Below are 72,089 nucleotides of genomic sequence, written 5' to 3' on the forward strand. Positions count from 1 at the left end.
GCAGAAGATACCTACGCACTGGAGTAGGAAGATCCTCTTGAACTTTTGCTGCAAGTTTTGTCCATTGCATTTTGTTGATTACAATTTCAAATTTCTTGTGATTTCATTTGCAATTTCAGTTTAGTTGCAATTTACATTCCTTTTGATATAGATGTAATCGCATTTTGTCAATTCAATAAAAGTGGTCAAATATTTTGTTAAGGACATGTAGAAACAAAACCAAACCTATGATGAACATTATCCTCATTCGTGAGGCTTGAGACTTTGGGTTTCTATATTGCTCCTCATTGCGAAAATGATTTTAAGAGCAAGGAAGTCTGATGATATGAGGACTAGCTTTGTCTTTATGTTCTTTCAAAATAAATTTCAAAATGAATTTCTAAAAGGTTTTTCATAGGACCACGTGCGTTACTTACTTTGTATGCAATTACTAATCATGTTTGTTACATGTCAGGCATGAGCATGAGCATATCCATAATAGGTTCATATGTGACCCAAATCTTTCCGAGGAGATCACTTGCGATATTGAAGAGAATAACGAGGATGAGGAATGGATCAGAAAGGAATGGATCTGTCATGAAGAATCAAAGCCACTCATGTTAGAGAAAATAATCACTATTAATATGGGCGACAAAGAGAGTCCCAAAGAGGTTAAGATTGGAGAAAGTCTTCCCTCAGCCGAAGCAGAAAGGATCACAGATTTGTTCAAGGAATATCAAGATATATTCGTATGGTCTTATGTCGACATGCCAGGCCTTGATACAAGCATAGTTGAACATGCTTTGCTAATTGATCCAAGTATTCCACCAAAGAAGCAAAAATTGAGGCGAACGAAGTCGGAATTGGCAAAGAAAATAGAAGAAGAAGTGATGAAATTGCTCAAAGTCGGTTTCATCGAAGTAGTACCATATCCAGAATGGGTCGCCAACATAGTACCCGTAATGAAGAAAGATGGTCGAGTACGGGTGTGCGTTGATTATCGCGACCTAAATAAAGCAAGCCCTAAGGATGATTTCCCGCTTCCACATATCGATGTATTAGTGGATAGCACTGCTGGATTCGAAACATTTTCATTCATGGATGGTTTTTCAGGATATAATCAAATCCTCATGAAGAAAGAGGATAAGGCGAAAACGTCATTCATAACACCATGGGGCACATTTTGTTACAAGGTGATGCCTTTCGGTTTGAAAAACGCTGGTGCCACATATCAAAGGGCAACGGTAACTTTGTTCCATGACATGATGCACAGAGAAATTGAGGTATATGTGGATGACATGTGTCACGCCCCGACCTTCGAGCGTGCTAACATCCCACCAAGGTCGTTATAAATGCGATGTCCTAGGATGCATCGCCGACCCAATCGAATTACTAACGATTAAACGCATGCGGAAGCGAATTAAAAACTCCCAATCACAACAACAGTGATAGTCAGGAAAACACACCTCAATTTAAACAACATCATCAGCAATACATCGGGTTAATATATTACAAGTCCGCCACGCGGACCTTCCCGATTACAACCAGAACAGGTACGGGTTAACCTAGCTCCTCTATCTATGAGGATAACCTCAAAAAGTGTTCTCCCTCAAAAAGCCGGTTCCCAAGGAACGGTACGTGTACTCATATCGGATGACCTGAAAAGTGGTTGACAACAACGGATGAGATAAATCTCAGCGAGTTCATGACCTAAGCCTCGACTAGGAGGTCAACTCATCTCGGATGTACCTAACCCATGCAACGATACATTGATGGCAAACAACTCAATATAGAACATACATGTACTTCACAACACAATCACAGGCAACCTTACCTTGCCCCAGGCACATGCACACACCCTATACGTTATGATTCACCGTATGCCATAATAATGCAATAAGCATATAATACAATCATAATACGCATCAATTTTCTCAAGCACAATGCATTCACACGTGTCCTGATTATAAAGTGAAACCACTTCGGCCCATCCCATACCGTGCCTAACAATTTCATTCCATAATCAAGCGCAATGCTACCATAATTTTTCACGCGTATTCCAATTACTACAGCCACACCAGGGGCTACGGCACAACTCGCGTTGTTCGCATCAGGTTGGCGGTCTTCCGACATAACCGGGCATCGTCCCGCCCCGTCGGGCACGGCATCGTCTCACCTGACCACAATGACGGCATATGCCATAAATGGGTTCATTCCGAATCCGATTCGCGAATGACTATGTCTCCCCTGCTACCAGCGACGGCTTCCAATTACCAAATTGGGGACACCCGTTAGGGCCACGGCCAAATCCTAGGTTGGCTGTCATCCGGTATACGGTTTTCCGATATAACCGGGCACGAAAGGAACCTTTAGGTGATCATGCACACATAGCAACACTCAGGTTCCATCATTATAATTTTCAATAGCCGATGCAAACATAATCCGTGCTAATACGTTGAAATACCCAACTTCCACACATAAAAATGTGCTAAAATATTCACATGTGATTATGCACATATCAATAAATTCCCAAACTTGGCATGCTTCTATATTCAAGTATCCACAACATATTTCTCACATAAAACTTAACAAATAAACCCGACGCCTCAGGGTTTATTAATTAAATACCCGTAATTCTATATTTCACCATAACCAAACAATTCAATTTGGCATACAAACCAATATATAAGGCAAATTCTAGCTTAGGCATCACAATTTAAGCCTAAATAAACACAATTTAATTTCGGAATTTCCAAAAAAATATTTATAAAATAATAATACTTTTAATTCCGAAAATTAATAAAATATTATTATTTAATTCCCGAAAATTAATAAAATAATAATATAATTAATCCAATAGATTATGACTAATCCCTAATCAATTAGTACTAAGCGTAATTAACTTAAACTAATCCATCATAAGCAAGTTTAACATACTAATTAAAGGATTAGTGCGAAAACTCACCCGATTAAAATTCCGGAGACACCGGTGTGTCGGCGGCGGCGAGGGCTACGCTTTGCATGGTCCAGAATCGACACGGAAAGACGACGACGACTGGGTCTCGGCTGGACAGCAGCTTGGGGTGGCTGTTTTTAGCTCGGTGGCCTTGAACTGACGGCGGAAAAAGGCTTGAACGGGTGGCGTATGGCTCCAGGAGAACACGGCGAGCTGCTGGTGGTTTAGTGGTGGTGTAAAGCAGCAAGAACAGCAGCCCAAAGGCTGTTCTGCTGGTTTGGCCGAGAAAGGAAGCAAAAGGGGGAAGAAGAGTGAAAATCGAGAGGAAAATGGAGAGATAGAAAAGAGAGAGGAGGGGGTGGATGTGAAATGAGAGAGAGAGTGAGGAAAGAGAGACAAAAGAGAGATATTTCTCTCATTTAATGCAAGCCTTAAAAGTCCTCTTTCATCATTCAAAAATGCACAAAAGTCTTCTCTCTCTTAAATGCCTTTGTTTCTTTGTCATAAAAGCTAGAAGGGTATTTTGGTAATTTCACAAGGTATAAAAATACTTATATGCGCATGCGAGCTAGAATTTCATACGGGCTCGTATAATCAAATTTGGGCTCAAACGGATTATGAATGGGTTTGAAAATGCTAATGGGCTCAAACTTGGGCTTGAATTGCAATTAGGCTTGAAATTAGGTTCAATGGGCTAAATTGGGGCACTTGGGTTTGCCTTGGGTCCATGTGGCCGAATCACATTGGGCTTGAGGCCCAATGTGCCTTCATCCGACCCACTTCCTCGTGGGCTCAAATTCTCGGCCCGTTAAATCCTTTTCCGAGAATTTCGAGCAAACCGATAAACGAGCAAATCAATGTGGCGGTGTCCAATAATTTAGTTTTGAAATCCTCAAAAATTCGACATCCAAATTCGGATTCTAATTCGTAGTAAAAATCAATCAATTGCGACTTTAGTATATCTCAAACTAACGGGTGGCTTTTAGGAGTTACGCGTATTCGACCCGTGGTTGATTCGGTATCAAACCACGTTTAAGTTTTCTCGAACCATGGATGATCTCGATTGTTATGTAATTGCGAGGGATCAATCGCTAGTTCCGAAGTACGCGATCATCAGTCAATGGGTTTAGGATCATTCGCAATACATACAACAGTCAAGCGGAATCACCCGCGATTCGATTGTATGCTATTGGCGAATCGTTCTATAACCATCCCTTGATCGGTCTATAATGGCTCAAAATTGTCCCTCGTCAATCCTTATGGTTGAATTGTCAATCCCTGATCGAGTTCTCAGGTCATGCGTACTTAATTCCTTATCAGCCTTTTCCAATCGGTTAGTCTCTCATGAGTGATCAATTCAGAGCGAGAATTACTAATAGTGCATCGATTAAAATCATCATTTCATTACATTCCGAATAGGGTCGAATTTGAGGATGTCACAACTCTTCCCCCCTTAAAGAAATTTCGTCCTCGAAATTTACAAATAACCATATTATTCAAAAAGATGGGGGTGTTGACGCCTCATTAGTTCTTCGCTTTCCCAAGTCGCTCCTTCCGTCCCGTGGTGTTGCCAAACCACCTTGACCAACGAAATCGTCTTGTTCCGTACCACGTGCTCCTTCTTATCCTCAATCCGTATCGGTCTTTCCATGTATGATACCCTGTCGTCCACATCTATTTCTTCGTAATTTAGCACGTGGGTCGGGTCAGGTTCATACTTCCTTAGCATAGACACGTGGAAGACGTTGTGAACTTGAGACAAATTCGGCGGCATGGCCAAACGATAAGCCAAGATTCCGATTCGCTCCAAGATCTCAAACGGTCCAACATATCTTGGGCTTAACTTGCCTTTATTGCCAAACCGCGATAATCCTCTCATCGGTGATACTTTGAGGAACACGTGATCTCCCACTTGAAACTCCAACGGTCTGCGGCGTTTGTCTGCATAGCTTTTCTGACGACTCTGAGCTGTCTTCAACCTTTCTCTGATGATCTGTATTGCCTCTACTGATTGTTGTACCAACTCTGGACCAGTGATTCTTCTTTCTCCGACCTTATCCCAGCATATAAGCGTTCTACAGGCTCGACCATACAGTGCTTCAAATGGTGCCATTCTAATGCTCTGTTGATAGCTATTGTTGTAAGCGAACTCAACAAGATGCAGTTGTTCCTCCCAACTGCCCTTGAAATCCAAAACGCAAGCTCGCAGCATATCCTCGAGAGTTTGAATCGTTCTCTCGGATTGACCATCCGTCTGCGGATGATAAGCTGTACTATACTGCAGCTTCGTTCCCATGGCATCTTGAAGACTTTTCCAAAATGTAGCGGTGAACTTGGGATCTCGATCCGAAGTAATCGTCACCGGTACTCCATGTAGGCGAACAATATGGCGTACATACAATTCCGCATATCTGTCTATGGTGAAGTCCTTTTGTACAGTAATGAAATGAGCAGACTTAGTCAGTCTATCCACTACGACCCAAATAGAGTCATTACCTCACTGACTCCTTGGTAGACCCATCACGAAATCCATTGTGATATGCTCCCATTTCCATTCTGGGATCTCGAGTGGTCGTAGTAATCCACCTGGCTTGCAATGTTGCGCTTTTACTTGTTGGCACGTCAAGCACCTGGCTACGTGTTTGGCTACATCCACTTTCGTGCCACTCCACCAATAGTGTTGACGTAGATTTTGGTACATCTTGGTGCTACCCGGATGAATGATGTGTCGCGACCTAAAAAAATTGGGTTTTCGATCTTAGGCTAATGGATTACTAGATCAATTAAATTAACTAACCTAGCTCGAGTTCTCCCAAACTCTACCAAATCACAACTTAGGTCCAATTGTAAGCATGCAAATATTTTCAATGGGAGTCGCCACTAATCATTTAAGGTAGGTTGATTAGAAACCTAAATAAAATAGCGGGAGTACTATTTTATTTCTGCGAACCAGAAATTATAAATTCGGGGACTTGGTTACGCTAGATTCCCTAACGCCCTTTCGGTACCAATTTCAATAGAAATACTCAATTGGACAATTTTGATAAATCCTGACTTAGAGTTCAAAGGTGCAGAAATTTTCTTTTTTGATTTTTTATTTATTTAAACGAAAGCTAACCTATATGTAGTGACGTGCAAAAATTGACATGTGATTAATGCAACCTAACATGCAAACTATATGTCATGCGACGACGTGATCTATTTCTAATGACGGGCATATTATTTTTTTTTGTATTTTTTCTTTAATGAAATTTGGAATTAAAAATGCCAATTATCTAAACATGCAATTTTAAACTAACGAAATTAACCTATTCTAGAGTAATCTTTTTGGCATTTTTTTTATCAAAATTCGAAATTAAAATCAAGTAAAAAAATAACCGTTAAATCTTTCGAATTAAGTTTCGATCTGAAGCCTGACAGATCGATCCTAAAATTCGTAATACCCGCTATGGAAATAACTCTATCTAAAGCCTGATAGATAGATTTATTTCCACGTGTGCAGTTGCGGATTAGGAAATTTTCCTAATCGATCACATCTTGAAAAAAATTAGATATCTTAAATATCTTGGATATATTCAAAAGATTTTGAAAATTCTAAATTCTATCCAAATTTGAAAAGTAATAGATATCCAAGATTTCAAAAAAAGGAAACAAAATCCAAATTGAAATAATGCTTATTATTCAAATATGCAAAATTAGATATCAATAAGCACAAATTAGGCAACCAAATATTCGAATCAAATCGGGATATGATAATTACCTAATTTGCATATTTCTTTCCTAATTTGAATCTGTAGCGGATCGGGATTGCGGATCGGCGGTGCGTCGGGAGCGGTGGCGTGACGTCGGGAACAGTGGCGGCTAGCGACGGTGACACGACGGGAACGGCGGCGCGGTGGGCGTCTCCGGGCAGCGGGCAATAGGCGAGGACGGGCGACTCTCCGGCGGCTGTGCAGCGAACAGCGGCAGCACAGGCGGTGGGCTAACGGCGGTGCAGACGGCTCCGGCTGGCGAGCGACGATGCAGGGCAGCTTTGGCTGGCGAGCGGCGATGCAGGGCAGCTCTCCGGCGGCTGTGCAGCGAGCAGTGGCGACACAGACGAACGGAGCAGGGACGTCCAGGCGGCGGTGGTGTGCGACGAGGCAGCGGCAGGCAGGCGTGCAGCGGCGGTGGCACACGGCGGGAGACGGCAGCGCGCGCCAGGAAGCAGCGCAGACGGGCGGTGGCGCGGCAGGAGTGCAGTGGCTGAGGGGTGGAGCAGCTCCGGCATAGTGCGGCAGGCGATGGCGCGGCAGGCGTGCAGTGCGGCGCGGCGGGTGGTCTCCTTCTCTCTCTCTCTCACTCTTCTCAAAATTCTCTCGTATGTCTCTCTAAAAATCCGATCTGAAAAATTATGAGAGCCCTTCTTTGATTGTGAGACATAAACATATATTTATAATGTAAACCTAGGTCAATTAGCCGGGCTTTCTAGTCCTAATGGGCTTAGGTTTAGGCTTTAATTTAATTCTAAGTGGGCTGAATTAATTTGGGTTTTTCTTTAATTAAGCATAATGGGCTAATTTAAGCTCAAATTAAGACAACCAAGCCCTTTTGTGTGTGATTTTCGGCCCATGCTTTCCAAGTGAGCCGAGTCTCGTTCGGTGCCCGAGCTCGATTTACGTGATGAATTTTAAGCTCGCTTACCACCGCCGATCCGATGCGAAATGCAGTTAATCTATATGAACCTAAACTTTATGCTATGCGATTTGTAATATTTTTGTTCAGGGATTAAAATTTAATCCCTAATTTTCTATGCAATTAATCACTAAATGATGCGCCGAAATTTAGGTGTCAACAGCTGCCCCTCTTTGAGTGGAGACTCGCAGAGGTTTCGCTCAAAGACTGAGACCTAAATTTAAACTATGCAAAATGATGAATGATGATTTTTTTTTTAATGCAATGATGCATGATATGCAAACAATAAAGAACGTATGCTAAGGTTTCTCACTTCGTGTAGAGCGGTGAAAGAGCCTTACATACGGATCGCACAAAAAGCATCCAAGTGAGGGAAAGCTTTATAATGCTTTGACTTCCCTCGATCTCCAAACTTCTGGTCCACTGGAAGTAAGGTTCTCGAGGTACTGGATTGCCTATCTGTTACCTGTAGTTTACTATAGATGCGAAATAGCGCATGATATAAAGAAAGAATGGGATGTGTTGCCCATATCACTGGGCAATCACGAAAAGGATCATGTCACCTCTTCCATTGGATGAACATGAAATGGGGTGTGCCGCGTACTCCACTTAGCAACACCAAATGAGAAATTATGCTGCATGTACTACTGGGCAAACATGAAATGGGGTGTGCCGCGTACTCCACTTAGTAACACCAAATGAGATATTATGCTGCATATACTACTGGGCGAACATAAAATGGGGTGTGCCGCGTACTCCACTTGGCAACACCAAATGATATGTCACCTGTTCCACTTGGTGAACATATGAAAGAGATCATGTCTCACATTCTGGGAAAAGAGAAACAATGAAGAGTAATTAGTAGACGTACCTGATTTCTTCTTGTGTTATAAAAATGACAAAGCCAATTGCATTGCACCTGTTTTTACCTAAGAAAAGACTAAAACAACACATGCGCAGGGGCAGAGAAAACATAATTCATGAATCTGCTTGCATTACCAGGCTTTACTGGCGAATTTATCAATAAGAACAACCATTTCGTCCTTTTGACAATTTGATCACATTAAATGAGAGACCTTTAATCAGAAAGGACTTTCTACTCACTCTCAATGAAAGGCTTTTGACCCGACCTTTGATGCGGGTATAAGAATCACTCAAACTCTCTTCATCGTGCTTGACAAGGGTTCGGATATTCTCAAAATCAGTATGACTTGACCAATCTGAGAGGTCTTTATAAGGACTAAAACGTGGGTTTGGTCACTGGCTTAGCAAAAGAGACTCTTCGAGTCGAGGCTATTGAAAGAATTGATATCACCAGCTGCTCCGGGTTTACAAGTCAGGAATGCTGCAAAAAATGAGGTAGAAAAATCTTGCTCGCACTTCTTCGAGCAACATTTATAAGCATTTGAAACTCTACGTTAACTCAAGTGCCCTATTCTGAAGAGACTTCGGTAAGGGTTGTAACGTAGGTTCGGGTAGGCTTGAAATGAATAGCTTATTTCATCAAAGGGGGGTATTATGAACATGGAGATTGGTGATCATCCAATTACGCTACTGGTACCATTGACCTATCTCTAGCAATTGCTCCACAAATGAACCTTCAAACGGTCTTTTCCTTGAAGACTGATCTTGTATGTCGACTCAGTTCTTGCTGAAGCTTTTCTTTCCCTCCTTTTTTTCTCTCTCTTTTTTTTTTATAGAGATTTTCTTTTCGAGAGATTTTTCTGAGAGAGAGAACTTCAATTTAATGGAGTCCTTTTGCGTCCTTTCTGATGAATTTTCTTTCTAACTCCCATTTGCCTCAAGTCACCTTGAACTTGCTTTGAGATGATTTCATTTGTTTATCACCAGAATGATCACCAATCGGGTTGAAATGAATTCACCGCTCAAATTGGGTATGCAAAGGGTATAATGTGTAGGGATATAGAAAGAAATGCTCTTCGTCATATCTAAGGTACTCGAGCTAACACAGAACTTGCATGCAATAAATATACTTGAAGATTGATGCAAGTGAAAGCAAGAAAATTCTAACCATTTTGAACTTTCTAAGAAATTGCCCCGGTATGGGGTTGTTCCTGATAGGGGTAAGAAATGAAACTTCGTTCAAAGGGGTTAAGCAAATGATAACCTGTAGTGTTTAGATAGAGGAAATGAATGCCTCTCATCATTTTGGTCGTCATACTTTTCGTGAGATAATCCTTTACCTTGTCAGCACGGAATTTTCACTCAACTCGCACTAGGGATTATTATTCAGAACATGTATAGAAATGTCTTGCCTTTCGTCATCTTGAAGTCTCTCATGCAATATGATCGCTTCATTAGGACAGAAACAGATTGCCAAATCAAAAGCCTTCCTCAAATAAAACTTGGTAACATAGATTGATTCATGAAATTCAACTTGATACTTGATAGAAACAAAGTCAGAATGAGTACAAATCAAGTGTAATACTTCTTCACAGAATCGGAATTAACTGGACTGGAAAAAACACGACCATCCATCTCGGCCAAAATCAAAGCACCTCCTGGAAGAACTTTCTTCACAATGTACGGGCCGCCATAATTTGGGGCGAATTTTCCTTCTACAAGAGGAACTATTGGCAATAATTTCCGCAGGACAAGGTCGCCTACCTGAAAATATCGATGCTTGACTTTCTTGTTGAAAGATTTAGCAACTCGTTGTTGGTAGTACTGGCCATGACATAGAGTTCTAAGCCTTATCTCATCAATCATGTTCAACTGGTCCAATCTCTACTGGATCCAATCTGCTTCTGACAATTGTACCTGTGAAAGAATACGCAACGAAGGAATTTCAACCTCAACAGGTAGAACTGCTTCCATACCGCACACAAGAGAATATGGAGTTGCCCTTGTAGATTCCGGATAGAAGTCCGATATGCCATAAGTGCAAAAGGTAATCTCTCATGTCAATCACGGTAGTTCTCAGTTGTTTTAGCCAAAATTTTCTTGATATTCTTGTTAGCTGCTTCGACCGCTCCGTTCATCTACGGACGATATGGAGAGGAATTCAAATGCTTGATCTTGAACTCCTTGAAGAGATCATCCACCAATTTATTATTTAGATTCGATCCATTGTCAGTAATTATAGTCTCAGGTGTACCATATCGAGCAATGATGTCTCGACAAATGAACTTTAACACAATCCGGGCCGTCAGTGTCGTATAGGACATAGCTTCGATCCACTTCAAAAAGTAATCGATAGCGACCAGGATAAACTGATGCCCATTTGACGCTTTAGGATTAATTGGGCCAATCATATCAATGCCCCACATAGAAAATGGCCATGGTTCAGACATTTGATGCAATTCATTCGGAGGAGTTTTAATCTTGTCACCATGGATCTGACATTTGTGACAACTTCAGACATGCTGAATGCAATCACTTTCTAAAGTGAGCCAGTACTAACCCATCCTCATTATCTTCCTTGCTAGCATATGACCATTCATGTGCGGACCACATACTCCCTCGTGTACTTCTAGCATCAAATGAATAGCCTCGGTTGAATCAACACACCTTAATAAAATCGAATCATAGGACCGCTTGTATAGGCATTCCCCGCTCAAGAAGAACTTCGACGCCATTTTCCTGATATACTTTTGGTCAGATGCGATACTTTTCTCAGGAAATTCCTGTGTTTGAAGATATGCCTTGATATCATGATACCACAGTTTGCCGTCAGGCTTTTCTGTCGTGGCCATGCAATAAGCTGGTTTTTGTAAGACCTCTATCTTCAAAGGTTTAACTTCTAAACCACTTGTCACTCGTAGCATTGCCAATAACGTAGCCAGAGCATCGGCAAAACTGTTTTGAGTCCTTGACAAGTATTCAAACGAAATGTCTCCAAACTCTTCCACCAACTCCTCCAGATAAACGTGATAGGGCTACAACTTAGAAATCTCTAGTTTGCCATTTACCAACGGTCTGAAGAATAATGAGGGTTGAATCCCCGAACACCTTAAGTCGAGCTACTCCCATTTCAATTGCAGCTTGTAACCCGAGGATGCATGCTTTATATTCGGCGATATTGTTCGTACAAGGAAATATCAGTTTCGCTGCGACCGGATAATGTTGTCCGCCTGGAGATATTAAAACTGCCCCGATACCTGATCCTGACAAGTTTACGGCTCCATCAAAATACATGGTCCATACATACTCATCAATTGGCATGACTCTATCCTCTAACGGATCCAGATCCTCATTTTTCCTAGGATTTTCAGCCAAGACATCAGCAATTACTCGTCCTTTGACTGATTTCTGGGACATGAATCGAACATTAAATTCTGAGATGAGAATCTGTCATTTTGCCAGTTTTCCAACCAAAGCGGGTTGTTGAGCAAGTATTTGATGGGATCACACTCTGTTACAAGCAATATCTGATAGTGCAAAGTGTATTGCCTCAATCTGTGTAGTACCCAAACCAATGCTGCGCACGTTCTTCCTGCTTCGGAATAATTCATCTCAGAGGCGGTGAATTTCTTACTCAAATAATAAATTGCATGCTCCTTTCCATCCTCTTCACTTTTCTAAGCAAGCATGGCAACCTAAGGATTCACTGTGGATTGTAAGGTACAGGATCAGAGGTTGCCCCGGCGTTGGTGGAACAAGCACTGGCGGATTCATCAAGTAGTGTTTAATCTTGTCGAATGCCAGTTCACACTCTTCATCCCATTTAACCAGCGCATTCTTCTTGAGGAGTTTATAGAAAGGCTTCGCTGTCTCAGATAGCTGAGAAATAAATCTGGCAATATAGTTTAGTCTGCCCATTAAGCTACGAACTTCCTTCACCGAAGAGGGAGATTTTATTTCACAAATGGCTTTCACTTTTGACGGGTCAATCTCAATCCCTTTGTTACTAACGATGAAGCCAAGTAGTTTGCCAGAGGCTGCCCCGAACACGCATTTTGCCGGATTGAGGCGCAATTTGAACTTACGAAGCCTGTCGAATAATTTCGTCAAGGTTTCTATGTGATCTTCTCCACGTCGAGTTTTTGCAATCGTATCATCAACATAGACCTCGATCTCATTATGCATCATGTCATGGAACAACGTGACCATTGCCCGCTGGTAAGTTGCCCCAGCATTTTTGAGATCGAAGGGCATCACCTTGTAATGAAATGTCCCTCAAGGAGTAGTAAATGATGTTTTCAACTTATCATCCTCATTCATCAAGATCTGATTATAATCTGAGAAACCATCCATGAAGGAGAATAGTTCGAATCCAGCTGTACTGTCCACAAGCACATCAATATGCGGGAGTGGAAAATCATCTTTAGGACTAGGTTTGTTCAGATCTCGGTAGTCAACACATACTCGAACCCGACCGTCTTTCTTCATCACTGGGACTATATTAGCGACCCATTCTGAGTATTGGGTAGTCTCAATAAATCCCACGTCAAGAAGCTTCATGATCTCTTTTTTGATTTTCTTCGCCAGTTCTGGCTTAGCTCTTCGCGGCCTTTGTTTCACAGGCTCAACCGAAGGATCGGTCGGTAGACAATGTTCGACGATCGATCGATCAAGACCCGGCATATCAGCATAAGACCAGGCAAAGATGTCTTGATAATCTTTCAACAACTGGGTCAAGCGTTTGGCCACATCTTCAGGAAGACATGCCCCAATCTTCACCTCTCTAGGATTCTCCGTGTCGCCAAGGTTGATCACCACGGTTTCTTCGGCGGTCAGAGGCTTAGATTTCTCATGGATTTCCAAGTTCCGTCGTATCTCTTCATCATTCGGATTAGAATCATCTGAGTCATTGGATTGGCTTGCATCACATATATGAGGGTCCACGATTCCCGTCCCTTCGCATGCCTTGAGATTAGTCCTGAAACATGAAAGAAAGGGATCAAAAAGACAAGACAGGGCTTAACTACATGCAATTTTTGAAAATTGTTCTTTGCTTTTTTTTTTTTTTGAAATTCATTTTGCTTTCGAAGACCTCGAAACAAGAATTCTTGAGAAGCCCAACCCTCAGTTCTTACCGTAGATAACAAATTTTTCAATCGTTGGTTATCGTCATCGGGTTGGTTTGGGACACTTCAACAAGATTCAAAATGCTACAGAACGCTGTAATTTTATTGATATTGAACCAATGAATTACATCTTATTGGATTGAAAAACCCAAGTGCAACATGAATAGGAATGACAATCGAAAAAAGCAATAAAGATTCCCACGCGGGGGAGATACGAAAACTAGAAATGATTACTCTTGAGGGCTATCGCCCATCCCTTCAAGTGGTCCTTCAGTGATTGCACAAATGGAGGTCTCAGCAAACCAACCGGTGAGGTAAGGTATACCATCATCAAAGTCCAACACCCTCGACTCCGGCTTCTTGAAAATACAGGGTGGTCGGTCATCCTCAGAATCGTTAGACAAACTGACCAGAATCGCTTTACCGTGCTTCTTAGGTGAGTCAGTTAGGGCTTGTGGCCACTCAGGAAAGAAAAGCCCAAGATCATCCTCAGTCGAGCTCAGATTTAAATGTTCATATCCTCCCACAACTCCAGCCGAGTGAAAGGTGTCGTTGATGGAAGGTGGTAAGGGACTTTGACCTGCTCCTGTTCGGCTTCTGCAACAATCGTTGCTTTGTTCGCGGCTTTCCTGCCTATGATATCCCAAACCAGCTTTATGGGATTGTCCATTTGTCTCGATCGGGGCATGAATGCCTTGGCCTTCTTTCCCAAGACCCTGACCTGGCTTAAAACCATTACTGACCATGACCTTAGCCACCATGAGAGCTGCTTTAGAAACTTCAGGAACGGGCAACGGCATATCAGAGGAAGCTTGAACAACTTGAACTATCTCAAATGAATGATAGCTATCCTCTTCAACATGATCGGGTTCTATGTATGGGATCGATGTTGCATTGAAGATTCGGTGATCTTCCTCTCCATAAATTGTAACCAACTTTGCTTCAGCCACAAACTTGATCTTCTGATGCAAACTGGAGGGTATTGCGCCTGCATTGTGAATCCATGGCTGTCCCAGCAAGAAATTAAAAGCAGAAGGGATATCCAGCACTTGAAAAAGAATATCAAACACTGAAGGTCCGATCTATAGCTTTAAGTTAATCTAGCCTATGACATCTTTCTTTACTCCATCAAAGGCTCGTACAGAAGTCTTGGCTGCTTGCATGGTAGATGGAGGAATGCCCAGCCTTTTCAAAGTAGCCAACGGACATAAATTCAGAGCCGATCCGTTATCAACAAGCACTCTAGCAATGTGAGTCTCCTTGTACTTCACTGATATGTGAAGCGCCTTATTATGACCACGTCCTTCAACTGGGATTTCCTCATCAGAAAATGCTACTTGATCTTTGAGGAGGATCGTCTCGACAAACCCTTCTAGCTTATCTTCTTCAATAGTCTCGGGCACATGAATCTCACCCAACACCTTCATTAGAGCACTCTGATGCTTATATGATGTCTGGAGAAGTTTCAACAACGAGACTTGTGCATGTAACTTTCTCAGCTGATCAACCACGTTATATTTACTAACCTTAATCACAGCTAGGAATTCCTTCGCTTCTTTCTCAGCCACTGGCTTGGCCGGTTGCTTATTAGGATAAGTTCGCCTTGACCTCGTTATCAGATCAACGTCGTACGACCATGGAACCATCTTGTCACTCTCATAAGCGTAGGGCTGAGGTGATGCCAGGATCAATACTTCTGGAGTGTCGGGTATAATGATCCCGAGGCCATCGTCAGAGGAGTCCTCGAGAGTGGGCATGTCAGAATCCAACTTCACTTGTTCATCGGTCATCCTTGCGAGTTCTTCATTCCAATCAATGATGACTTGGGATATAGCGGCCACTACCCCGAATTCATCTGCTGTCCCAATCATCCCCTCTCTCACCAACTCATCCACTTTCTTTCTTATGTCACCGAGTGACACCACTTCACCGGTCGAAACATAACCAGCTTGGACTAAAGCATCGAACATATTTTCGAGAGGGGCCCTGAAGTCTTGAACCTGCTTGACTCCCGGGCCAAGGACAACATTTGTACTGCTCGAATGATCAGGGAGTGGATTGTTCTGCACATTGGGCTTACCGGCTGGCTGTAGTGCAAACGCTCCAGTCTCGAGTAGATCCTGCACTCGATGTTTGAGCACTTGGCAATCATCTGTCGAATGCCCAACCTCACCTCTATGGTAATCGCATTTCTTCGACGGATCATACTTTGCATAGCCGGCAGCGTTAGATCTTTGTGGCTCTGAATTCAGCAAGTTCTTCTTCCTTAGCACCGCCAGTACCTGAGATAACGTCCCGGGAAGTGGAGTAAACTGGCGGGATTTGCGCTGTTGGCGTGGGTCTTGCTAGCCTTGCCGTCCATAAGAGGTCGTCTGCTTGGTGCTAAATTGTAGCTTAGAGGCCTGAGCTGGCGTCTTCTGCACATAGGTCATGTTGACTTCGGGGACATGCTCTTTATCCTTCTTACTAGTAAATCTCTTGCTTGATGAACCTAACTCACTGTACCATCCTTTCTTGAGCCCGGTCTCAATCTCCTCATCCATGGCTATCAGTTAGCCAAAAGATTGGGCGGCCGTTACTAACATTCGTGAACAAACCTACAGCGGTAGAGTGGACACGAACAACTTCATTAAGTCACGTTCTGAGGGTTCAGGCATGATCTGCCCTGCCATGTTCCTCCAACGAGTGGCATACTCCTTCAGAGTCTCGCCCTTTTTCTACTCAGGTCTCTCCAGGTCTTCCCTTGTAATAGTGACGTCGAGATTGAACTTGAAGTGCTTGACGAAAAGGTTTGCCACCTTTTCCCACGAGTCTTTCCGGTTGATCTGGTGGTTGGTATACCACCTCATTGCAGCATCCTTCAAGCTTGCTTGGAAGGTTTGGATCATTAGGGGTCCGTTAGACACATATCTATTCATGAGCCCCTGGTACATATCGATGTGCTGAATTGGGTTCGAGGTGCCGTCGTATTTCTCAAAGGCTGGCATCTTGAATTTATCGGGCACTTGGACCCGGGTAAAAATGGACAAATCAACAGGCGGAACACTTTGAGTTCCCTCCACTTCACGTAACCTCGGTCGAGCTTGGCCAACAACTTGGCATTCTCATCGTTGGGGGTGAATGAGGAACAGGGGACCGACGGAGAAGCACTAGTGTCGATCAAAATGGCATCATCCAGTTGAAGGGTTGTATTAGTGTTTACTGCAGGAGATTTGTCAAGGCGGAGGCCTTGACGGGTTGGAGGTGGAATCTCCGATTGGGAGGCAACATTGATCTGCTGCTGCTTGGCCATGAGATCACTCATCATTTTGGACATGGCAGCCGTGATCTGCTCATTGATTGTATTCATGTGTTCTTTCAGCTTTTCGTCGATCATGGCTGCAATCTCGGCTTGATTGGCCATCCTTCTTTTTGTCACCGATCGAGTATTATGAGGATGAGGGGGATCCGTGGCAAATTACCTGTAAAAAGCAACGGTGGAATAAATATGACAAGTAAGAATAACGAGTCGGTCCATGACATCCTCTAGACCCTCAAGATGAAATTTCTTTCGAACGATCGATTCGTCCGGTAAATCCCGAAATTCCAAATTGCTTTATTCAATAAAAACCTGGACTGATTCCAAAATTTACAAATTATAGCTCAACGTTTTTCATTGAATTGCTCAAAATGGAAAATGTCTCAAAAGAATTCTTATAAAAATCATTCAGCAACATTTATTACCAAAAAACATCAATAGCATGAAATACAAATGTAAGCTAACATTCCATCCTAAAAACAAAGAAAAACTCCCTAAACCAAACTAGAAATCAGATAGTCTTCCTCTTTTTAGAGGCTACGTGATCTATAGACGAATGGGCCTTCAAGGCGCGCCGTAATCGTGCATTCTCTTCAGCCAAAGCATCTACCTTATCCTGGGACTTCGTCGCCTTTTCTTCGCTGATTTTGATTTGAGTCTGAAGGGTACGCCGTACTGTCACGACCGGGATCTTCAAGAGTATCTCAGTAGGGATGGTATGATGCTGAATATACGGGGCTGTGGCAAAGTGACTTCTCATCCTTCCAGTGGGTTCATCCGCGGGCCAAATCAGCTTCTAAGTGGAACAATTCTGCCAAGCCTCAGAATGACGCCTAAGCTCGACTCTGTAGGACTCGTCCTTCTCGAACTGGACTTGAAATTCATTGGGCCTGAGTGGAGGTGGGACATCTTGCAGAACTCGGAATTGACGTGTAACTCGAAGGGGCTGATAGCAGGTTGCCCCATAAATGCCCATCAAAGGTACGGGCTTCTGATCGCCATGGTATAATCGAGCCTCAACCTCCCGAAACCACACAGCTTGCCAAAGAAAAATCTTAGAGCTTGGATCCTTGAACAGATGGACCCATTGTGTATAGTGCAAGCTCTTAGTTTGATCTTGTATTTGTTTGAACCTTAAAATAGGGTTATCAGTCATGTCCATTTCAAATACAGTCATATTTTCCCCAAATTGAGAAAGGTGTGAGAAAAGCCAGATTTGTAAAAGCTCAATCGGGGCTCGAAAAACTCTATCTTTTCCTTTCTTGAATCGTGTCAGAGACATGAAAGTTTCTGCCAGAATTGTGTTTATAAAACTAACTCCACCACATATTTGTTTTACCGTCCTAGCTATCACCGGATCAATAGCATTTTGACGGAATGGAAAAACGATGAGTCCAAAAAAAACTAAGATAAAAATTTTAGATCTCATGAGGACGGAGTTATTTTCGAAATATTCAATAAGAAAAGCTAATGGGCATGCTTGACAATTACCCTTTAGCACTTTTTCAATTTCCTTTTTAGTCAAATTCAAAAATTCAGCAAGCACTACCACAGGATCTACCTTAATGGGTGGTTCGACTATATCCAACTTAATCGATTTTCCAATAGCAATACTGTATTCTTCCATAGTCGGTGTGAGCTCAAACTTACCTCCCAACACAAATGTGGTTGTCTCGAGGCACCAAAAATGAGCGAGTACTTGCATGATCCCGCTTTGAACATCTATGTCTAGGATTGGCAGCATGAATCCAATATGCTTGAGAACGTATTGCTAACCATCTAGCTTCAACTGGCTCCATAACTTCTTGAGCTCTAGCTTCGGAGTAGGCACGAAACGGATATCGAGGCGACCCATTCTTATAGACCACGTGCCAAAAGACTCAACCTAAACCATGAACCGACTCAAAATAAGATACAAAAAACCAAAGATAAAGCTCGAGAAATTACCGTCTTTGGGGAAAAAATGTCAATCACGGAGACATGCACATGAATCGTGAGTTTAAATCTTAATCGGCAAAAGAACACTACAAGTGCCATAACTTGTGTACGGCGCTCACTTTGGTGCCATAAGTTTTTTTTGGATCACTTTAGTGCTAAAATTTTTGAAAAACGATCACTTAAGTGCTAAAAATTTTGAAAAACGATCACTTAAGTGCCAACTCCGGTGCCGTACACAATTTTTCGCCGGAAATCCGATGTGGCATTTTTTTTTATTAATTTCTGAAGCTGACGTGGCTCGCCGGAGATTGGCACTTAAGTGATCGTTTTTCAAAAATTTTAGCACTTGAATGATCGTTTTTAAAAAATTTTAGCACTTAAGTGATCGTTTTTCAAAAATTTTAGCACTGAAGTGATCCAAAAAAAACTTATGACACTTAAGTGATCGTTTTTACTCCGACTTGGCACCAAAGTGATCCGAAAAAAAGTTATGGCACCAAAGTGATATCCGTACACAAGTTATGGCACTTATAGTGTCCTTTTGCCAATCTTAATCTATCTATCCTAAAGTTGTGTGTGGTGTAGTGCAAATACTGTAAATCATGCACAACAATTATATGCAAACACCACTTCAATAGTGCAAAAATTAAATCACAATTCCACTCCACCAAGCCTGCAAAACAAAGGGTTAGCCAATCACTACTCCCCTTATAACTCCCATCCTGCAAAACCATTTAACACCTAAGAATGAGAATCCAATCAAATTTTGTCAAATCGAGTGATTTTTCCATAAAAAAATTTTTGGCCTAAGTCCTCCTTAAATTTTTTTTTTAAAAAAAATTAAAGTTAATCTCCCCAGTGGAGTCACCAAGCTGTCGCGACCTAAAAAAATTGGGTTTTCGATCTTAGGCTAATGGATTACCAGATCAATTAAATTAACTAACCTAGCTCGAGTTCTCCCAAACTCTACCAAATCGCAACTTAGGTCCAATTGTGAGCATGCAAATATTTTCAATGGGAGTCGCCACTAATCATTTAAGGTAGGTTGATTAGAAACCTAAATAAAATAGCGGGAGTACTATTTTATTTCTGCGAACCAGAAATTATAAATTCGGGGACTTGGTTACGCTAGATTCCCTAACGCCCTTTCGGTACCAATTTTAAGAGAACTACTCAATTGGACAATTTTGATAAATCCTGACTTAGAGTTCGAAGGTGCAGAAATTTTCTTTTTTGATTTTTTGTTTATTTAAATGAAAGCTAACCTATATGTAATGATGTGCAAAAATTGACATGTGATTAATGCAACCTAACATGCAAACTATATGTCATGCGACGACGTGATCTATTTCTAATGAAGGGTATATTATTTTTTTTTGTATTTTTTCTTTAATGAAATTCGGAATTAAAAATGCCAATTATCTAAACATGCAATTTTAAACTAAAGAAATTAACCTATTCTAGAGTAATCTTTTTGGCATTTTTTTTTATCAAAATTCGAAATTAAAATTAAGTAAAAAAATAACCGCTAAATCTTTCAAATTAAGTTTCGATCTGAAGCCTGACAGATCGATCCTAAAATTCGAAATACCCGCTATGGAAATAACTCTATCTAAAGCCTGATAGATAGATTTATTTCCACGTGTGCGGTTGCGGATTAGGAAATTTTCCTAATCGATCACATCTTGAAAAAAATTAGATATCTTAAATATCTTGGATATATTCAAAAGATTTTGAAAATTCTAAATTCTATCCAAATTTGAAAAGTAATAGATATCCAAGATTTCAAAAAAGGAAATAAAATCCTAATTGAAATAATGCTTATTATCCAAATATGCAAAATTAGATATCAATAAGCACAAATTAGGCAACCAAATATTCGAATCAAATCGGGATATGATAATTACCTGATTTGCAGATTTCTTTCCTAATTTGAATCTGTAGCGGATCGGGATTGCGGATCGGCGGAGCGTCGGGAGCGGCGGCGTGACGTTGGGAGCAGTGGCGGCTAGCGACGGTGACACGACGGGAATGGCGGCACGGCGGGCGTCTCCGGGCAGCGGCCAACAGGCGGGGACGGGCGACTCTCCGGCGGCTGTGCAGCGAACAGCGGTAGCACAGGCGGTGGGCTAACGGCGGTGCAGGCGGCTCCGGCTGGCGAGCGACGATGCAGGGCAGCTCTAGCTGGCGAGCGGCGGTGCAGGGTAGCTCTCCGGCGGCTGTGCAGCGAACAGCGGCGACACAAACGGGCAGAGCAGGGACGTCCAGGCGGCGGTGGCATCGGCGCGGCGGTGGTGTGCAACGAGGCAGCGGCAGACAGGCGTGCAGCGACGGTGGCACACGACAGGAGATGGCAGCGCGCGGTAGGAGGCAGCGCAGGCGGGCGGTGGCGCGGCAGGCATGCAGTGGCTGAGGGGCGGAGTAGCTCCGGCGTAGTGCGGCAGGCGGTGGCGCGACAGGCGTGCAGTGCGGCGCGACGGGCAGTCTCCTTCTCTCTCTCTCTCACTCTTCTCAAAATTCTCTCGTATGTCTCTCTAAAAATCCGATTTGAAAAATTATGAGAGCCCCCCTTTGATTATGAGACATAAATATATATTTATAATGTAAACCTAGGTCAATTAGCCGGGCTTTCTAGTCCTAATGGGCTTAAGTTTAGGCTTTAATTTAATTCTAAGTGGGCTGAATTAATTTGGGCTTTTCTTTAATTAAGCATAATGGGCTAATTTAAGCTCAAATTAAGACAACCAAACCCTTTTGTGTGTGATTTTCGGCCCATGCTTTCCTAGTGAGCCGAGTCTCGTTCGGTGCCCGAGCTCGATTTACGTGATGAATTTTGAGCTCGCTTACCACCGTCGATCCGATGCGAAATGCAGTTAACTATTTGAACCTAAACTTTATGCTATGCGATTTGTAATATTTTTGTTCAGGAATTAAAATTTAATCCCTAATTTTCTATGCAATTAATCACTAAATGATGCGCCGAAATTTAGGTGTCAACATGATGTGCTTGCTGCGATGTGTTTCTGATAGGATCTCATCTTTGAGTTCCATGTTGTCGGGTACGCACTGTCGTCCGCGAAACCTTAAAGTTCCATCCTCAGCCACCTGGAAATCAGGATTTCTTTTATCTGCATCCCCTTGCAGAATCTTTTAAATTTCAGGATCCGTTGACTGCATTGCCTTGATCTTAGCTTGAACCTCTGGCTCGATTCTTAAGGTAGCCAACAAACTTGAAAGGTGACCTACTTCAAACTTAAACTCTGAATCTCGTACACCCTCGAGTAGAGTCCATTCCTTAATCATCAGGTGCGCGATGGCAGACTTTCGACTAAGCACATCTGCTACTTTGTTAGCCTTTCCAGGATGATACAGGATGTCGTAGTTGTAATCCTTGATAAGTTCCATCCATCGACGCTGTCTCATATTCAATTCTTTCTGGGAAAATAAGTACTTCAAACTCTGATGATCCGTATAAATCTGAAACTTTTCGCCGTACAAATAATGTCTCCAAATCTTTAGGGCAAAAATGATCGCCGCTAGCTCCAAGTCATGAGTCGGGTAGTTTAACTCATGTGGCCTTAACTGTAGAGACGCGTATGCAACTACTTTTCCTTGTTACATTAAAACGCATCCTAATCCTTTAAGCGACGCATCACTGTAAATCTTATACCCTCTAGGATCGAATGGTATCGTCAGCACTGGAGCGGTAGTTAACTTGTGTTTGAGTTTTTGAAAACTCCTCTCACACTTATCCGTCCATTGAAACTTTGCTTCCTTCTTCAGTAGATGTGTCATAGGAGTAGCGATCGCAGAGAACCTTTCTACGAATCGCCTGTAGTAGCCAGCCAGACCTAGAAAACTCATAATCTCTATTACCGTTATCGGTCTCGGCCAGTTCATAACTGCCTCAATCTTAGTTGGATCCACAGAGATTCCTTCACCAGAGATCCCATGACCGAGAAAAGCTACTCGACTGAGCCAGAACTCACACTTACTAAACTTGGCGTAAAGCGCGTATTCTCTTAAGGTTAGTAAAATCATCCTCAAGTGTTGCTCGTGCTCCTCAGTGCTCTTCGAATACACCAGTATGTCGTCAATGAATACTATGACAAATTCATCCAAATATGCTTTGAACACTCTGTTCATTAAGTCCATGAAAGCAGCTGGGGCATTAGTCAATCCAAACGGCATCACCGTAAACTCGTAATGACCGTACCGAGTCCGAAATGCTGTCTTCGGTATATCCTCCTTCTTAATTCTCAATTGATGGTAGCCTGTCCTCAAGTCTATCTTGGAAAATACCGACGCCCCTTGCAGTTGATCGAATAGGTCATCTATCCTTGACAACGGATATTTGTTCTTGATGGTCACCTGATTCAACTATCGATAGTCGATGCACAAACGTAACGAACCATCTTTCTTCCTCACGAATAATACAGGTGCTCCCCAAGGTGATGCACTAGGGCGAATGAATCCTTTATCTAGCAACTCTTGCATCTGTACCTTCAATTCCTTCAGTTCTGATAATGCCATTCTGTAAGGCGCTCTAGAAATTGGCTTTGTCCCAAGGGCCAACTCGATTATAAATTCTATCTCTCTTTCAGGTGGTAATCCCGGTAATTCCTTCGGAAAGACATCTGGAAAATCACGCACTACAGTTATGTCCTCCATTCTTGGTTCCTCAACCAATGAATTAACTACAGTCGCTAGATAACCTTGGCATCCATTATCCAATAGCCTAGTTACCTCAACCGACGAAATCAAAGGGATCGAGGTTCCTCCTCTGCTTAGTACGATTCCACGGATTTAAATGAATTACCTTACGGTAACAATCCATTATAGCTCGTTGCTTAGTGAGCCAATCCATTCCGATTATGACATCAAAGTCATACATCGCTATGACCGGTAAATCTATCAATTCCTTTCTACCACAAATAACTATTTTACAGTCTGGACATCCTACTGTAACTAACATTTCCTCTTTTGGTGGAGTGGTAACACGAAGAACTACATCCAAAGGTTTCGGTTTAAGCCCCACTAATCTGACAAATTGTTCAGAGATGAATGAATGCGAATCTCCCGGGTCAAATAGTGCATATGCAGCATAATCTTGAAGAGAGACCGTACCTGTGACCACACCAGGCGAATCTTCCGCCTCCTTTATGGCCATAGCATATACTCTTCCCTGCGCCTGTGGCCGATTCAAGTCGTTTTGCGGAGCGCTGCTAGCTTGTTGCCCCACTCGAGTTTGTTGAGATGGCATCCTCTGACCGGGACAATTTCTCGAATAATGGCCTTGTTGGCCGCAGTTAAAGCACGTCACTGTCAGGGTCTTGTTTGGGCAAGGGCCGTTCCCATGCCTTTTCCCACAAAATCGACACGTGGCATTGGAGTTGTATGCCTGTTTCCCAATGCCACTCTTCTTGTTAGGTGGAATAAGATACCTTCCTCCAGTCATCGGTCTCTTCCCGAACTGACGATTATCCCAATTAGGCACAAACCGCGATCCAGATGCGGCTGTACGTTCTGCCATGTTCCTCTCAATCAGCTGAGCCCGTTCATATAGTTCATCATAATTCTTCAGGTTCAAGGGCACTAGTTGATCCTTGATTTCCGGTTTCAGACCATCCCGGAATCTCCTTGCTCTGTTGATCGGGTCTTCGACTAATCTCGGGGTATACTTTGATAGCTCGGCGAACCTCGCCTCGTACTGATGAACTAACAGATGATTCTGACGAAGTTGTTGGAACTCAGCCATCTTCCGCTCTCTTGTGCAGTCTGAGAAGTATTTCCCGTTAAACGCTTCCACGAAGGCATTCCACCCTGGAACCGTACCTTCAGGAAAGACTCTTCTCTGAGTGGCTTCCCACCAAGTGCTAGCGTTACCCTGCAGCTAGTAAACCGCTAACGTCACCTTTTCTTCTTCAGAACACCTGAGTAAGGCGAAACCTTTTTCCAATTCTCTAACCCAGAGAGTTGCTGCTTCTGGATCACCTATGCCAGAGAACTTCGGCGGCTTTAGCTTCATAAATTGTTCGACCAGCTTGTGCATTGGTCGATCCCCAATCCCGATCCCAGCTAACGGGACATCAACAGGTGCAGCAGCAGGAACAGCAGCTGCTGCAACTTGGTCCTGAGCTCGCTGCCCTACCAAAGTCTATAGGGCTTGCATAATCCTGTCTAACCTGGGATCTTCTTGAGCCCTTCCTCTAGTACCAATTTGATTTAGAGCTGCCCTTCTCCTAGTATTCCTTTGCTCAGGATTGCTCATCTCGCAGGATTCTCACAGAAACCTATTTTCCAATTCCAACAAGGAAATAGAAGTCATGAACAACCCGTTTCTAATAATAAAATCAAGTAATCAAGCACGGGCACAAGACGTTTTTCTAACTAACTATCCCAAAACTCATCGTACCATATCACTCCAGGTATCGACCAAACTTGGATCGAGCTAACCATGCTCTGATACCACTTAAACGGGGATGTCACGCCCCGACCCTCGAGCGTGCTAACATCCCACCAAGGTCGTTATAAATGCGACGTCCTAGGATGCATCGCCGACCCAATCGAATTACTAACGGTAAAACACATGCGGAAGCGAATGAAAAACTCCCAATCACAACAATAGCGATAGTCAGGAAAACACACCTCGATTTAAACAACATCATCAGCAATACATCGGGTTAATATATTACAAGTCCGCCACGCGGACCTTCCCGATTACAACCAGAACAGGTACGGGTTAACCTAGCTCCTTTATCTACGAGGATAACCTCAAAAAGTGTTCTCCCTCAAAAAGCCGGTTCCCAAGGAACAGTACGTGTACTCATATCAGATGACCTGAAAAGTGGTTAACAACAACGGATGAGATAAATCTCAACGAGTTCATGACCTAAGCCTCGACTAGGAGGTCAACTCATCTCGGATGTACCTAACCCATGCAACGATACATTGATGGCAGACATCTCAATATAGAACATACAAGTACTTCACAACACAATCACAGGCAACCTTACCTTGCCCCAGGCACATGCACACGCCCTATACGTTATGATTCACCATATGCCATAATAATGCAATAAGCATATAATACAATCAAAATACGCATCAATTTTCTCAAGCACAATGCATTCACACGTGTCCTGATTATAAAGAGAAACCGCTTCGGTCCGTCCCATACCGTGCCTAACAATTTCATTCCATAATCAAGCACAATGCTACCACAATTTTTCACGCGTATTCCAATTACTACTGCCACACCAGGGGCTACGGCACAACCCGCATTATTCGCATCAGGTTGGCGGTCTTTCGACATAACCGGGCATCGTCCCGCCCCGTCGGGCACGGCATCGTCTCACCCGACCACAATGACGGCATATCCCATAAATGGGTTCATTCCGAATCCGATTCGCGAATGACTACGTCTCCCCTGCTACCAGCGACGGCTTCCAATTACCAAATTGGGGACACTCGTTAGGGCCACCGCCAAACCTAGGTTGGCGGTCATCCGGTATACGGTTTTCCAATATAACCGGGCACGAAAGGAACCTTTAGGTGATCATGCACACATAGCAACACTCAGGTTCCATCATTATAATTTTCAATAGCCGATGCAAACATAATCCGTGCTAATACGTTGAAATACCCAACTTCCACACATAAAAATGTACTAAAATATTCACACGTGATTATGCACATATCAATAAATTCCCAAACTTGGCATGCTTCTATATTCAAGTATCCACAACATATTTCTCACATAAAACTTAACAAATAAACCCGACACCTCAGGGTTTATTAATTAAATACCGGTAATTCTATATTTCACCATAACCAAACAATTCAATTTCGCATACAAACCAATATATAAGGCAAATTCTTGCTTAGGCATCACAATTTAAGCCTAAAATAAACACAATTTAATTTCGGAATTTCCACAAAAATATTAATAAAATAATAATACTTTTAATTCCGAAAATTAATAAAATATTATTATTTAATTCCCGAAAATTAATAAAATAATAATATAATTAATCCAATAGATTATCACTAATCCCTAATCAATTAGTACTAAGCGTAATTAACTTAAACTAATCCATCCTAAGCAAGTCTAACATGCTAATTAAAGGATTAGTGCGAAAACTCACCCGATTAAAATTCCGGAGACACCGGTGTGTCGGCGGCGGCGAAGGCTACGCTTTGCACGGTTCGGAATCGACACGGAAAGATGACGACGATTGGGTCTCGGCTGGACAGCAGCTTGGGGCGGCTATTTTTGGCTCGGTGGCCTTGAACCGGCGGCGGAAAAAGGCTTGAACGGGTGGCGTACGGCTCCAGGAGAACACGGCGAGCTGCTAGTGGTTTAGTGGTGGTGTAAAGCAGCAAGAACAGCAGCCCAAAGGCTGTTCTGCTAGTTTGGCCAAGAAAGGAAGTAAAAGGGGGAAGAAGAGTGAAAATCGAGAGGAAAATGGAGAGATAGAAAAGAGAGAGGAGGGGGTGGACGTGAAATGAGAGAGAGAGTGAGGAAAGAGAGACAAAAGAGAGATATTTCTCTCATTTAATGCAAGCCTTCAAAGTCGTCTTTCATCATTCAAAAATGCACAAATGTCTTCTCTCTCTTAAATGCCTTTGTTTCTTTGTGATAAAAGCTAGAAAGGTATTTTGGTAATTTCACAAGGTATAAAAATACTTATACGCGTATACGAGTTAGAATTTCATACGGGCTCATATAATCAAATTTGGGCTCAAACGGATTATGAATGGGCTTGAAAATGCTAATGGGCTCAAACTTGGGCTTGAATTGCAATTGGGCTTGAAATTAGGTTCAATGGGCTAAATTGGGGCACTTGGGTTTGCCTTGGGCCCATGTGGCCGAATCACATTGGGCTTGAGGCCCAATGTGCCTTCATCCGGCCCACTTCCTCGTGGGCTCAAATTCTCGGCCCGTTAAATCCTTTTCCGAGAATTTCGAGCAAACCGATAAACGAGCAAATCAATGAGGCGGTGTCCAATAATTTAGTTTTGAAATCCTCGAAGATTCAACATCCAAATTCGGATTCTAATTTGTGGTAAAAATCAATCAATTGCGACTTTAGTATATCTCAAACTAACGGGTGGCTTTTAGGAGTTACGCGTATTCGACCTGTGGTTGATTCGGTATCAAACCATGTTTAAGTTTTCTCGAACCATGAATGATCTCGATTGTTATGTAATTGCGAGGGATCAATCGCTAGTTCCGAAGTACGCGATCATCAGTCAATGGGTTTAGGATCGTTCGCAATACATACAATGGTCAAGCGGAATCACTCGCGATCCGATTGTATGCTATTGGCGAATCGTTCTATAACCATCCCTAGATCGATCTATAATGGCTCAAAATTGTCCCTCGTCAATCCTTATGGTCGAATTGTCACTCCCTGATCGAGTTCTCAGGTCGTGCGTACTTAATTCCCTAACAGCCTTTCCCAATCGGTTAGTCTCTCATGAGTGATCAATTCAGAGTGAGAATTACTAATAGTGTATCGATTAAAATCATCATTTCATTACATTCCGAATAGGGTCGAATTTGAGGATGTCACAACTCTTCCCCCCTTAAAGAAATTTCGTCCTCGAAATTTACAAATAACCATACTAGTAAAAAAGATGGGGTTGTTGACGCCTCATTAGTTCTTCGCTTTCCCAAGTCACTCGTTCCGTCCCGTGGTGTTGCCAAACCACCTTGACCAACGAAATCATCTTGTTCCGTAGCACGTGCTCTTTCTTATCCTCAATCCGTATTGGTCTTTCCATGTATGATACCCTGTCGTCCACATCTATTTCTTCGTAATTTAGCACGTAGGCCGGGTCAGGTTCATACTTCCTTAGCATAGACACGTGGAAGACGTTGTGAACTTGAGCCAAATTCGGCGGCAAGGCCAAACGATAAGCCAAGATTCCGATTCGCTCCAAGATCTCAAACGGTCCAACATATCTTGGGCTTAACTTGCCTTTCTTGCCAAACGCGATAATCCTCTCATCGGTGATACTTTGAGGAACACGCGATCTCCCACTTGAAACTCCAACGGTCTGCGGCGTTTGTCTGCATAGCTTTTCTGACGACTCTGAGTTGTCTTCAACCTTTCTCTGATGATCTGTATTGCCTCTACTGATTGTTGTACCAACTCTGGACCAGTGATTCTTCTTTCTCTGACCTCATCCCAGCATATAGGTATTCTACAGGCTCGACCATACAGTGCTTCAAATGGTGCCATTCTAATGCTCTGTTGATAGCTATTGTTGTAAGCGAACTCAACAAGATGCAGTTGTTCCTCCCAACTGCCCTTGAAATCCAAAACGCAAGCTCGCAGCATATCCTCGAGAGTTTGAATCGTTCTCTCCGATTGACCATCCGTCTGCGGATGATAAGCTGTACTATACTGCAGCTTCGTTCCTATGGCATCTTGAAGACTTTTCCAAAATGTAGCGGTGAACTTGGGATCTCGATCCGAAGTAATCGTCGCCGGTACTCCATGTAGGCGAACAATATGGCGTACATACAATTCCGCATATCTGTCCATGGTGAAGTCATTTCGTACAGTAATGAAATGAGCAGACTTAGTCAGTCTATCCACTACGCCCCAAATAGAGTCATTACCTCACTGACTCTTTGGTAGACCCATCACGAAATCCATTGTGATATGCTCCCATTTCCATTCTGGGATCTCGAGTGGTCGTAGTAATCCACCTGGCTTGCAATGTTGCGCTTTTACTTGTTGGCACGTCAAGCACCTGGCTACGTGTTTGGCTACATCCACTTTCATGCCACTCCACCAATAGTGTTGACGTAGATTTTGATACATCTTGGTGCTACCCGGATGAATGATATGCTTGCTGTGATGTGCTTCTGATAGGATCTCATCTTTGAGTTCCATGTTGTCGGGTACGCACTGTCGTCCGCGAAACCTTAAAGTTCCATCTGCAGCCACCTGGAAATCAGGATTTCTTTTATCTGCATCCCCTTGCAGAATCTTTTGAATTTCAGGATCCGTTGACTGCAATGCCTTGATCTTAGCTTGAACCTCTGGCTCGATTCTTAAGGTAGCCAACAAACTTGAAAGGTGACCTACTTCAAACTTAAACTCTGAATCTCGTACACCCTCGAGTAGAGTCCATTCCTTAATCATCAGGTGCGCGATGGCAGACTTTCGACTAAGCGCATCTGCTACTTTGTTAGCCTTTCCAGGATGATACAGGATGTCGCAGTCGTAATCCTTGATAAGTTCCATCCATCGACGCTGTCTCATATTCAATTCTTTCTGGGAAAATAAGTACTTCAAACTCTGATGATCTGTATAAATCTAAAACTTTTCGCCGTACAAATAATGTCTCCAAATCTTTAGGGCAAAAATGATCGCCGCTAGCTCCAAGTTATGAGTCGGGTAGTTTAACTCATGTGGCCTTAACTGTAGAGACGCGTATGCAACTACTTTTCCATGTTGCATTAAAACGTATCCTAATCCTTTAAGCGACGCATCACTGTAAATCTCATACCCTCCAGGACCGAATGGTATCGTCAGCACTAGAGCGGTAGTTAACTTGTGCTTGAGTTCTTGAAAACTTCTCTCACACTTATCCATCCATTCGAACTTTGCTTCCTTCTTCAGTAGATGTGTCATAGGAGTAGCGATCGCAGAGAACCTTTCTACGAATCGCCTGTAGTAGCCAGCCAGACCTAGAAAACTCATAATCTCTGTTACCGTTGTCAGTCTCGGCCAGTTAATAACTGCCTCAATCTTAGTTGGATCCACATAGATTCCTTCACCAGAGATCGCATGACCGAGAAAAGCTACTCGACTGAGCCAGAACTCACACTTACTAAACTTGGCGTAAAGCGCGTGTTCTCTTAAGGTTAGTAAAATCATCCTCAAGTGTTGCTCGTGCTCCTCAGTGCTCTTCGAATACACCAGTATGTCGTCAATGAATACTATGACAAATTGATCCAAATATGCTTTGAACACTCTGTTCATTAAGTCCATGAAAGCAGCTGGGGCATTAGTCAATCCAAACGGCATCACCGTAAACTCGTAATGACCGTACCGAGTCCGAAATGCTGTCTTCGGTATATCCTCCTTCTTAATTCTCAATTGATGATAGCCTGTCCTCAAGTCTATCTTGGAAAATACTGACGCCCCTTGCAGTTGATCGAATAGGTCATCTATCCTTGGCAACGGATATTTGTTATTGATGGTCACCTGATTCAACTGTCGATAGTCGATGCACAAACGTAACGAACCATCTTTCTTCCTCACGAATAATACAGGTGCTCCCCAAGGTGATGTACTAGGGCGAATGAATCCTTTATCTAGCAACTCTTGCATCTATACCTTGAATTCCTTCAGTTCTGATAATGCCATTCTGTAAGGCGCAATAGAAATTGGCTCTGTCCCAAGGGCCAACTCGATTATAAATTCTATCTCTCTTTCAGGTGGTAATCCCGGTAATTCCTTCGGAAAGACATCTGGAAAATCACGCACTACAGTTATGTCCTCCATTCTTGGTTCCTCAACCAATGAATTAACTACGGTCGCTAGATAACCTTGGCATCCATTATCCAATAGCCTAGTTACCTCAACCGACGAAATCAAAGGGATCGAGGTTCCTCCTCTGCTTCCCACAAACTCGTAACTGGTACGATTCAACGGATTTAACTGAATTACCTTACGGTAACAATCCATTATAGCTCGTTGCTTAGTGAGCCAATCCATTCCGATTATGACATCAAAGTCATACATCGCTATGACCGGTAAATCTATCAATTCCTCTCTACCACAAATAACTATTTTACAGTCTGGACATCCTACTGTAACTAACATTTCCTCTTTTGGTGGAGTGGTAACACGAAGAACTACATCCAAAGGTTTCGGTTTAAGCCCCACTAATCTGACAAATTGTTCATAGATGAATGAATGCGAATCTCCCGGGTCAAATAGTGCATATGCAGCATAATCTTGAAGAGAGACCGTACCTGTGACCACACCAGGCGAATCTTCCGCCTCCTTTATGGCCATAGCATATACTCTTCCCTGCGCCTGTGGCCGATTCAAGTCGTTTTGCGGAGCGTTGCTAGCTTGTTGTGTCACGCCCCGGATCCCAACGGGCTCGCGACACCCCTTCAACGGTCGTATTGAACGCGACGTCCCAGGACGCGTCGCCGACCCAAACGAAACACCCAACGATAAAGGCAAGCGGAAGCGAATTTAAAACAACCCAGACAATAAAATATGACAAAGGGATAGCACAAAACAATAATTCCAAATACACAACATCAAAAGGGAATAGTGGTGGGGTATCCTACTTCGCTATACAAAAGAGGGGCACATAAAATATGGGGTAACTTGACCCGTCCTCCATCCCTGAGATACCCTGGTGTCGTCTCCAATCAATCACGGTCGCAGATCTGAAAATGGTTATATAATAACCGTGAGAACGAGTCTCAATAAGCAACCCCCTATACCCCACATAGGCCAATGCGTACCCAGACAAGTCGTACATGCAATCTACCCGATTACATATATATAATTCACATAAATGGACTTACCTCGCCATCCAACCACATGCCCACACTGCACATTAGTCAAATCATAATAATGCAATAATAGTCAATGAACACATCAAAATCATTCGAGCGCCATACACACGTACGTTCATCCAATTCAACCCAAACACATTTCACATGCGCATCCATCCAACTTTCACACGACCCTGGTCAACACCCCACTGTGTCGCCCTCCGATCAATCCGGGCTCGTCCCGGTCAACACCCCACGGACCTTTCAAAAACAAACTTTCACACGACCGGGTCAACACCCCACAGTCGGCCCTCCGATCAATCGGGCTCTGTTCGGGTCAACACCCCACGGGACCTTTCACAAACAAACTTTCACACGACCCGGGTCAACACCCCACATGTGCCGCCCTCCGATCAATCCGGCTCTGTCCCGGTCAACACCCACGGGACCTTTCACAAACAAACTTTCACACGACCCGGGTCAACACCCCACAGGTCAGCCCTCCGATCAATCCGGGCTCTGTCCCGGGTCAACACCCCACAGGACCTTTCACAAACAAACTTTCACACGACCCGGGTCAACACCCCACAGGTCAGCCCTCCGATCAATCCGGGCTCTGTCCCGGGTCAACACCCCACAGGACCTTTCACAAACAAACTTTCACACGACCCGGGTCAACACCCCACAGGTCAGCCCTCAGATCAAGCCGGGCTCTTCTCATGCACATGCACCACAATACAAAATTCACTATGCTCTTAGTCATATAAATCAATTTCAATCACCACCCTTTCACCAATGTCAATCTAGCACGCCACATCAGTCAACTCAATTCATGCTCCCCACATCGGCCCACCGACCCGACATTCAAGTCAACACATTCAATTGATTCCAATTCACCCACGACGCCACGACAATTCAGTCATGCTATTTACCTCAGTCAATCACTAAATTAGCCACACAATTATCACCACAATATTTCACAAATTGGGCACCCTCAATCTAATTAGCCCACACCTAAATTAATTCCTAACCCGATACTAATCACATCCTAAACAAGTCTAAAATACCCAAAGTACTAGGTAGGGTTTAGGAAGTCACTTACTAGGTTTTTGGCCCGGGAAAAATCGGCTATGGCCCGAAATGGCCCGGTCGGAACGGCGGTGTCTCGGCACGGCCGAGGGCGCGACGGGCGCGGGGCTCGGCCACGGGCTCGGCCACGGGCAAAATTCTCGGTCACGGCTGGGCACGGGCACGGCGCGGGCACGGGCGCGGGCAAACGGCCGGGACGCGTGGGCAACGGGCTCGATCATGGCCCGGCAATGGCCGGTCGGCTGGCCTGGGCGCCTTGGCCACGGGTGGGCCGGGCTGGTTGGCGGCGACGGCACGGCCGAGGGCGAAGACGGCGGCGGCCGGGCGACGGCGGCGACGAGGCGGCACGGCGGCGGTTCTTGGCGATGTGTGGCCGGCCGGCAAGCGGGCGAGCAAGCATCCGGCGAGCTACGGGCGCGGTCGCGAGCCGGCCGGGCTGGGGCGACGGCAACGTGCGGCTCGGTTGGGCTGGGGCGACGGTGAGAGAGAGAGAGAGAGAGAAAGAAGCCTGGGGGTGGCGGGGGCTCACCGGGGCGGGGCGAGCGCGTCGTCGCCGGGCAAGACGGGGCGGCGAGCTCTTGGCGGCCCGGCGAGCCGAGCTCGCGGCGGTGGGACGAACGGCAAGCTCGGGCCGTGAGTTGGGGCGGAGACGAGAGAAAGAGAGAAGCGATCGGTTAGGGGCGGTGGCCGGCGGACGGTGAGGCGGCGGGACGGACAGCGAGCTCGGTCGGCGATCGTGCGGCGTCCGGCGGGCTCGAGCAGAAAACGAACCAGAACCAGACGCCCCGAAGAAGAAGAAGAAGAAGAGAGAAAAGGAGGAGAGAGGAGAGAGGGGTGTCAGGGGGAGTTGGTCTGCATGGGTATGGGCAGATGGGACGCAAGCAGGGGAGAAAAACGTGCGCGTCCGGCGACCAGAGAGGGAAGAGAGAGGGAAAGAGAGAGAAAGGGAGAGAGAGGGAGAGAGAGAGAGAGCAGGACAGACGTGATAATGGGGGGAGTGCGTACGCGGGCAGGAGAGAGAGAGGAGAGAGAAAGAGAGAGAGAGAAAAATTTAAATGTTCAATCATATAAATAATGCGATTAAACGGCCCATAATAAAAACTGACAACGATTTATCGGTCCAAATTAAACCTCGAATATAATAAGGGACAAAGGCCAAATCAATTAAATCAAACTATAGCGAGGGAGGTCTACTAGTCCAAATTCGCACCCGGTCAAAAACTCCCATTTTTCCATTATTCCTGACAATCTCAACGCTGGCTACGATAATATTGACACCGTCCAATTTATTTCGTCCTGAAACTCCCGAAAATCGACTGCCAAGTTCGAGGTCTAAATAACGGCCAGATTTGATCGAGTGCGATTCTAGCGAAATCTCTAATTTAAAATGATAACCGGGAGTGATCAGTTCCCGGGCGAGATTTTACTATAAGCACACTGACAAATTACGCGTTTTATAAAACCCAAAAATGGGCCGAAATTCGGGATGTCACAACTCTTCCCCCCTTACAAAAATTTCGTCCTCGAAATTTACAATCTAGCCCAACTATCCAAACAAATTGGGATACTGACGTCGCATTACTTCCTCGTTTTCCCAGGTGGCGCCTTCCGTCCCGTGATGTTCCCAGACAACTTTGACCAACGGAATAGTCTTGTTTCTCAAAACCTGCTCCTTTCTGTCCTCGATTCTTACTGACTTTTCCACGTACGACACCCTATCGTCCACGTCTACCACCTCATGATTTAGCACGTGGGTTGGACCTGGTTCGTACTTCCTCAACATCGACACGTGGGAGACGTTATGAACTTGCGACAAATTCGGCGGCAAGGCGAGACGGTAGGCCAACGTCCCAATCCTTTCCAAAATCTCGAACGGGCCTATATACCTTGGACTTAGTTTCCCTTTCTTGCCAAACCGAGATAGTCCCCTCATTAGCGAGATCTTAAGAAATACATGATTGCCAATCTGAAATTCTAACGGCCTACGCCTTCGGTCTGCGTAACTTTTCTGACGACTCTGGGCTGTTCTCAACCTTTCCCGGATAGCCTTTACTGTTTTCACCGATTATTGAACTAACTCGGACCCATTATACTTCTTTCCCCACTTCATCCCAACACAATGGTGTTACGTACGCCCGCCATATAGTGCTTCAAACGGTGCCATTCTGATACTCTGCTGGTAGCTATTATTGTAGGCAAATTCCACCAAATGCAACTGTTCTTCCCACTTGCCCTGAAAGTCTAACACACACGCCCTCAGCATATCCTCTAATGTTTGAATGGTCCTCTCAGACTGGCCATCCGTCTGCAGATGATAGGCCGTGCTGAATTGCAACTTAGTCCCCATGGTCGATTGCAGACTTTTTCAAAAATTCGCAGTAAACCGAGGATCACGGTCCGAAGTGACTGATACCGGTACTCCATGAAGACGAACAACCTGTCGCACATATAACTCTGCCAGCCTTTCTAGCTCGAAGTCTTTTCGCACCGCCAGGAAGTGCGCTGACTTCGTCAATCTATCTACTATCACCCAAATAGAATCATGTCCTCTCTGGCTTCTCGGCAGTCCCGTTACAAAATCCATTGTGATATGTTCCCATTTCCATTCTGGGATTTCCAACGGTTGCAACATTCCATCAGGCTTACAATGTTGTGCCTTCACTTGTTGGCACGTCAAACACTTGGCCACATGCTTGGCTACGTCTACTTTCATTCCATTCCACCAATAGTGTTGACGGAGGTTCTGGTACATCTTAGTGCTGCCCGGGTGGATACTGTAATTGCTTCTATGAGCCTTTGACAAAATCTCTTCCTTAAGTCCCCAATCATCGGGCACGCATAACGTCCTCGAAACTTAAAAATTCCGTCCTCGGACACTTGGAAGTCCGGTTTCCTCTTAGTGCATCCATCTCCAAAATCTTCTGAATCTCAGGGTCCATAGACTGCAACGCCTTAATCTTGGCTTGCACTTCCGGTTCAATCCTTAATGTCGCCATCAGACTAGAGAGGTGTCCTACCTCGAACTTAAATTCTGAGTTCCGCGCTCCCTCCAATAAAATTCACTCTTTGACCAACAAATGTGTGATACTCGATTTCCGACTCAAGGCATCCGCTACCTGGTTGGCTTTACCGGGATGATATAATATATCACAATCATAGTCCTTTAGCAATTCCATCCAACGCCTTTGGCTCATATTCAATTCCTGAAAACTCTCTTTGCGCTTTTCCGTCCATTCAAACTTAGTCTCCTTCTTAAGCAACCTTGTCAATGGAGTGGCTATTGCCGAGAATCTTTCCACAAATCGTCTATAGTAACCTGCCAGTCCTAAGAAGCTTCGAACCTCAGTAACTGTCGTCGGTCTCGGCCAATCCATCACTGCCTCAATCTTTGCCGGATCCACGGAGATTCCTTCTCCGGAAATTATGTGCCCAAGAAACGCTACACGGTTCAGCCAAAACTCGCACTTGCTAAACTTAGCATACAGTGCATGCTCCCTTAATGTCCGTAGAACTCTTTCCAAATGTACCTCATGTTCCTCAGAACTCTTTGAATACACTAGAATATCATCGATGAAGACAATGACGAACTGGTCTAAGAATTCCTTGAATACCCGGTTCATTAAGTCCATGAAAGCAGTGGGGGCATTAATTAGTCCAAATGGCATTACTGTAAACTCATAGTGCCCATATCTCGTTCTAAATGCCGTTTTCGGTATATCCTCCTTCTTAATCCTCAATTGGTGGTAATCCGTCCTCAAGTCAATCTTAGAAAATATTGATGTCCCTTATAACTGGTCGAACAGGTCATTTACCCTTGGCAACCGGCGTTTATCCTTAATAGTCACCTGATTCAACTGTTTGTAGTCACTACATAACCTTAACGATCTGTCCTTCTTCATCACGAATAAAACTGGCGCTCCCCATGGAGACTTACATAGACGAATAAAACCTTCAGCCAATAACTCCCGCATTTGGACTTTCGATTACTTCAATTCCGGCAGTGACATCTTGTAGAGTACTCCCAAAGTCGGTTTTGTCCCTGGGGCCAACTCAACCACAACCTCGACTCTCCTATTAGGTGGCAATCCCGGCAATTTCCTAAGGAAAGACATCGAGAAGATTACACACCTCGGCTATATCTCTTTAGCCTTGATTCCTCAACCAACTAATCAGCCACAATTTAATTATCTTTATACACCTCAAGGACAAGCTCAATCCATCCAATTTCAATCCCACATTCTCCCAAAACAAATCACCCCGGTTCTTTATAAAATCTGAAATTTCCAAGCATTACTCATCCTTCCAAACTTGTCCAAGAATGTCATTAGTAAATCAGAAGTCCATAAATCGATTGCGCCTATCCACCATAAGTAATTATAAGTCGTACATGACCATTAGAGTTATAACTTCAAAATCATTGCCTATTGCACCAAATATCAACACGTAACGCCTTTAGACTTTCGCGGCACATCCTCTGATTCCTTCCCCACCACAGCGTACATCTTTCCTTACGTCGATGGTCAATTCTGATTATTCTGCGAGGAAGCTCCCGCTTAATATCCTACTTGCGATCGCTATGATTGCATTAGTGGTCTAACCCGTCGGCTCCGCAATTTCTCACTTAATGACCTTGCTGACCACATCCACAACATGTTCCACTTCTACCTCGGCAATAGTCATTCCTATGCCCCTTTCCACAAGACCGACATGTGGCGTTGGAGTAGTAGTTCGGCTTTCTAAAGTTCTTTCTTAACGAAGGGACAAGTTTCTTGTTCTCGGTCATAAGCTTCTTCCCAAAGTTCCCATTGTCCCTAGCTGGCGTGTACCGCGATCCATATACGTTAACCCTCTCATTCATATCCCTTTCAACCGTTTAAGCCTGGTCATATAGCTTATTACCATCCCTTAAGACTCAAAAGTACTAACTGATTGCGGAATTCCAGTTCCAATCCATCCCGAAACCTCCTTGTCCTATCCACATGGTCCTTGACCATCCTTGGTTCGTACTTAGGCAACCTTATAAACTCGACCTCGTATTGATCGGTTACATCCGAATCTAGCGAAGTCAAAGAAACTATATCATTTTCTGTCATCGCGCACTCTCTAAATGTACTCCTCATTGAAGACCTCGACAATTACTCCCCAGCTTGGAGTTATGCCCTTCTAAATATCCTACTTTGGGGGTCCTTTTACCAGTCACTTGCATTTCCTTAGAGTTGATATACACACAGGGTCACTTTCTCATCATCAGTGCACCCGAATACCTCAAAGCCCTCCGTCCAAAGTAATGTAGCCTCCGGGTCACCTCTTCCCATCGAACCTCACAAGTTTAAATTTCAAAAAAATATTCCAACCAACTGATGCATCTGTCTAACTGCATTAACTTACCCTTGACCTTGATTCCCAACATTTCCATTATGCCCACGATTCTCGTCATTTCCATTAGCGGCGGCAACAGCGGCCTCAACATCAGTAGCAACAGTCACATTTCGCTCCTCAGCCTACCTTCCCATTAAAATTCCAACTTCCTCGAGTGCCCTCAAAATTCCATTCACTCTGGGATCCTCTGCAACTCCAACTTGCGGACCTACACGACCTCGACCTCGACCTCGACCTCTTCCTTGACTACTCATACTCACAGGGTTCACACCACCCACTTACCTGCTATAATTCCACTCAGGAATTAGAGACCTAGGCCAACTATACCAGTCTAAAGCCCTAGGCAGTGAATCACAACAATTCACTTAGCAGATAGCCAATCATCCATGACACCAAATCACAACCACAATTCACAAAGCAGCCAGCAAGTCACCAACATCACTCGATCACAACAGGTATTGCGCACTTACCTCAAGTCCAGACGCATCTGCACTTCACACATTATTGCATAAAAATCACTTAGCAAATCACAATCACACAGTCTGAGGTACGCATGGCACACAAATCTCCCTCACTGGCTACCCCAAAGTCATCGCTCCTTATCACTCCAGGCTTCGACCATCTTGGTTCGAGCTGACCTGGCTCTGATACCAAATCAACGGGGATGTCACGCCCCGGATCCCAACGGGCTCGCGACACCCCTTCAACGGTCGTATTGAACGCGACGTCCCAGGACGCGTCGCCGACCCAAACGAAACACCCAACGATAAAGGCAAGCGGAAGCGAATTTAAAACAACCCAGACAATAAAATATGACAAAGGGATAGCACAAAACAATAATTCCAAATACACAACATCAAAAGGGAATAGTGGTGGGGTATCCTACTTCGCTATACAAAAGAGGGGCACATAAAATATGGGGTAACTTGACCCGTCCTCCATCCCTGAGATACCCTGGTGTCGTCTCCAATCAATCACGGTCGCAGATCTGAAAATGGTTATATAATAACCGTGAGAACGAGTCTCAATAAGCAACCCCCTATACCCCACATAGGCCAATGCGTACCCAGACAAGTCGTACATGCAATCTACCCGATTACATATATATAATTCACATAAATGGACTTACCTCGCCATCCAACCACATGCCCACACTGCACATTAGTCAAATCATAATAATGCAATAATAGTCAATGAACACATCAAAATCATTCGAGCGCCATACACACGTACGTTCATCCAATTCAACCCAAACACATTTCACATGCGCATCCATCCAACTTTCACACGACCCTGGTCAACACCCCACAGGTCAGCCCTCCGATCAATCCGGGCTCTGTCCCGGGTCAACACCCCACAGGACCTTTCAAAAACAAACTTTCACACGACCCGGGTCAACACCCCACAGGTCAGCCCTCCGATCAATCCGGGCTCTGTTCCGGGTCAACACCCCACAGGACCTTTCACAAACAAACTTTCACACGACCCGGGTCAACACCCCACAGGTCAGCCCTCCGATCAATCCGGGCTCTGTCCCGGGTCAACACCCCACAGGACCTTTCACAAACAAACTTTCACACGACCCGGGTCAACACCCCACAGGTCAGCCCTCCGATCAATCCGGGCTCTGTCCCGGTCAACACCCCACGGACCTTTCACAAACAAACTTTCACACGACCCGGGTCAACACCCACATGGTCGCCCTCCGATCAATCCGGGCTCTGTCCCGGGTCAACACCCCACAGGACCTTTCACAAACAAACTTTCACACGACCCGGGTCAACACCCCACAGGTCAGCCCTCAGATCAAGCCGGGCTCTTCTCATGCACATGCACCACAATACAAAATTCACTATGCTCTTAGTCATATAAATCAATTTCAATCACCACCCTTTCACCAATGTCAATCTAGCACGCCACATCAGTCAACTCAATTCATGCTCCCCACATCGGCCCACCGACCCGACATTCAAGTCAACACATTCAATTGATTCCAATTCACCCACGACGCCACGACAATTCAGTCATGCTATTTACCTCAGTCAATCACTAAATTAGCCACACAATTATCACCACAATATTTCACAAATTGGGCACCCTCAATCTAATTAGCCCACACCTAAATTAATTCCTAACCCGATACTAATCACATCCTAAACAAGTCTAAAATACCCAAAGTACTAGGTAGGGTTTAGGAAGTCACTTACTAGGTTTTTGGCCCGGGAAAAATCGGCTATGGCCCGAAATGGCCCGGTCGGAACGGCGGTGTCTCGGCACGGCCGAGGGCGCGACGGGCGCGGGGCTCGGCCACGGGCTCGGCCACGGGCAAAATTCTCGGTCACGGCTGGGCACGGGCACGGCGCGGGCACGGGCGCGGGCAAACGGCCGGGACGCGCTGGCAACGGGCTCGGGCTCATGGCCGGGGCAGTGGTTGGTCGCGTGGCCCGTGCGCCTTGCCACGGGCCGGATTTGACTGGGCTGGTTGGCCGCTGCAGCACGGCCGAGGGCGAAGACGGCGGCGGCCGGGCGACGGCGGCGACAGAGGCGGCACTGGCGCGGCGGTTGCCGGGCGATGTGGCCGGCCGGCAAGCGGGCCGAGCGACCGGGCGAGCTACAGGCGCTGGTCGCGAGCCGGGCCTGGGCCGGGCGACGGCAACGTGCGGCTCGGTTGGGCTGGGGCGACGGTGAGAGACAGAGAGAGAGAGAAAGAAGCAGGGGGTGGCGGGGCTCCCGGCCGGGGCGGGCCGGTGCTGCCGCCGGGCAAGAAGGCGGCGGCGAGCTCTTGGCGGCCGGCGAGCCGAGCTCGCGGCGGTGGGACGAACGGCAAGCTCGGGCCGTGAGTTGGGGCGGAGGACAGAGAGAAAGAGAGAGCAGTCGGTTGGGGCGGTGGCCGGCGGACGGTGAGGCGGCGGGACGGACGACGAGCTCGGTCGGCGATCGTGCGGCGTCCGGCGGGCTCGAGCAGAAAACGAACCAGAACCAGACGCCCCGAAGAAGAAGAAGAAGAAGAGAGAAAAGGAGGAGAGAGGAGAGAGGGGTGTCAGGGGGAGTTGGTCTGCATGGGTATGGGCAGATGGGACGCAAGCAGGGGAGAAAAACGTGCGCGTCCGGCGACCAGAGAGGGAAGAGAGAGGGAAAGAGAGAGAAAGGGAGAGAGAGGGAGAGAGAGAGAGAGCAGGACAGACGTGATAATGGGGGGAGTGCGTGCGCGGGCAGGAGAGAGAGAGGAGAGAGAAAGAGAGAGAGAGAAAAATTTAAATGTTCAATCATATAAATAATGCGATTAAACGGCCCATAATAAAAACTGACAACGATTTATCGGTCCAAATTAAACCTCGAATATAATAAGGGACAAAGGCCAAATCAATTAAATCAAACTATAGCGAGGGAGGTCTACTAGTCCAAATTCGCACCCGTTCAAAAACTCCCATTTTTCCATTATTCCTGACAATCTCAACGCTGGCTACGATAATATTGACACCGTCCAATTTATTTCGTCCTGAAACTCCCGAAAATCGACTGCCAAGTTCGAGGTCTAAATAACGGCCAGATTTGATCGAGTGCGATTCTAGCGAAATCTCTAATTTAAAATGATAACCGGGAGTGATCAGTTCCCGGGCGAGATTTTACTATAAGCACACTGACAAATTACGCGTTTTATAAAACCCAAAAATGGGCCGAAATTCGGGATGTCACATGTTGCCCCGCTCAAGTTTGTTGAGATGGCATCCTCTGACGAGGACAATTTCTCGAATAATGGCCTTGTTGGCCGCAGTTAAAGCACGTCACTGTCAGGGTCTTGTTTGGGCAAGGGCCGTTCCCATGCCTTTTCCCACAAAATCGACACGCGGCATTGGAGTTGTATGCCTGTTTCCCAGTGCCACTCATCTTGTTCGGTGGAATAGGATACCTTCCTCCAGTCATCTGTCCCTTCCCGAACCGACAATTATCCTGATTAGGTACAAATCGCGATCCAGATGCGGCTGTACGTTCTACCATGTTCCTCTCAATCAGCTGAGCCCGTTCATACAGTTCATCATAATTCTTCAGGTTCAAGGGCACTAGTTGATCCTTGATTTCCGGTTTCAGACCATCCCGGAATCTTCTTGCTCTGTCGATCGGTTCTTCGACTAATCTCGGGGCATACTCTGATAGCTCGGCGAACCTCGTCTCGTACTGATCAACTGACAGATGATTCTGACGAAGTTGTTGGAACTCAGCCATCTTCCGCTCTCTTGTGCAGTCTGAGAAGTATTTCCCGTTAAACGCTTCCACTAAGGCATTCCACCCTGGAACTGTACCTTCAGGAAAGACTCTTCTCTGAGTGGCTTCCCACCAAGTGCTAGCGTTACCCTGCAGCTGGTAAACCGCTAACGTCACCTTTTCTTCTTCAGAACACCTGAGTAAGGCGAAACCTTTTTCCAATTCTCTAACCCAGAGAGTTGCTGCTTCTGGATCACCTATGCCAGAGAACTTCGGCGGCTTTAGCTTCATAAATTGTTCGACCAGCTTGTGCATTGGTCGATCCCCAATCCCGATCCCAGCTAACGGGACATCAACAGGTGCAGCGGTAGGAACAGTAGCAGCTGCAGCTTGGCCTTGAGCTCGCTACCCCACCAAAGTCTTTAGGGCTTGCATAATCCTGTCTAACCTGGGATCCTCTTGAGCCCTTTCTCCAGTACCAATTTGATTTAGAGCTGCCCTTCTCCTAGGATTCCTTTGCTCAGGATTGCTCATCTCGCAGGATTCTCACAGAAATCTATTTTCCAATTCCAACAAGGAAATAGAAGTCATGAACAACCCGCTTCTAACAATAAAATCGAGTAATCAAGCACGGGCACAAGACGTTTTTTTAACTAACTATCCCAAAACTCATCATACCTTATCACTCCAGGTATCGACCAAACTTGGATCGAGCTAACCATGCTCTGATACCACTTAAATGGGGATGTCACGCCCCGACCCTCGAGCGTGCTAACATCCCACCAAGGTCGTTATAAATGCGACGTCCTAGGATGCATCGCCGACCCAATCGAATTACTAACTATTAAACGCATGCGGAAGCAAATTAAAAACTCCCAATCACAACAACAGCGATAGTCAGGAAAACACACCTCAATTTAACCAACATCATCAGCAATACATCGGGTTAATATATTACAAGTCCGCCACGCGGACATTCCCGATTACAACCAGAACAGGTACGGGTTAACCTAGCTCATCTATCTACGAGGATAACCTCAAAAAGTGTTCTCCCTCAAAAAGCCGGTTCCCAAGGAACGGTACGTGTACTCATATCAGATGACCTGAAAAGTAGTTAACAATAACGGATGAGATAAATCTCAGCGAGTTCACGACCTAAGCCTCGACTAGGAAGTCAACTCATCTCGGATGTGCCTAACCCATGCAACGATACATTGATGGCAGACAACTCAATATAGAACATACAGGTACTTCACAATACAATCACAGGCAATCTTACCTTGCCCCAGGCACATGCACACGCCCTATACGTTATGATTCACTGTATGCCATAATAATGCAATAAGTATATAATACAATCAGAATATGCATCAATTTTCTCAAGCACAATGCATTCACATGTGTCCTGATTATAAAGTGAAACCGCTTCGGCCCGTCCCATACCGTGCCTAACAATTTCATTCCATAATCAAGTGCAATGCTACCACAATTTTTCACTCGTATTCCAATTACTACTGCCACACCAGGGGCTACGGCACAACCCGCGTTATTCGCATCAGGTTGGCGGTCTTCCGACATAACCGGGCATCGTCCCGCCCCGTCGGGCACGGCATCGTCTCACCCGACCACAATGACGGCATATCCCATAAATGGGTTCATTCCGAATCCGATTCGCGAATGACTACGTCTCCCCTGCTACCAGCGACGGCTTCCAATTACCAAATTGGGGACACCCGTTAGGGCCACGGCCAAACCCTAGGTTGGCGGTCATCCGGTATACGGTTTTCCGATATAACCGGGCACGAAAGGAACCTTTAGGTGATCATGCACACATAACAACACTCAGGTTCCATCATTATAATTTTCAATAGCCGATGCAAACATAATCCATGCTAATATGTTGAAATACCCAACTTCCACACATAAAAATGTACTAAAATATTCACACATGATTATGCACATATCAATAAATTCCCAAACTTGGCATGCTTCTATATTCAAGTATCCACAACATATTTCTCACATAAAACTTAACAAATAAACCCGACACCTCAGGGTTTATTAATTAAAAATGCGTAATTCTATATTTCACCATAACCAAACAATTCAATTTGGCATACAAACCAATATATAAGGCAAATTCTAGCTTATGCATCACAATTTAAGCCTAAAATAAACACAATTTAATTTCGGAATTTTCACAAAAATATTAATAAAATAATAATACTTTTAATTCCGAAAATTAATAAAATATTATTATTTAATTCCCGAAAATTAATAAAATAATAATATAATTAATCCAATAGATTATCACTAATCCCTAATCAATTAGTACTAAGCGTAATTAACTTAAACTAATCCATCCTAAGCAAGTTTAACATACTAATTAAAGGATTAGTGCGAAAACTCACCCGATTAAAATTCCGGAGACACCGGTGCGTCAGCGGTGGCGAGGGCTACGCTTTGCACGGTTCAGAATCGACATGGAAAGACAACGACGACTGGGTTTCGGCTAGACAGCAGCTTGGGGCGGCTGTTTTTGGCTCGGTGGCCTTGAACCGGCGACGGAAAAAGGCTTGAACGGGCGGCGTACGGCTCCAGGAGAACACGGCGAGCTGCTGGTGGTTCAGTGGTGGTGTAAAGCAGCAAGAACAGCAGCCCAAAGGCTATTCTGCTGGTTTGGCCGAGAAAGCAAGTAAAAGGGGGAAGAAGAGTGAAAATCGAGAGGAAAATGGAGAGATAGAAAAGAGAGAGGAGGGGGTGGACGTGAAATGAGAGAGAGAGTGAGGAAAGAGAGACAAAAGAGAGATATTTCTCTCATTTAATGCAAGCCTTCAAAGTCGTCTTTCATCATTCAAAAATGCACAAAAGTTTTCTCTCTCTTAAATGCCTTTGTTTCTTTGTCATAAAAGCTAGAAGGGTATTTTGGTAATTTCACAAGGTATAAAAATACTTATACGCGTATACGAGCTAGAATTTCATACGGGCTCGTATAATCAAATTTGGGCTCAAACGGATTATGAATGGGCTTGAAAATGCTAATGGGCTCAAACTTGGGCTTGAATTGCAATTGGGCTTGAAATTGGGTTCGATGGGCTAAATTGGGCCACTTGGGTTTGCCTTGGGCCCATGTGGCCGAATCACATTGGGCTTGAGGCCCAATGTGCCTTCATCCGGCCCACTTCCTCGTGGGCTCAAATTCTCGGCCCGTTAAATCCTTTTCCGAGAATTTCGAGCAAATCGATGAGGCGGTGTCCAATAATTTAGTTTTGAAATCCTCGAAGATTCGACATCCAAATTCGAATTCTAATTCGTGGTAAAAATCAATCAATTGCGACTTTAGTATATCTCAAACTAACGGGTGGCTTTTAGGAGTTACGCGTATTCGACTCGTGGTTGATTCGGTATCAAACCACGTTTAAGTTTTCTCGAACCATGGATGATCTTGATTGTTATGTAATTGCGAGGGATCAATCGCTAGTTCCGAAGTACGCGATCATCAGTCAAAGGGTTTAGGATCGTTCGCAATACATACAATGGTCAAGCGGAATCACCCGCGATCCGATTGTATGCTATTGGCGAATCGTTCTATAACCATCCCTTGATCGATCTATAATGGCTCAAAATTGTCCCTCGTCAATCCTTATGGTCGAATTGTCACTCCCTGATCGAGTTCTCAGGTCGTGCATACTTAATTCCCTAACAGCCTTTCCCAATCGGTTAGTCTCTCATGAGTGATCAATTCAGAGCGAGAATTACTAATAGTGCATCGATTAAAATCATCATTTCATTACATTCCGAATAGGGTCGAATTTGAGGATGTCACAACATGATTGCAAAATCCAAACAAGGAGAAGATTATGTTGAGGTGCTTTGCAGATTGTTCGAAAGACTTAGAAAGTACAAGTTGCGATTGAACCCCAACAAATGTTTATTTGGGGCAAAATTTAACAAACTGATAGGATTTGTGGTCAGTAGCAGGGGCATCGAAATAAATCCTTCCAAGATCAAGGCAATATATGACTTAAAACTCCTTCTACAGTAAAAGAAGTGAGAAGCCTGTTGGAGCGATTAAATTACATTGCCTGTTTCATATATCAGCTTTCTGAGACTGCTAAACCATTCTTCAAACTATTAAAGAAAAATGCCAAAGTAAAGTGGGATGCGGAATGTCAACAAGCCTTTGACAAGATCAAAGAATATCTGGTATGCCCACTAGTGTTGGTACCACTAATTGCTGGAGTTTCGATGATCTTATATTTGACGATTTACTATGAGTCGTTAGGAGCGGTGCTTGTACAAAGAAGACCAAATGATGGTAAAGAACAAGCCATTTATTACTTGAGCAAGAAGTTCACAATATCATAAGTGAATTACCCAGTAATCGAGAAAACATGCACTGCATTGATTTGGGTATTACACAGACTAAGACAATACACCCTTAATCACCAAATTTTGCTAGTGACTGAGAATGATCCGATCAAGTACCTTCTCGAGAAATCCTTCTTGGTCGAGAAATTGGCAAAGTGGCAAGTCTTGTTATCTGAATTAGACATCAGAAGTTCATCCCAAAAAGTCAGTCAAAGGATGAGTAATAGCAGACATGTTGGCAGAAAATTCGCAGAATATTGCCAGTCCTGAAGAACAACTTGATGATCATATATGGACACTGGTCGATGATAGATGGATCATGTATTTTGATGGTGCAACCAACTTATCTGGATTAGGAACTAGGGCAGTACTGATATCCCCGGAAGGCCAACACTATTCGGTATCTGCAAAATTGGTATTTCCATGCACCAATAACGTCGCTGAATACGAAGCATGCATTCTTGGCTTACAATTAGCCCTTTCAATGAAGGTAAAAAGGTTGCAAGTATATGGAGATTCTATGCTCATCATATTGCAAACAACTGGTGAATGGCAAACTCGAGATGCCAAGCTAATTCCTTATCACAGATACTTAAAAGAGATGATAGAAAGTTTCGAAGAAGTAACATTCGATTATCTCCCAAGAACTCAGAATCATTTTGCAAATGCTCTTGCAACTTTGTCATCCTTACTACAAGCTGAAGATGGTATGGATATAAAACCATTGAGAATCAATATTCTTGAACAACCAACTCATTGCATGATGGTTCAGGCAGAATTTGACAATAAACCATGGTATCATGACATCAAAATATATCTTCAATCGGGAGAATTTCCTGAAGAAAGCCAACCAGGTGACATGAGGTTTATAAGGAAGATAGCCAACAAATTCTTCCTCAGTGGTCAAATCCTTTTTAAGAAATCATTTGATTCAACCCTACTAAGATGTGTGGATGCTACAAAAGCTGAACAGATCATGAAAGAAATTCACGAGGGTGAATGTGGACCGCACATGAATGGACATCTTCTAGCCCGAAAGATTATGAGATTGGGATATTATTGGATGATAATGGAATCAGATTGCATCCAACACGTGAGATGTTGCCATCAATGTCAAGTTTATGGAGACAAAATTAATGCACCGCCAAATGAGTTACATCAAATGTTCGAGTCATGGCCATTTTCAATGTAGGGCATTGATATGATTGGTCCAATCAACCCCAAGGCTTCAAATGGGCACCGGTTTATCCTGGTCGCTATTGACTATTTCACTAAATGGATTGAAGCAAACTCCTACACGAATGTTACTGCCGAGAATGTTGCAAGATTCATCAGGCGGGACATCATTATTAGGTATGGAGTTCCAGAAGCAATAATTACGGACAATGACTCAAATCTAAACAACAAGATTGTAGATGATTTATTCGAACACTTCCACACCCGACATCTGAACTCATCTCCATATTGCCCACAAATGAATGGAGCAGTTGAAGCGGCAAATAAGAATATCAAGAAGATACTGGTCAAGATAGCCGAAAATTATTGTGATTGGCACGAAAGGTTATCGTATGCTCTGATGGCATACCGAACTTCAATTCGAACATCAACTGGACAACCCCATTTTCCTTGATTTACGGAATGGAAGCAGTGCTACCTGTTGAAGTAGAAATTCCTTCATTAAGGATACTATCCCAGTTGAAGCTTTCAGAAGTTGAGTGGATTCAACAAAGATATGAACAACTCAACAAGATCGATGAAAAGAGATTAAGAGCTATATGCCATGGACAAGCCTATTAGAGAAGAGTGGCTAAATCCTTTAATCGAAAAGTGAAACCGAGGAATTTCAAAACAGAGGATTTAGGAGTGAAGAAAGTCATCTTTAACAATTCAGATCCTCGTGGTAAATTCACTCCGAATTATGAGGGTCCATACATTGTCAAGAAAGTTCTTCTTGGAGAAGCATTGATTCTTGTAGATATGGCAGGAACAGAATTGGCCTATCCTATAAATGCAGATGCTGTCAAGATTTTCTACCCATGAAATGAAGACGAACATTGAAGAAGAGATTTGGGTTACTTTAGAACATGTACAATATCATGCATATCATGCATACCATGCATTTCATGAACATGTTTATCTGTTTTGCAGAAGAAAGCAAAAGAATCCGAACCAGTTGGTGATTTCAGAATCCCCAATGGAGTTATCAAATAATAGAGGAAAGTATCACTTCCAATTCTATTTTCCATTGATATCCTCTAATGTGCTTTCCTTTTTATCATCCCCAGGGAAACAAAGAAAAGGGAGCAGCAAAAGAAGAATCCCCAATGGAACCAAAGCAAAAACATGCAAACAAGAGGGATCTTGGTAAGTTGATCAGATAAGTATCCCTAAATCGTGAGGACTTATACTAAAGAAGTTGTCTTTTTAAGAGAAAAAATGAACTTTTTGTTCTCCAAGCGGAATAACACTAAGGCTGAACAAAACAAAACAGATTGTTTTGAAAAGAAAATACCTCAGAAATATTTCAATCAAAAGTTTTGAAACACGCTTTCTTTGAAAATGCACTAAGCATCAAAATTCCCTAAAAGGGATAATTTGACAAAAGGCTTTGAAAGATTTCATAGAAAAAGTTTGGATCAAATCGAATGGAAAGACCTTCAAATGATAAAAGGTAAGCCATATCCACACACGTCCCTTATACACTCAAAGTCAAAATGTAGAGGTGAGTGAGAAAAACTCATTCGAAGGAAATATGGGATGTTCGCAATGATTACATGGATTGAAATGATGAATGGCAGTCATTTCACTATCCCAAACACATGCTTATCCCTTGTAAACCAAATTTGAGCCGAAATAGTGGAGATGTTTTTTCTAAAACAACCCTGTTAAGAACCACCCCACATTGGGGCAAACCAGGAGGTTTGTGATTGACAGTTATGGAGAATAGGATCAAGAAAGATTTTATTGCATATTCTTGCACCAATCTTTCCGTGATAACTTCAGATAAAATCATATAGAAGCTCAAGACATCCCAAAAGGAAGAAGAGCACTTTATTTCCTATACCCAAACACATTACCTTTGGCAAAGCCCAATTGAGCATGAATATTCATTTCAGAACCCTAAATTGGTAATCATCTCTTCACACTGGAGCATGAGCATATAATCCACTTTAATAGATAAGAAATAAAAGGGTATGACACAGAGTCCTTAGAACTCAAAAAGGTCAAAGGCAAAAGAGTCTGGGGCATGAAAAAGCAGTATGCCTGGTAAAAGCAAGGCCAAATGCCCGAGAAAAATGAGAAAGAAAAAGAGAGTTCAAAAGAAAGCTCAAAATGACAAAAAAAGTCATGACAAAGCAAAGTCAAGATCATGAGAGATCATATATCACAACAATTGAGAATGAGCAAAAGAAAAGAGATTGTAATGAATGTTTTAGGGGACTCTGATGTTCATAAAAGAAAGATCCCTAATGAGCAAAAAAAGAATAGGTGGTGATGCCAAGAAGATCACCAATTTCATAAAAACCTTGAATTCAAATAAATGAGCCTTTTGAGCCTACTCAATACCAACAATACAACCTCTCCCCAAAGACTCTTCAGATTGGGATGTTGAGAGTAGAAACATGACTTTATGACAAGAAGTCATCACTCAAAGAAGTGTATGCGACAATATCTTGTCTTATCCTTGAGGTTCTTAACTTGTAGACCCGAAGTCAGTTGTGACGAAATCCTTTTTCTTGGCCTCAGAATGCCTATCCTTTGAATAGCCATTGACCAAGCCAACATTACAACCTGTTGAAAGACTTTATCGGATCAATTGGATTGTATACATTGCGAACATCTCCGAACACCTAAGGATTGATTAAGAGAGACAAAATTGAGGGATATCAAACAAGTCCCCTTTCAATCAAATAAAGAAAAGACCAAGTTCATAGATTGAAATAAATCCTTTTTAATGAAGGTCTTCCAAATGATCATTCCAAGCATTTCTTGAAAGATTGTAAGCATTTTGTTCAAATAATTCCTCAAAAAGGAAATTTGATTGTCTGAAATGCATTAATGCAAAGAATGCAAGTTTCCAGGCTAGGTTTCAAAAGTTTTTGGCCAACTTAAAACCAAGTTTTCAAACAGTTTGTGGCAAGCTAAGAAAAAAAACCACGCTTCAAACAATTTTGATTAATTTCAAAACCACTTTTCAAAATAGTTTTTGGTCAACTAAAAAAAACACCATGCAAAGGTTAGTGAAACCTCAAAATCACATAACTCACGGTCAAGCATTCATTATTTGAAGTCTTCCCGAAGTCCTACCGGTGAGGAACCACTAGGCAAATTCAAAGTCCTACAGGCGAGGAGCCCCTAGGCAAATTCAAAGTCCTACTGGTGAGGAACCATTAGGCAAATTCAAGTCCTACTGGTGAAGAACCACTAGGCAAATTCAAAGTCCTACAGGCGAGGAGCCCCTAGGCAAATTCAAAGTCCTACTGGTAAGGAACCACTAGGCAAATTTTCAAATCCTCAGGTGAGGAGCCTCGGGTGTTCATAGCTCGTGGGTTCGTCCTTAAACAACGAAATCAGAATAACCATCATAATCATCACCGCCATCAATTCATGCCCTTGGACAAGTAACAAAGAGATGCCCACAAACAGGTAAGTTTCTCTCCCTCAATCATTAAGAACCTTTCAAAATATGTTCTGAAAAAAGAACCTTTGGATTATATCACGAATTTCAAAAGCAAGATCCCTAATCAGTTATTGTGAAATTTCCATCTTATTTTGTTCATTGAGTCAACTGAAAACTCAGGTGTCACATTGTCTTTGAGATCAACCTCTAACGAGCTTAATCTCAAAGAGGGGCAACTGTTGGCACCTGATTTTTAGCTAATTTTTTTTTTTCATATTTTAAAAAATCTCAAAATTAGGACTAGGAATCTTGGCCAAGCCTAGAAACCTATTTCTAAACCAAAAACTAATTTTTTTAGCATTTTTCTGCATTTTTCCTTAATTTCTTTTAGTCAAAATAAGTGAGAAAATCAAGAAAAATAGCAAATGGAATCAGAAAATTCCATAAAAATAGCCATTAGTCTTATTTTAAATCCAATTGCATGAATACATCATCAATTTTGAAAAATCTTAATCGGGTATATATTTTTTTCCCAAAATTGGGCAAAATTAAACCCGAATTGAACCGAAAATGCAATTAAATTTTTTCTAGTCATTTTTAAGTCATAGTGTCTTCACAATAAATGATTCTGGGACCTTGAATTTCATAATGGTCGGTCCAATTGCACAATTTGACATAAAAATAAAAAAATCCCCAAAATTTAATTGAAAATTAAGAATTTTGAACCCAAATTGGGAATCGTGCCCAATATGAAATTGTCGAACCATGAGACCATCATTTCTAGGGTTAATCAGAAGTGGGTAATTCAATTTTGGCATCAATTTTGCCTAATCATTTCATTAGGACATCAAATTGAACAAAACCCTATTAACCCGAATACAAAAATGTGAAAATCTTGGACACAATTATAACAAAAATTGGGGAAAATCATATATTTGGGTTTGGAATGTGATGGGAAATTCAATTTTGGGGTTTAATTTTGAAAATTGGGTCAAAATTGAGCTTAATTGGCAAATTTAGACCAACTCGGGTCGGCCGGGTCAACCTGACCCGACCCGGGTTGACCTAACCCGACCCGGGTTGGTTGTCTTCCTTGCCCGACTCATCCAAAGCACAATAAACCTAGAAAATAACTCCCGTGCCCAGAACTTTACCGACTTCCCCTGATCAAATTAGCATGTTTTAATCAACTGGGCCAGCTAGAGAATCTCCAGCTGGCACCAAGTAACTGATCTAACCGATCAAAAATCGGTTCCAGCAGAATTTGGGCAGGAAAAATCGATGAACAAAAAGGAAAAAAATTGAATATTGCGAGAGGAAGGTGTTCGAGGAAATTACTAAGAGAGAGAAGAGAGAGAAATAGGCAAAATCAAAGAGAAGGATCTAGAGAGGGAGGGTCGAGAGTCCCCTCACGAGTGTTCGTTGCCACCGTGGATGGCGGAGTACCGGCGAATCGTGGATTGGCCGTGACTATGCCCTGGTTGTTTTAGTCAGACAAACTGATCGCAAAGCCCTGACAACGAGCTCCGTCCGGCGTGCCGAGAGCTATTCCGGCGAATCAGAAGCTACTAGGGTGAGGTTCAAGTGTCAAGGAACAACTCTAGAGGCGCGGTTGAGTTCGGAAATTCCTCTTGATCATCGAACGAAGAAGGTAAAGTTGGCTCATAGTCATTTTCTTTAAAATTTTCCAGAATTCGGTTTCAATCCTGATATGCATGTTTGTGTGATTCCGTCGATGAATCTTGGCATTTTGATGTTCAAAACTAGTTTCTAATCATTTTTGGTGTTGTTTGATTGCATTTTGGGCATTAAAATGCATAAACCGAGTCGGCCATCCCCATGAACCATCTCGCTGGAGCTCGGATGACATTGCCGGAGCATCACCGTGGCCATAGGCCTGTCAAGTTAGCTTCCTTCAACTTTGTTTGATGTTTTGTTAGTGTTTAGAATCGAGTTAGATGGCTAGGGCGTTCTACATTGCAATTTGAAGGTTCGGCTAGTAAGTTTAGAACAAATTGCAAATAAGGTTTTTTTGACTACTTGTTCGCCGGCCAGCGAAGGTCCGATGGTTATTCGGTTAGTCTAGTTTGGTAGAGGTTGACAAGAGCTTAACACAGAGCAAAAAATTAGCCATAAAGGTCACTGGAGGCTCATCGGCGATGAGCCCAAACTGGCGGTCTTGAAAACAAAAAGTCCAGAATCACACCCACTAGGTGTTCGAGGAAATCCCTAAGAGAAAAATTGTGACATTCTGAAATTCGACCCACTTGGGATTTATGAAATGGATGATTTTATGGACGTGCTTGTAGTTAGATCTCGCCCGGAACTGATCACTCCTGGGATACTAACCATTAAGGAATGGCTAATTAGGGATTTAAATTCGCGTGACCAAAGAAACTCGATCGTGAATTGACTTTTGACCATAAAAATTGTCGAGGTGACATTTTGAACCAATGTAGGCCGATCCAAGGATAGTTAGGGATCAATTCCCTGCTGTCATTCGAGTGGATCGCGGGTGATTCCGCTTGACCACGGGATGAATTAACGAATGACCCTAAACCTATACCAAACGATCGCACTCGTCGGAACTAGCGATCGATCCTCGCGATTACATGACAACCGAGGTCGTCACGATCCGAGTGAACTTAAACGTGGCTTGATTCAGTATCGACCACGGGTCGAATATGCGAATTTCCCGAAAGCCACCCGTTAGTTTGAGACACGCTCAACTTGCGTTATTTAAATTTAGTCATTAATTAGAGACCAAGTTTGGGTATTGAAAATTTTGAAAGTAACGACAGGAAAATTGGACGACGTTGTTATTAGCTTGGTCAGCATCAGATTTGTCCGGATTCGTCAGAAAATTGGAATTTTGGCAGGAAGTGAAAAATGACCGTTTTGCCACTGAGACTTTGTTAAGGCCAAGTGTAATGTGAGAAGGGCATTTTGGTCATTTCACACCATCTTTAGAGATAAAAGTTTTTGGACGATTTTAACCTTGGACTTTTTTTGAAATTCCAATTTTGCCCTTGGATATTTTTTGTGAGAGTTGATCTTGGCTATCGATCTTAAGATAAGATTGAATCGTGGCCGTCGGATGGAAAGTAGAGAGGAGGGTAGGATGGTAATTTTGCAAGGGGGTAGACACCAATTATTGGCTTAATTAGTCTTTCTTTTCTCTCTTTCTCTCTCTCACCCTCTCATTTTCTCTCACGTCAACCTCTCTTCCTCTCAATCTCTCTCGGCCGATTCCGCTCCCTCTCCTCCCGTGACCGTGGCCAACCGGCCAAGCCAGCCGTCGCCGCCATTCAACCGCCGTGCATGATCGCCGCCGTCCGGTCGTTCCCGACACCGCGGCCTCGTCACCACCACCACACCGTCTCACTCTCTCTCTCCCTCAATTAGCTCTCCTCCTTTCCTTTTTGGCCTTGCACGTGCGGCCAAGCAAGGCTGGTCGCCGCTCGTCCGGCCACTGTCCGCCGTTCAGCCACCACAGTCGCGGTTCGTCTGCCGTGCGACCGTTGGCTTGCTGCCCTCCTTCTTGCTCGAGCTTGCTTAGGACCTCGAGTAAGTGGCATTCTAAACCTTACCTAGGACTATGGGTACTAATGGACATGTTTAGTGGCTGTTTAGGAGTAATTAGTGGCTGTTTAGGGGTAATTAGTGGCTGTTTAGGGGTTATATTGGTAGGCTGAGTTGGGGGTTGATCTTGGCTGATTAGTGGGTGAAATTATGATGGTTTCAGGGCTGATTTGTTGCTGGATTGAGTGCTAGTTGTTGTGGACTGATTTGGTAAAATTATGGCTTAAGAATGTGTTAAGCTAGATCTTAATGCCATGACCAATTGTGGTACCTTGTGGAATGATTGAGTATTCAATTCCATGTTGTGTGCGGTGGAATTTGAGAGCCGATTGGTACTTGAACCGTGGCCTAGATTGTGATTGATTGTAGACGCGAATTTGTAAGTTAATTACCTTCGTCGTGTGGCTTGATTCTTGGTTGAAATTCGGAATTTATTGGTGCGAGTATGGGCTGATTTGATTGGTTGGAGATTGAGCACGTTCGTATGATGTTTGAGCATGTGGATGGGTGAAAATTCATATGATGTGGCATGCGTGTGGTCACTAAAAACCCCGAGGCGTGCAATGTAACGCAGGGTCCAGATAAAATGTGGTGTGTTAACGTGCTCGCTTGATCACATAATTCCTGAGGCATGTAATATAACGCGGGGAATTGAGCCGTCTTGAGGCGTGTACTGTAACGCGGAACAATGTCCGGTATTACCGGAAGACCGCCAACCTGATACGTTTACGCGGGTTGTGTCGTAGGTGGAGGATGTTGAGCCCGAGGCGTGATACGCAGGCAAGAGACATAGCCTGAGGCGTGTACTGTAACGCGGGCTAAGGAGTGTTGTAAATATGAGACGGTCGTACGTGGACCGTGGATCGAAAGTGGACCTGATGCGTTATTACGTGGGTCGTTGGTAAGTCTAATGAAAATGGTGTGGTGGTGCATGAACGAGTATGAAATGCGGAGTTTGGAAATGCCATATGTTCGACTTTTGTTTTTGGGCATGAAATTAGTTTGGAAAGTGCATATGATTGGAATTTGTGGAATTGAGACTAATGTGCAGATTGTGCATATTAAGAGCCCAAGTAAGTGCATTTGTGTGCATGTTATGTGTTTATTGAGTGACATTGTGTTTGGACTTGTCTGTAGGTACGTGTTAGCCTAGGTGGGGTTTAGGGTGTTTACTTGCTAAGACGTGTTCTCATGGTTGTTTAACCAAACCATTTCAGAACCCCGGCCTAGACCATGAATCCTCCACCGCCACCGCCACCGCCTCAGCGTTTTGGCATACCTATGCACACCGATCATGCAGTGGTAGAGTACCCTATAATAATAATATGGGTTGGATCAAGCACACCACAGTAGTCTGGGTAGATATAAGACAACCCCTTTGACAAGCTCATAGCTATACAGCCTGATGTTTCCGGGATGGTATGGACGAGTTCGGTCCTGTTCGTGGTTTTGATGTCCCTTTTGATGGAGTGGGAGATTGGGATCCATCGGCTATACCTCCTCTTGATGGTGAGATGACCAGCCTCGACATTAGCTTCGCACAGTCAGGTCCTGTCACGCCCCGAACCCTACGGTACGCGACAACCCTACCGCGGTCGATTTAGTGCGACATCCCAGGACGCGTCGCCGACCCGAAATCCAAAACAGAGAGCAATGCACATGCGGAAGCAACGTTACACCCGAACATAATAAAAAACATGACCAAGGGTGGCAATACTTACAATAATTACAACTTGTATTACTAACAAGGATTTACAATATCCATTGTCAGGCAATATAGATCAACCAAAATGCGTCAACAGCCACTAACATCAAAAAGGGGTAGGTGGCTCGGGGGTCAGGCACTAACTCTAAAAAGGGCTCTATCAAAAAGTGTCAAGGACAAACCCTAGGGCAACCAGTCCGAGTCGGATCCTGAGGACTCGGACGAATCGTCAGATGACTCGTACTCGAAATCCATCGAATCCCGCTAGGACTCGGCTGCCACTAACTCTACCCCGGAATCATCCTCCGACTCTGGCTTCATAGGCTCCGGCTCTGACTCCGACTGCGTCTCCTGATCGGACTCCCATTCCATCGACTCCTCTCCCTCGGACTCGGTATCAATCTCGATGATGACTGGCTGGGCGCCGGAATCCTCTTCGGGCGTGGCAGCAGGGCTCACGATCTCCCCATCAGCGGCTTTGCGGATCCGACTGGCCTAACACGTCGAACGGGACATCGAAGGTCCTAAGGGTTCCGAGAGTACTGAACTGGTCCCGGAAACACCAAGCGAGATAAGGATGGGCCCGGAAATGTGGCCCGCCCTCGTCGACCCAAACTATAGTGTAGTACCTAACATAAGTCTCCCCGTTCCCTACGGGGCACTCGATCACCGATCGCTCTATGCGATACAGGATCCCAAAACGAAGCGGCGCATCTACCATCTTCAGGGTCGGGGGTCTGAAAAATGGGATTTAAACAACAATGAGAATAAATCTCAGCGAGTAGGCCCCCTAATCCTAAACTAGGCTAACATGTACATCCCGGACAAGTATCATCTAAACACACAATTTAGTAATCACATGACTTAGGCCCTCGGCCCAAATCCAACATATAATTGACCCTGCAGGTTAGGCACATAATAATAACAATAACAGTGCAGAACCCAATCATGACACACGCGTAATATCACTTGGCCACGACGCATGTCACACACATGCTCATGTCTCATCGATGCACTTTTACACACTTGCACACTTGCCAACTTTCCATTTATTCACCGACCAGCGTAAAACGCATCAGGTCCGACCCGCGTAAAACGCATCAGGTCTATCACTTTTCGATCGATCTCTGGCCCGCGTAAAACGCATCAGGCTCATGACACAACCCGTGTAAAACGCATCAGGTTGACCATCTTCCGATAGTCCGGGCATCGTCCCGCATAACACGCATCAGGACGGGTTCAATACCCCGCGTAAGACGCATCAGGGCTTTATGTGATCACACGTACTCATATCACCAATTATTATCTGAACTCCGCGTAAGACGCATCAGGGTGAATTAGGTTATTACATGCTCATGCCAATCGTGCACACTCACATAATGCACATGTTATGCCAATGCTCAATATGCACACTCATAGCCATAACGTCCATACTCGGCATTCGTGAAAATCACACTGGGCACTCAATTTAAATTGGCCACATGCTCAATTTATGCCATGACATGCTTAATTCACCTCTTAGCATGCCCAATGAATCAATGAATTCAAAACAGCCATAACACATACTTGGCACCCGAATTCATGCGATTAATAAATATAATTGAGCACACTCAAGACCCTCCATGCCCCTCAATTCTCGGCCACATCAAACACTCAATATGGCATCATACAATCAATTATCAATCACACTCAATTCAGCCACTACATAGGCAAATCAAGGTGTACTCGGCATTTCACAAATAATTCACCTATTAACCGAACAAGGCCCACTCGATCCCATAATGGATAGCAACTAAATAGCCTACTCTAGGCTACTAATCCACTTCCAAACATCACATTAGGCCATTAAAAACACCACAAAACCAGCCAATACTCAGCCCACACATTGAACCCATTTTAATCTACATAATTGCCCAAATCAGGTCTACAATGATCAGCCAACCACCAGCCCATTCTAGGCCACTAAATCACAATTAAATCATCACACTAAACAACCAAAATAGTCACAAAGTCAGCCCTAATCATCCGCCACTAATCACCCCTAAAATACCTTAATAACCCCTAAAACTTGTCTAAAGTACACATAATCCTAATTAAGGGTTAGGGTTTCCACTCACTAGGTTTAAGGCTTCAAATGTGGGCTGATCGCGAGAGAAAACGGGCCAGACGACGGCTGGTTCAGGCCGGTTCAGCGGCGGTGCCCCGACGGTCCTCACGGCGGCGCTCGGCGGTAACAGTGGCTAGTGGCGATCCAATCAAGGCGAGGCTGGCTGGGTGGCATCGGAAAGGAAAGGAAGAGAGAGAGACGGTCGGGATGATCGAGTGAGGGTGGTGAGGCGAGGTGGTGGCTGGACGGCGGCTTAAGGCGCTCGGCACAGGCGGGCAGCGGCGGCGTACGGCGGCGGTAGCTGCTCCGGCGGGGGCTGCTCCTCACGGCCAAGGAATGGAGGAATGGAGAGAGTGAGGCGTGAGAGAGAGGGGAGGGAGTGACCGGCCAATGTGAGAGAGTGAGAGGAAAGAGAGAGATTGCAAGAGAGTTTATCCAAAAAGGGCTTGAGTGGGGTAGGTCAACTACTCCACTAAAATTGTCTATCCTACCCACTCCACTCATGACATGATCCAAAGGCCAAAATTTGAGTACCAATCACATCCATTCAAGATCAAGGGCCATCATTGGTTCTAGACACAAAATATCTAAGGGTACTTTGGGGATTAGCAAAGGAGATGGGGGCTTCTTTGTCCATCAATTTTCGGTCACTCTTGGGCTGAATAATACCAATTAAAACCTCTAAAATTCGGAATTAACTCTTAGGGTTTAGGGGCAAATCGGTACTTTTCCATTTCCGGTCCGAAATTCCATTTTCCGAACATACCGATCCCAAATATAATTGGCCACACTAATACGACGTTGTCCTTGCAAAATGGTTGCGTACGTCCGTGAAATTCGACACTCAAGTCCGGACTCAATTCCACGATTAATTTCGCTCAAATGCGATTTTAGCGTCTCTCACTAACGGGCGGCTGTTTAGGGGTTACGCGTATCGACTTAGGATTACTCGAGTCATGACGGTCTCGATTTCCAAAAGAACACGAGGATTTATCGCTAGTTCCGGGGGTCACGATTGTTCGGAATAAGTTCGGGATTGTTCGCCACACGCACTCTCGGTCGTGCGGAATCACCCGCGTTCCTATCGTACGTCTTTGGCCAAACCAAATCCGTCCCCTCCTTAGATCGGCCCACGTTGGCCCAAAATATTTTCTCATCATTTCTCGAAATCGGGCTCGATTCACGATCGAGTTCTTAGGTCCACGTACCGTTTTCCTAGTTAGCCATTCCCTATTAGTCAGTATCCCGAGAAGGATCCGTTCCGGGCGAGACTTACTAAAATGAAATGAGGAATACATATCTATTTCATTGCTCATGAAAGTGGGTCGAATTCAGGATGTCACAGGTCCTCAGCCTGTACCTGCAGAACCTGAACCCTCAGTGGCTGAGCCTGAACCGGAGCCAAAAGAGTCATAAGCAGGGTTTGATCCGATGGACGTGGATATAGGAGAAGAGCCTGAGGAGGAGCCCGAGGAAGAGGAAGAACCGGAAGATCAGCCAGAGGAAGAACCGGAGGAAGAGCCGCTAATTGACGTTCCAGACGATTCTGATGATGAGCCGATCGAGATTGAGGCGGATTTTGAATCTTCAGAGGAGCGGGTGGATCAGGGGGAATCAGATTCAGGTTCTGGGGAGACCGACTCGGAGTGGACACCGTCTAGAGAACGTAGGGGTTAGTTTAGGGGTAGGGTAACCCTTTTTGAAGTGCCCCATTTTTGGAGTTAGTATATACCCAGACTACTGGTCCCTTTTGATAGTGGTGGTGTGAACTTTAGAAGCCCGGTGTACGTGTATATTATGTTTATTGTAAATGGTGTGTAATGTATAAGTTTGACTTGGTAATGAATATATATTCTCCCTATTATCCCTTTCTAAGTATTGTCTGGGTGTACGTTGCTTCCGCTAGTGCTTTATCTCTATGTGTATGGGGTTGGCGACATCTTGGGACGTCGCGTTATTCGATTAAAGAGGTATGTTGCGAGCTCGATGGGGTTCGGGGCATGACAAAAATGGTTAAAACGGCGCCGTTTTGGCTCTGGGCTCGCCGGAGAAGACGATCGGCGACCAGCGCCGGCGACGTCCGGTTCGGCTAAACCGAACCTGGTTGAACCAGGTTGGTCCGGTTCGCTTCTAGGCGGGAATAAAAAAATCTTAAAAATCTTAAAAAAACATAAAAAATTTCGAAAAAATTCCAAAGAAATTCGAAAAATCAAAAGATAAAAAATTTCACAGAAAAATCTAAATTGTTTTTGAGAAATTCGAAATTTTTTTTCAGAAAAACAAAAAGTTCACAGAAAAATATAAAAAATTAGAAAATTCATAAAAATTCAAAAATTTCCAGAAAATTCATAAAAATTTAGAAAATTCATAAAATACAAATAAAAAATGTGAAAAAAATTAGAAAATCAATAAATAATTGAAAAATTGGAAAATTCTTAAAAACTTTTAGAAAATCATAAAAGTCAATTCTGGATTAACGAAATTTCCACAAAAAAAAAATTTAAAAATTCACAGAACGGTCCAAAAACACCGTGGCCAACCTTAAAAAGTGAAATTTGAATTTTTGGAAGTGCCCAAGTGGCATTTTTAGAAAATTTCAAATTCAGGGGTTATAACCCCTAAAAAACCCTAAAATCCTAAAAAATGTAAATCATGAAATAAATAAGCTTCTAGAGGTTCATTAGGGTTTGGCTGTTTTGATTGATTTTCATTTTTAGAGACCATTTAGGATTGATTGATTTGATTGACTTTGGTTGTACATTTAATACTTGTTTGGTTTTTTCTGCGATTAGAATTGATAGAATTAGTGGGTAAGCCTCGAAAATTTGCATGACACGATAGACATCATATCGTTCTTAGGTACCGAAAGGGCGTTAGGGATCTCGATTCGGGATCGATAACATAACCAAGTCCCCGTACTCAGAATCTCTGGTTCGTAGAATCGTGGTATTTCTCCCGTACCTCGATTAGGTTTCTAGTCTACCTACCAATAATGACTAGTGGCGACTCCAAAATCACAAACCTAGACTAAATAGGAAATTACCTTCCACTGTCACGTGAGGTATGGTCTGGGAGAGATCCTTACACGGAAATACTTCCTTAGCGCGCGAATCCCGAAAGCCCCAAAAAGTGCGGTGCGACATGTTCACCTCGAGCTCGATATCGCCAATAACGTCTTTCTTCATTCCATCAAACGAGTGCACAGTTACCTTAGAAGGTTTGATAAGCTCTTCGCTAATCCCTAAGCGATGCAGTGTGCTTAGTGGATACAAATTAAGTGCGGAACCATTATTGATCAGTACTCGTAATACCTCTTTGCCCCGGCATTTGACGGCATTATATAGAGCCTTATTATGGGAACACCCGTTGATTGGAAAATCTTCATCGGAGAAGGCAATTTGATCTTTCAGAAGAATAGTGCCAACATAGTCTTCCAATTGTACTTTATTAATTGTCTCCGGAACGTGTACTTCATTGAGAAGCTTCATAAGTACCATTTTGTGGATTTCTGAAGTCTTGAAGAGATCCAATAGAGAAATCTATGCTGGCATCTTTCTTAGCTGTTCAATTACCTCAAATTCGTTCGTCTTCACGACTGAAAGCAATTGTTTGACATCTTCTTTGGTTACTCCTTTCTTTTCGTGTTCACCTTCTTTCGGGACATAGCATCTCCTCGATTGGGTTATGGCATCGACTTCTTTAGGAGAGTAATCCCAAGGTACATGCCTAGTATCAAACTTTTTTTTTTTGAGGGAGAGTGATGATCACAGGCTGTGTTTCTTCTCCTTCAATCTTTAGTTGATCAATAGGAAGTTGGATAGTGATTGGTTCGACAGGACCTTCATCCTCCTTATATTTATCTACCTCATCAAGCTTGATCAGAAATGGTGTAATCATGGATACCATGCTTCTATTGGCTTCGTCAGCATCCATTCCACCCCAGCCATCAGGTGTGATCATTTCATTATTGAATGCCCACGGAGGGGGTGTATATTTGACACGGTAATTATACTGGCCACTATCTTGACCCAGGAAATCAACAACTTCACCTTGTCTCTCTGCTTTGCGAGCAAATCGCCGATCACCTTGGCAAGTCTTTTTCTTCTTTTTCTCTTCTCGATCTTCATTCTCTTCGAGATTTAGTTAGCTGATTGGGATCTCGTCCATGCCACCCCATCCATCAGGTACAATGTCTTCATTTTTAAACACCCTTGGTGGTGGAGTATATTTGACACGGTAATTGTATCTACCGCTATCTTGACCTAGTAAGTCTACGGTTTCGCCTTTCCTGGATGATTTCTGGGTGAAACGCCTTTCACCCTGTCGGACTTTTTCTTTCTTCTTTTCATCCTCATCTGTTTTATCTTGGAGCATTTCCTTCTTAGATGGAGCTTTCTCCTCAGGACTGATTTCGTCATCCATATCACCCTAGCCATAAGGCACAATTGCTTCATTTTTTAATGCCCATGGCGGTGGGGTATATTTCACTTGGAAGTTATACCTTCCGGAGTCTTCTCCCAAGTTGTCTACAATCTCGCCTTTTAGGAGCGCTTCTTGATGAAAGCGGGCATCTCCTAATCGAGAAGCTTTAATCTTGACTTCATATTCATCTTCATCGTCAAGCTTGATCATTGTTTCTTCATCTTTGATCATGTTTACTGTATTGTGCTCAGGAAGAGGATTTTAATGTACATTTGGCTCGAGCTCTTGAAAGTTCAATAGCTTCTTATACTTTAAAGTGAGACAATTATGTACATCATGTCCCCTTTCTCCTATGTGATAGGTGCAGGTTTTTGATTCGTCGTACCAAGGAAGTCTTGTAGGATTGTCCATCGGTACCTCTTTGGCCACCAAATGTCTTTCTAGAAGCATTGGTAATAGTTTCGATAGAGATCGGGGCAACTGTGTATTGCCTCACGGGCCTTTTCTTTGGCTCGAACTGCCTTGGGTTTTTCCAAGCGACATTTGATTGCTTTGGAAACGATGCTTGATGAGTATTTGGGCTAGACACCATAGCCACCTCTCGGATGGATTCTTTGTCTTTTCTCCCGGGGTGAGGCTTTCGTGTTGCTGTTTCTTGAGTCTTCTTCTCTTTCAATCCCCATTCAATTCTCTCCTTACCTTTACCAACATAGTGAATGTTTGACAGCCTGATACATGAAGCTTATCATAGTACTCAATTGGCAATGATTTTAGAAAGAGTTCAATAAGTTCATCTTCACTTATGGCAGGCTTTACTTGTGAGGCAACCGCTTTCCATCTCTAAGCATAGGCTCTAAACCTTTCATTCTTTCATTTCTCGGTTCTGACGAGATCTCCTTTAGTTGGAAGTACTTCAATATTAAACTTGTACTGGCAAAAAAATTCTTCCGCCAAATAGTCCCATTCAGTGAAGTCTTCTATGTCGAGGGCGGTGTACCATGCCAGGGCCGCTCCTCTCAAACTGTTTTGAAATGTGCTAATAAGAAGTGGCGTGTTATCTGAATATCTCGCCATCTTACGGAGATAATATTTCAAATGGCTTTTGGGACAACCAGTGTCATCATACTTGTTCACGAATTCCGGTTCCTTATAATTTTCTGGAACAATAACTTTCACATATGGCGAGAACTTGTCGATCCTTTCAATTTCATAACCTTGACTTGCTAGGCATTCTTTAATTTTGGCCAATCTCATGGCCTCTTCTTCATCTTTTGTTTTGGATGTTTTCTTGGTTGGGTCGTCTTCTTCCAAATTCACTACTTGAGGCGTAGTCTTTGGAGGGTTCTTTCGAACTGGTTCTTGATTTCTGACTGGGTCTTCAATCGGTGTTTCAGTAGCATTTGAAGTTCCCACATTTGGAGTAGTAGGACTAGATTCTCGAGATGCGAGAATAAAAGCCTTCATTTCTGCCATCATGGCTGCCATCTGGGTCATTTAGTTCTCAACCTCAGCTAGTCGAGTACGAGTTTCTTCTTCCACCATTCTTATTTGCAAGCGAGTTCGAGGTCTTTTACCTTTCGTTGCTAAACAACTTGCTTCACAAAAAGACCCATTGTTAGCATAGTGAAAGAATCATGAAATTCTACATTCTTTTAATTATATGATTTCTTATGATTAACAAGGATAAGAGCTTTTATGCAAGCGTTAGCCTTGCATAGAATTTCGTATCAATATTCTTCTCAAGTGATCATACAATTCAAAGAATTGTAATCCATGGTGACTTTTTGCAAAATGTACTTTGAAACTTCATTAAGCAATTGTTTCAATTTTGAAAATTTCTATTACGATGCTATACACCAAAATAGGGAAACACTAGCTTAAACAAGTCTAGGCTTCTTGCTAGCTAAGGTAGCTTCAGCCTCTTCATATTCCTTGGCTCGTGTCTCCCATTCTTCCACGTCGATTACAACCTCTTCGGGAACATACAGCTCTACACCTGGCGTGCTTGGCACAATGTACTCTAGGATATACGGCTCATCGAAATGGGTAGTAACACTCAATGGTACATATGGTTCGACGTCGATTGGTCGTTTAGCCTTCAGCCACTTTATATACTCGTTGGATGCCAAGAAGAGTTTCATTTCTCCTTCCAAATCTTTAGGCCATTGCACTATTTGCTTGGTTGATTGCTTCAAGGAATTCGCGATCCTATCAACTCTTATATGCAACTCTTTATTTTTCTTTTCCAATAGAGGTTTTTGTGGTATCTCAAATGTAAACTCCTCAGGATGCCAAATAGGTGGAACTTGCTGAATCATTCCGAATTGCCGTATGACTCTTAGTAGGCAATAAGCGGTCCCCCCACTCAATCCAAGCAAAAGCACTAAATTGCCTTCTTGGCAAGTAATTCGAGCTTTCACTATCTTCAGCCATTGAATTCTCCATTGAAACTGGTCAGGAGTTAATGCTCTAATGAAGTTTGCCCACTCATGAAAGGAGTATTTTGGCAGTTTGTCTTGGAGTTTCAAATACTTCTCGATAGGGTTGGTAGATGAGTCGATCTCTCGAATGCGCATATGACGTTCCCAAGGTCGGATATGGGAAATAAATCACACAGAAAGTAACCCAGCTGATGGTTGAAGTACACCTTTTTTCTGATTTTGGTAACTGTTCAATGAAATGATAGTCTCCGCTAAGAGCATATTGGAGAAGTCCCATTTTAGGCAAGCTTGCCTAGCAATTACTGCAACGAGAGGATTTAATCCAATCCTTGATGCGGGGAATAAGACAAATTCGAAGAAGGCAAGAATGAAAACCCTCGCGAAAGTATTTCCAATTTCTTTCGGCAATTTGGAGTAATTGGCCACCAAGTGGGATAAAGGAAACCTCCCGGTATTTGACTTGATTAACTTTTCCACTTGAGGGGTCTTCAAGTTTAAAAATTCGGCTATAACACTCGTGGGTGTTAATCCAATTAGGGGCTCAACGATTCTTGACTCGAAATCAATCCCAATGGTTGCCTTATATTCTTCTAGTGTAGGTACCATCTCGTGCTCGCCTAATTGAAATGTGTCGGTGGTAACTTCCCAGAAATGGGATAATGCTTGAATTAAGCTCACTTGGTACTCCAGGTTGATGAGCTTGAATAAATACCCGAGTCTTTCCCTCACGTATGCTTTGTTGTCTTTTTTCATGTTTACCCACCATGCCAAAAGCTCCTTTCTTGGAATCGGAATGACTTGTATGTCTAGTTTCCCCATTTTGATCTAAAGCACGTAAAAGAAATTGATTATTATTCACCATGGATTACCGATTAATTTTAATGCCTTCATTTCAATTATATGTCCTTTTAAGGTAAAATGGAGATAAAGTATACTTGCATACTTAAAAAGTAATGCAAATGTCACTTTAAATTCGTTTAGGCCTTAAAAGAGCATATAGTTGAAATCAGGGATGAATTCAATGTTTGGTGTAAATGCCCATTTCGTCACACTCCATTTAGACCATAAAGTCATAAACTATGGTTTACAATTTCAAATACATCAAAATGAATGGATAAACAATTGAATGCTGTGGACCTATACATTTCATCTAAAAATGAAAAAAAATGGTCATAATGGAGTACGACGCCTTAATCATTCATTCTAATACGAAATGGCATTTAAACCAATCATTGATCACCATTTAGGTTTTTTTTGAAAATGTGCCAACTAATTTGCAAAATTATAAAAGAAGGAAGTGGAACGATACTTGCTTACCAAAATGTTTCAGTTTGGTTTTAGGTATACCAACCACAAAGACAAGCGAATGCAACCAGTGAGGTTCTGACGCCTAAAAGGGTAAGGTATTCTAAAGGCTTGAGGTCACCACCTTAATGAATAAGGGATTCCATCCCAATAGGCAATCAGCCTAAAGTGAAGGAATATTATTCATCTCGGTGATCGATATTATATTTAAACGATCCAATGATCAATCGGCTCACAGTTTCGCCTAAACATATACCTCCTAAATGTCACGCCCCGAACCCCAACGAGCTCGCGGCATCCCCTGCTCCGGTCGAAATGATGCGACGTCCCAGGAACGTCGCCGACCCAACCCAAACATCGAGCCACATGTGGAAGCGAATAACAAAACCCCGGACAAATAATGACGACAACGGGGTAGAACAATGAACAATCCAAAGAACCACATATTCATACAACACCAAATATACAAACATCATATTACGAACATAAATACGTACTAACATCCTCATCACCGTTTAAACAAAAGTTCAGGGGTTTGGTTATCTTAACTTCAATATCGGATAACCCAAGTTATACAACCCCTAAAACACCCTAGGGAAAAACCTAAGGGTCGCCCTCTTCCATTCTGCTTCTGAATTTCTGGCTTGAAACTCTGGAACTCACCTGCAGCTCCACTGGGCACCAATAGCAGCTCCCCGGACTTCCAAAAAGAAAAGGCGCACTTCTTGGGTTTAGGGCCGGGGGTCTGAAAGTGGCGGTTATACAACCGTGAGACGAATCTCAATAAGTGTACAACCCCAAACCCCACGTAGGCACTCACGTACCGCCAGACGAAAACACACATAACACACAACGGTCGGTCAAACTAACAATCACATGCGACCCTACCTGGAATCCATCACGCACGTTCCTGCACGTTAGGCAATAACACAGCCAACACAGCAAGGAATCACAGACGCGCGCGTGCCTTAATTATAAGACAGAAACCACTTGGGCACGTCCCATACCGTGCCTAGCAGTTTTTACCCCATAATTAAGCATCACATCGCGCGATACGAACACACTCGCACGCTACTCACACCATGCGTCACTTTCCACAATCCTCTCGCTTGTCTTGCCAAATCCCACTCATTCTCAACCTTTCCACCACTACCGCGCCCGCGTAAAATGCATCAGGCCAACGGTCTTCTGACCTCGTCAGGCATCGTCACCCCGTCGGGCCGGGCATCGTCACCTCGTCAGGGACGGCATCGTCCCGCGTAAACGTACACGCCTCAGGACGGAATCCTACACACACTTTCCTTCTACCGCGCCCGCGTAAAACGCATCAGGCCAACGGTCTTCTGACCACGTCAGGCATCGACACCCCGTCGGGCCGGGCATCGTCACCTCGTCAGGGACGGCATCGTCCCGCGTAAACGTACACGCCTCAGGACGGACCTTTCCAACCAATCCTACATTTCCGTACCCTCGTTCCACTCAAACCACACTTGCCACGCCACCACACAAACACACTGCCAAACATACACACTTCACACACATTTCACATTTACACAACCTCGTCACACAAACACCGCACGAACACCCAATCACACATTGTTGGCATGCGAATACAATACGCGAATGCACTACCACACCACCACACTTCACGGCCACACACACGGGACACATGGCCAGTCCACAATCAGCCCAAGCACAATCCCAAATCAGCCACAACCACACAGTCATATCACAACACACACGATCAACACACAAACTGGCATTTCTCCACACCCAAACGTTATCAAATCAGTTCAGGCCCTTCACGACAATTTCACAAAATCTCGGGCCGGACCTAACAGTACTAACCACACGACAAACAGCACCCCACAGCACCTAAAACCACACATCACATCCATCAATCAGTCTTTTTCGCCCTCAAAATCACCATATCTCACGCCCGGCTCTTCACGGCACTTTCATAAAATTACGAGCCGGTCCTAATGGTACTAACTGCATATCGAACAGCCACTCACAGCACATCACACGGCATATCACAGCCAGCAAACAGTCCCTAAAATCACTTAAACCGAACTTCAAACGAGTCTAGAAATACCCGAGGTCCTAAATGACATTTGGGGAAAACACTTACCCAAAAAGGCGAGACAGAACGGGGCTAGAACGGGCCGGGACAGCGGCAGCAGCGTCGCGGCGATGTACGGACGGCGTGAACAGTGATTCCGTACGGCGCGGTGAACAGTACTTTTCGTACGGACACCGTACGGGGCTGGGACGGTGGCCGGAGAGGTGCCGGTGACAGCCGCGGCGTCCGACGGTCCGGCGTGAACAGTGATCCGTACGGACGGTGAACAGTACCCCCCGTACGGACACTGTACGGACTGTGCTGGACGGCGACGTACGGCGAGGCTGGACGGCTGGGTGTCGACGGAACGGCGATCGGAGCTCCGGCGAAGCTCCGGCGGTACTGTTTGCAGACCGGGAAAGAGAAAAACAGAGAAACAAGGCTGTTTTGGACAAAAACTGGGGCTGTGGTGGCTGCACGCAGGTGGAAATGGTTGCTGGTGATGTTGGCTTGGTGGGGCAAGAGCTGGTACTGTTCCGGCGTGAACAGATCGAAAATGGCGTAAATGGGACTACAGAACCAGAAACGTGAAGAAGAAGAGGAAAATTCTGGGGAAAAAAATGGCTGAATGGGTCTGCACGAGAGAGAGAGAGAGAAGACTATCTGGTCAAATGGGTCAAAGATAGCTTAGTGGGATCCATGTGTCACAATCTAGTGCCTTAGGACAATTTTGCCCTTGATCCAATGGCTTTCTTTCCTTCTCATCCAATAATTTAGGGGTAGAATGGTCATTTGCTCTTAACCATGGTTGACCAGACCTGAGTTAAGCCTAACTCACCTTGGTTAATCCCAAAATTAATCCAAATTTCGGAATTAATTAAAAATGGCCTAGGGGCATTTTCGTAATTTTCCGATCCCGAACCGAAATTCCAATTTTTGCACATACGTGTTCCATATGTGCGTGGCCAACATAATATGGCGTCGGAATCGCGAAATTCATCGCGCAAACCCTCGAAAATCCACGTCAAAGTTTCGGGAATAAAATAATATTATTTTTCCAATTTTTGTCGAAATTCCAATTTTTGGCCAAAACGACTCCTGGTATGCGTGGCCACCCCAAAATGACCTTGGCCGCGAAAAATAACCTCAAACGGCCTCCGAATCTAGCCTCGGTGCCCACAGGGTCAAAACCGTAATTTTTCCGGTCCCGGACCGAAATCCATTTTTTTGCAGAAATGGGTGGCCCCAAGGTTGGCCAAGCCAAAAACGTCATCGGCTGTCCAAAATTGTCACTTTCAAAATTCTCGATTCCCGGGCCCGAATTCCAAGAAATGACTAAAATCGAGCAATCGCAACTTTAGCTTATCTCTGGCTAACGGGTGGCTCTCCTGGAATTACGCGCTCTCGACCCGTGACTGACACTAAGTCAAATCACGTTTAAGTTTACTCTACCCAGGACGACCTCGGTTGTCATATAATTGCGAGGGTCTGTCGCTAGTTCCCTTCGGACACGATCAATCAAGTAGACCGGTCTCGGTTGGCTCCAAACATTCCCTCGTCAATCCATATGGTCGAAGATCGAACTCAGGTCGAGTTCTTTGGTCGTGCGAAGTCAATCCCGTAACGGCCCTACCCCTAAGGTTAGCTCCCGTGAATGCGCATTTCCGGGTGAGATTTCACTATAAGTGCATTGATCAAATTCATTTCCTAAATCCCGGGAAAAGGATCGAAAATTCAAACTGTTACACTAAAGGTAGACCTAATTGTAGCCGGGGTTTGGCCACGGGTGGTGTGTGCTAATGGTGTAGTGCCTATGCTATTCAAATGCATGCATAACAATTAGTAATCAAACAGCACTTCTAAAATAATCATTTTACATTCATTCCCGACACCACCCTACAAAACAGAGGTTAACAAAGACTGCACCCCTTATACCTCCCGTCCGCAAAACCATTTAACACAATTATCAGTGGGACGTACTTGGGATTCTTGCGAGCACAAATCACAAGCGTATCGTTCTATCTAGTCTTAAGTCCACTTAGAAAAGGTAACTCCCCAGCAGAGTCGCCAAGTCTGTCGCGCCGTGCTTTTTTTTTTGGAACTTTCGGGGTTTGCGCACTAAGGAGGTATTTCCATGCAAGGGTCTCTCCCAGACCATACCTCACGTGACAGTAGATGGTAATTTCCTATTTGATCTAAGTTTTCGATTTTGGAGTCGCCACTAGTCATTATTGGTAGGTTGACTAGAAACCTAATTGGGGTATGGGAGAAATACCACGATTCTACGAACCAGAGATTCTGAGTACGGGAACTTGATTACTCTAATGATCCCAAATCAAGATCCCTAATTCCCTTTCGGTATACCTAAGAACGATACGATGTCTAACGTGTCATACAAGTTTCCGAGGCTTATCCACAAAT

The 72,089-nt window shown here is 44.0% G+C and overlaps 1 protein-coding gene across 1 annotated transcript; it reads right to left on the minus strand.

Moving 5' to 3' along the window:
- Nucleotides 1-42,557: 42,557 nt before the first annotated feature.
- Nucleotides 42,558-43,367, minus strand: LOC130140119 (uncharacterized). The gene has a single exon (XM_056318665.1). It carries the CDS (start codon nt 43,365-43,367, stop codon nt 42,558-42,560), a length of 810 nt encoding a protein of 269 aa, XP_056174640.1.
- Nucleotides 43,368-72,089: the final 28,722 nt, after the last annotated feature.

Source organism: Syzygium oleosum, unplaced genomic scaffold (genome assembly GCF_021117445.2).
Source record: "Syzygium oleosum isolate NSW1041296 unplaced genomic scaffold, Sole_v2.1 Sole_v2.16, whole genome shotgun sequence".
NCBI classification, from domain to species: domain Eukaryota; kingdom Viridiplantae; phylum Streptophyta; class Magnoliopsida; order Myrtales; family Myrtaceae; genus Syzygium; species Syzygium oleosum.

Coding starts and splice junctions, on each gene's coding strand:
- LOC130140119 (XM_056318665.1), bottom strand. CDS start 43,367: ATGCACAAGCTGGTCGAACAATTTATGAAGCTAAAGCCGCCGAAGTTC.